We start from the raw sequence: 72,089 nt of genomic DNA, 5'->3' as shown, positions 1-72,089 counted from the left end.
TGATTTACTTATATAGATTTCAATTTACAAAATGATCCTTTTACCCTGAGCGTATTCCTATCAATGTATTGATCGAGTTATTCCTGTTCATGAGTGGTTCAAACGTTTCGACATAACATGAACGTAATTGGTTGTTTGTTTTCACAATGGAACACCGGAAGTGCACTCTTTTAGTTTGTTCAGTCGTCTGCTCTGAAATGTTTCGGCCACTTAAAAAGTATTCTGAAAATGAGTCATGCCCTAGCAGGCTAATGGTGGTGTTTTTTGTTATGTAGAAGTGTAAGAAACTATTTTTTTTTTAAGATTAAATTACTGACATTGGATAAACTTTTGGCATGCTAATCAAATATTTGAGTAGCGGAATATGTTACTTTAAGAGTACAGTAACGGAGTAAAACTGTTACTTTAGAGTACAGTACTAAAATAAAAGTACTTAGTGTATAATTCTACTTTGAAGCACAGTAATAGTGTAAAACTGTTTCAATATAGTACATTACTTAGGTATAGCTGTTTCTTTAGAATACAATAGTGAAAATAAAAGTACCCTTTCAGACATTGCGATTTATAGAGTGCTATACCGTAGTCAAATTTACTTTCGGTTACGTTTCTGGGATAAGATTATTACTCTAAGTGCATTACTTGGATACAACTATTACTTTAAAGGAGGTAAAACTAGTACATGACTGGTGTATAACCTACTTTCTGGTGTAATTTTGAGATATGAATTACTTTGGAGTACATATATGTCGTATAAATGTTAGGCTTGTGAAGTGACTAGAATGTGAATTACTTTCAATTCTTTTCTTTTAAAACACGTAAAATATTTGCAATGAAGTTTTTCCTCATGTTCTATAAGCAACTATCCTACACTATAGGCTGGCATTATGTTGGAAGCAGAAAGATCATCAACTTGTCTGTCTCTTATAAACGCTTTGTAAACGCCCTGGCTGCCTGATCGTGTCCTATGCGCCGCCTCCCCCCTCGCCTTTCTGTTTGAGGTTTGGGCCTGGATGTAATATTCTTCGATTCTCAACCACATCAAAAACATGTATAACAAGTATATCAGAAACATTTTCTTTGTTTACATTTCAAAATATCACACTCATAACCATAGCTTAACGGAAACCTCCGTTATACCTCCTTTAGTGCGCTGTGTGGTTGTGTAATGTACACTGGAAAGCTTTATGAAGATACAAACTTCAAGAAAATAAATAAATATCGAGGCAAATAATCTGTCATGCACCAGAAATCAGTTGTGACAAGTAAGCAAGCAGCTTAACTTATTTGCCGGTACTGGTAATATCGAAACGTATAGACTACAATGCACCTGCGGGTTATATAAGGGTGCATTTTGTACGATTTTATTTTTACTTATTTTGTAATTTGTGCGGGGTATACGCGTATGTTGGTTATAAGCGCGAAATTACGGTACATCAGGCGTGAAATGAAAATAGCAGAGAAAGAAAAGAAATGCCAAAATATGCTTTGGTAAAAGATCGCGTATTTCTTCTTCCTGACAAAGAGGAATACAATATCACTCTTTAAACTTAATGTATGTGTTGTTGTTTTTTTTAAGCAAAATACAAATGAAAGTAAAAAAAAAAAGCAACAAGATAAACACATAAATAAATACTTTTAAAAAAAAAGCTTATATTAAGTGTAATTGTAATTGTTTGCAGTAAGTCCGACCTAGATATAAAATAGAATAGAAATATTTTTACCAATTGTTTTTGTTTAACTTTCTCAATGCGCTATGATCCTATCACTTGTCTGGACCAGTAAAAGGGGGATAGAAGAAGTACGTTTTCTTTCCCTTTTTTAAGATACCAAACAACATAATTATTTACCAATAGTTGACTAACAAGTAATTTTCTTATCGATACTTGATTTTGAAATTTTGCATAATTATTTCTTTAACCTGACAACACAAGAATAAAAAAAAAAAATTAACCAATGAGTTAGTTAACTATTTTGGGTTAAACTACTTTTTTTGGTTTCTCAAACAAGGAATAAGATTATAGGTAGCTGAAGTAGTGGTATAAGCTGAAATAGTCCCCTTTATAGATTGTCGTCTGTGGGTTATTACAAGTCTAATGATATGACTGATCCAAACTAATTGATACACTTAATATAAGCTTTTTTTTAAAGTATTTTTTTCGCTTTTATTGTTCTACTCTTTGTGTTTCAAATTCGCTTTTTACACCCTCTCATATCAATGTACTCCCTCCCCCTCTTCCCCCCCCCTCTCTCTCTCTCCATCTCTCTGTGTATATTTCTGTATGTCACCCATTCTCGTAGGTTTTTTCTTTCTATTTCCAATGCCTACATTTATATCTTGGATGTGAAGCCTAGACGTACACCAACATTATCTCCGCGCTACCTAGTTACCAGGTTCCAAGCTGGTATTTGTCTGCACATGTACCTGAGAGTAGATCCTGTAAATATCACGTAGGGACCTTTTTTTCCTCCAATGATACCTGTCAACTTTAAAGGGACCACAACTGAGACAACGGACAGGTAAAAAATATCTAGATCTACCTTTCTTAAGCAAACAGAATTCTCGCGGACGTGTTTGTGCAGGTATATAGTGTATGTATCTGTTTGTGTCTTGGTTGTTTGATTGTTTTTTTTAACCAATGAACCTTTTTTTTTTAAGAATTAATAACATAAAACATTCATTTACATATAGTGTGTCTTTGTGTGTGTGTCTTTGTGTGTGTGTGTGTGTGTTTTTGGGTGTGTCTTTGTGTGTGCGTGTGTCTTTGGGTGTGTGTGTCTTTGTGTGTGTGTGTGTCTTTGTGTTTGTGTCTTTGGGTGTGTGTGTGTCTTAGGGTGTTTGTGTGTCATTATTTCACAAATCAATCACGATTCGATTCTAAAAGCAACATTTAAATGAGATACTTCTTTTCCCATTTAATTACTTGAAATGTTTGGGTGCAGTATATGACCAGAGACTTTCTGCTCTAGAGTGCTCCACAGCACTGTGCTGGTAGTTGCTAGTGTGTCCGATTTGTCTAGTTGTGTGACGTTTTGCATAGTCCAGACTCCACTTGCTAGGTTTGACAGAACCTCAGAGTACTGAGTGTCAGAGATACTGGTGAGGGTTGGGTACCGAGTGGGGACTAAGAGTGAGCCAGAGCCAGGCTACCCTCTAAAAAAAGGTACGACTGCCTGTCCACTAGAGGTGCTACCCCTCCTAGATACCCCATACACATCCGCAAAAATATGCAAAAACAGCTATGCCAAATGCAAGATACCTGGCTAAGCGAAAATTGGAAATAATACAGGAATTCGCTGACAAGCACGACATATAGAATTTCTTCCATGCCATAAACGAGGTCTATGGATCCACGAAGCCAGTCTCATCTCCTCTACTAAATGCTGTATGGGACAATCCTATTGACAGATAAGGAAGAAATCCTAAATCACTGGGCCGAGCACTTTGAAAAGGTTTTCAATACACCTTCCATATTGTCTGTGGCTCAAGCCTCACTGCCTTGAAAAAAGTGCTGCACTGTATCTATATTTTAAAAAAACTGTGAATTTATTGATATTTGTAGAAGGTAAATTTCTTTATATTACAGGAAGGTTACCTTTTTCGTATCCCTGTGTTCCGAGTCAAACGTTATTGAACTTTTTAAAGAAATGGATTTCTAGCGTGTTATCTTACGTTCTGGCATTGCGCTGTTCAGATTGGTTCATCCAGTTAGGTTTGACTCAGTTTTACTTCCACGTTGTACTCCACGTTCACTAGCTTTTAATCCCCCCCCCCTCAACCAGCATTAAAAAAATGGCGTTCGTTTGGACTCCCTCCCCCCGGCTTTATCAACTGGGGGTCTGGGGAATCGTAACTTTTCCACCTTCAATTTGAAGAACGCTGTTTTTTACTCAGACCTGTGTCCTGCAAAATTACTTGCAAAAATTGAAATTGGTGAGGTCTCCGTGGAGGAATGTGCATCAGACCTCAAGTTTTATTACAATTGTAAGGGAAAGCCTTTGCTTATTTTCATTCAAGTTGCAGAAATTAAATTACTTTAATTTTACGAATTGGTCAAATGGGCACTGTTAAAAACATATGTATATGTGGTCCCACAGTACCCATTGTGTTTCGTTAGTCTTAGTGACAAAAAAATTCGATTGAACCCAAGTGAGGTGGCCATTGTATTGCATAAGCTTTGATAAAGCGGTACCTCGGCAAGTATTTAAACACATTTTTTTTAAATCAGAAATTTCAGGATTTATCTCCCATTTTGTTAGTCTTAAAAATCTTAGTGCGGATTTCCAGTCAAAGAACATAGGTCAATAGGTCAGCACGAGATAAGCGGCACTACACTTTTGGTTAAGTTAAGCAAGTTTTGTAGATCATTTCATATGTTCGGTCCTCAAATAACGCTTGAATGCTAAATAAAATCGCAATAATTAATGGTTTATAAATTGGCAAAGAAAATTTAAATAACTTTGAAACAGTATACATTTAATTTACAGTACTTGCACATAGACATGGGGAGATTCATCCAGGCCCGATATCGTTGGCAGCTTTGACCCTTTTTTCCCACTTCTTGCAATGTGTTGCCTGAATCAGCCTGAATCAGAATATTGGAATATATATTAACATACCGAACTAAACTAACACAAAAAGGAACATCTTTACTATAAGATAATATTAGATAATTTTGATTGGTCCAAACAAATTGGGAATCGCAACTTTTGACGGCCATAGTCCACCTCAGCAGTCACAATCAACATTCATTTGGATAAGACGTATATATATACCATGGGCGTAGCCAGGATTTTTTTTCGGGGGGGGATTTTTTTCTCCCCCCCCCCCCGACCCCTCCCCCCGCGAATTTTTTTTTAATATGTATTTATGTGTGTGTGTGTGTGTAAATAATCTTTATTGCATTCTGACCCTTCATTCTATCGGAAGACGTTTATTGTGCCCTAGAATAGGTTCCTCCATGAGTTAGTGGAAAAATTGTAGATTCCCCGCCAATACTAGCAAGGGGGTCTGGGGGAGCGCTAGGAGCTCCCCCAGCGCGGGGCGAAGCCCCGCCGCCAAGCACTATTTCTGATATTGAAAGCCAACAAAATGCATATTCTGAGGTATCTACAGTGCATTTTTCTGCTATTAAAAAGTTTTATTTCAAAAACCTAATGTGCTATTCTTACTGACTTAGACCCTCCCGCGCCATTTGGCGCATTTGCCGTCAAGCTGTTTCCATAAAATTGTAGATTCCCTGCCATTACTAGCAATAGGGTCTGGGGAGCGCCAGCGCGGGGCGAAGCCCCGCCGCCAAGCACTATTTCTGGTATTGAAAGCCAACAAAATGCATATTCTGAGGTATCTACAGTGCATTTTCCTGCTATTAAAAAGTTTTATTTCAAAAACCTAATGTGCTATTCTTACTGACTTAGACCCTACCGCGCCGTTCGGAGCATTTGACGTCAAGCTGTTTCCATAAAAATCTGTCACTGGTAATGTCTGAAGCCTCTTCCCACCTGCCATGAGGACCTCAATGAATGAGTGGCGTCAAGTTGTACTAGGATATCATTGCAACTCTTCTTATGCGTAATTCATTTTGTCGGAGAACATGTCCCGCAAACCTTATGCGTCGCTCTCTCACAATCTTACTAAAGGGTCGACTCCCAGTTCGGCATAGGATTTCCTTGATTTAAACCCGATCTCTATAACTGACAACTAAAATCTGTCTTAGCCATCTTTGTTGAGCCACATTTAGTGTTTTTCAATTTCGGCAGATGACTATTTACTACAGTTTATTAAGGGAGCCCTAACACTGGTAAAATGTGTAACAACTCTTGAATACGCTCTTGGAATTAAGTGACTGTAGTTTGCTTTAGATTTTAAATCGAAAAGAGAAGTTTTGTCGTCAAAATCATCTGTTGGGGGTTTTCCACCTCAAAATGCTCTGTAGGGGGATCTTAAACTCAAAACCCTCTGGAGGGGTTTTAAACTTTAAACAAACGCCATCTGTAGAAGAGGGGGTTAAACTCAAAACCCCCGATTGGATTGGCTACGCTCAAATAATTTTAGTGTTTAATTTGCTGTTTTTTTATATTGAAGAGGTATTTTTAGCATTAAACCCCTCTGAATGGGGGTTTAAACTCAAAACCCCTTTTGGCAACGCTCATAGCATTTTGAGTGCGTAATTTGCTTTTTTTTTCTTACACTGAAGATGTATTTTTTAGCCTCAAAACCCCTTTGGCTGCGTTCATAGATTTTAGTGTGAGTAATTTGCTTTTATTTATATTGAAGAGGTACTTTTTAGCTTCAAGCTCCACTGGAGTGTATAATTTGCTTTGTTTTTATTATTAAAGAGGTATTTTTTACCTTCAAACCCCGCTGAATTGTAGTTTTTATACTAAAAACTAAGTCAAAACCCATTTAGCTACGCTCATAATATTTTGAGTGCGTAATTACCTTTTTTTTATATTGAAGAGGGGGTTTATCGTAAATTTTGGGGGGGAGGGGGTTTAAAATCAAAATCTCCCTTAACTGTGCTCTTGGAATTAGGGGATTTTCGTTAGCATTTTTGTTTTGTTTTGTTTTATAGAAGGGGGGGGGTAAACTGCAAAAACCCCAAGTAGGGGGTTTAAAACTCAAAACCCCTAGTAGGTGGTTTTAAACACAAAACCCCTAGTAGGGGTTTTTAAACTCGAACCCCCCTGGTAAGGGGTTTTAAACTCAATACCCCATTGGTTGTGCTGGGGCTATTGATGGTTTAGTATTAAAATCTCAACTTAAATAAACAAAATCAAAGCAAAAAATCATTCACTAAATTCCGTTCCCCCCCCCCAAGGGGGGGGGGATTTCATTTCGGGGGGGGGGGGTTTGAACCCCAAACCCCCCCCCCTGGCTACGCCCATGATATATACACACACACACACACACACACACACACACGACCTGCACTTTATAAATTAGGCTTCTATCTACTTCTTAGCGGTCGTATTCCTAGAATGACGCCATTACACACAAGGGCTTAGAAAACGCTCAATCAGATCAAAGGGCGACAATCTTTTCACAACAGCGAAAGAAGTGTCAATGTGAAATGCTTTTGTTCCTCAGAACTTTCTTTGACTTAGCACTTATGTTTTTATTTCTTTGGTCTGTTGGGTTTCAGATGTGAGACAGAAAGTTTCCATTGAAACAAATCGGTACATGCAAAAAAAACAAAAAAAAAAACTACAAAAGACACGTTGATTCATGAAACTGTCATGGGGACCGCCACATCCATAACTATTTTATTCCCCCACAAAATAAAACACCTCCATGTTTTGGATGGGCTCGAGGGAGTCTCTAACATAAAGACGTATAGATTTACTTCTAAACAGTTTATTTTCGACATGTAGACACCCCAAGCGAGATTTCCATTTAAACTATACTTTATGCTAAATAAGGTGGACCTGTTACAAAATGAATGTGCTAATTTTTACCTTCGAAGGTGCTAAACAATAAGATTGCCCGCGGTGCCTGCATAAATATTTTTTAATTGGTATTATGCGCATCAGTGAAATGAAAATTGCTATGCTAAGCGGTATGAGGTATCTGGGTTGTTTATCTCTATGAGCCTACATAACAAAAAAAAACTTTTTTTTTAAAGTCGCTTTTTTAGACCACTCCCAGCTTAAACATGTTAAATTAATGTGTTGTTTCAAATAAGGCTGTCCCTGTAACTATTCAGTTCTGTGCAATATTTCAAAATGTTTTTTTTTAAAGAGTGGTAGTATGTCGGGTTGAAGAGGCTTGAGCCATGAGTTCAAATCCAGGTCGTTACCCCACCCCCTTTTTTTTTAATTAAAAAAATGCTTTTATAAAACGATTACGGTAAAAATTCCTCCAGATATCTCCTTCTTTCTCCCTCTCCCTCCTTTTCTCAACTGGTCCAGATAAGTCACAGGATCATACTAATCATAGCGAATTGAAAAAGCTAAAAGGTTGAAATAGCGCTGAAAAAAAAACATTATTTCTAATCTCATAGATTCATTTTGCTAGTCTAGATCTATTACAAATTTAGTAGGCCTACATGACTGATGCAAACTAATTGATACAATTACCCCTCATATATGTCTGGCTGCCTGGTCGTGCGGTTTGCGCGCTGGACTGTCGTTGAGATTTATCGATGGTCCAGGGTTCAAACCCTGCCCGCTCCCATCCCCCGTCGTCCTGCGGGAGGTTTGGACTAGAAAGTGATTATCTTCAACTTTGAAGGAACATCCGAAACATGTAAAACATTTTACAAACATATAAGCATTGTTACTTTGTTGTTTTTTTTTAAGTATTTTTATGTGTTTGTTTGTTGTTTGTTTTTTTTAGAATCTTAAGATGGTGTCGATAAAACACCAAGTGATTCCAACTTGGACTATTGGCAAAGGAATCATGAAGAGATCGTGTCTAAGAGTGCTGGTCAAGAAACACAACGGTGAGCCCGGTATAGAATGTAACACAGCACCTTTAAAGAACCTGTGCCGTTACGTGGTCTACTTCTTGACCTTCTTGACCATGTGCATAACACTGTGGACTCTGGTGCTAGGCAGCACCGAAATGGTCACCGTGACATTTAGTAGCAACCAGGACAACGTCAAGGCTCTCTACAAGTGCACTTAGTAAGTAGAATCATCTTTCAGTAGAATCGTCTCTAAGTAGAATCTGGTTGAGCTGTTGTTGTTGTTGTTTTTTTTATCTTTTCCCGGGTGAGGATGGAACAGAAACCTCATAACCCAGTCCAACAAGTCCGTCACCGCGTTCCCCAAGGGGACCGTCTTAAAGTGGACAAGTAGGTTGTTTCTTGCATGGCATTATGGCAGTCACGGTGGACCAGTAGGGTGATTCTTGCACGGCATTATGGCAGTTACAGTAAAGGAACTTGAAGAAACTCCATGTGATTCAAGATAGAAAAAATGTCTCTAAATGTTTTAGTATTATTACACTCGTAATAGGCTTCTACTCATTGTCTGACACTGCCAGGATCGAAGGGAAGTAAAATTCATTGTAGTCTCCCCTTAACAGTTTCCACTGGGTAATTTCCTATCAATTCGGCAAGTCTGTAGCAGTAACGCCCTCAGACCTGAATCTATTAGGTACCTTTCGGATTCTGATATTTCTGGGAGGTCGTTGAGATGTCCATAACAGTTAAAGATAAATCCCTATTATGAACCTTAGACCCGGGAAAGGATTTTATCCCGTGGCCAGGATGAGGAATTGGCTCTTCACCGAACCCTCTGTCTGAGGACCCCCTGCGACTAGATGATCATTTAATCACATCCGTTTGTTCATGGACCACGGTACCTTAAGCCAATGCAGATGACTAACTCCATATTCTGTGAGGTCAGCTTTCACTACCTTATGTCGGGTAGAACGATTATTTTATATTGTTTTATTTTTTGTTTGTTTTTTTGTTTTGTTTGTTTTTTTCAAAATCTTCCACTGTCGCTTACGTTTTCATAGTTCTTTTTTTTTTAAATTATTTATGATTAACTCTTTCTCTCCTAATTGACGGTGCCAACGTTGATGTGACTTCCACTAAACTAAATTGATTCTTGGATTCATAAACTTTAATTTGTGTTATGTAAAAAGAGCATGCATTCTCCTATTATTCAATACCAAATATAACATTTTCTGATGGCAAACACAAAAGGTATTGAAGTTTAAACATAACAGGATAGTGAAATACAAATAAGCAAAACGAATAATACTATCGGAACGAGAAAAATAATTGCGTAGGGAAAGAGTTAACTTTGTGAAATAGAAGAATTACAATGTCAATAATTTGATCGTGTTTTTCCCTGTTCGTCCACTAATAGTAGTCGATTGAAATCTTCTGTCTTAGAGACCCATCCCAGTAAAGGAAGTTGTATGTAAACTTAAATACATCCTGTCGCGAGTATACACTGACCAATCAGAACACCTTGCAAAAGTGCCACAAACTTTCGACATGTGTCTATAAATAGCATCGAGGTTAAGGATCTGATGCTCATGAATATTATTGTTATCTTTCTTTTATAAAATAAAGACTTTTGTTAGTATACATTAGGCACAAAATAAAACCCTCCGTGTATCTAAATGTTAATTGAATCTTAACATGAAAGAAAAGAAAATAAAATATTTAAAAAAAAAAGTTTAGACGAAGTGTAATTGTATCAATTGGTTTGGATCAGTCATGTACTTACATTTCTAATAGAGCTAGACCAAAATCAATAAATCTGTGCCATTAGAAACATTTTTACCAATTGATTTTGTTTATCGCTATTTCATGCTTTTAGTTTTCTTAATACACTATGATCTTATCACTTATCTGAGCCAGTTGGAAAAAGGGGGGGGGGGGCGGGAGAGAGGAGAAACAAGGTATATCTGGGTGGATTTTACCGTAATTGGTTTTTAAAAGCATTTACAAAAAAAAAAAAAGGGGGGGGGGAAACAACCTAAATTTGCACTCGTAGCTCACGCCTCCTCGGGCCGACTCTGCTAGTAGGTACTTATGACTAGAAAAGATTATATTGTTATATATTGTTTGTTTCAATTTATATCGGTGACCTATAAAGGAGACTAATTCAAGTTATACCACCACTTTAATCAAGTACAATTTATTTCCCTTGTTAACGATACCAAACAATAATTACTTACCAATATTTAATTAACTATTTGTTTTTATATATATATATATATTATTGATTGTTGTGTTATCAGGTAAAAGAAATAATTGCAAACTTTCAGCTTGATCCGATATTGGATGTTGGAGAGAAAACGTTTACAAACTATTTACCAGACAGACAGACAGACAGACCGAGTTGATAAAAACTTTGGAAAACCCGACCTCATTCTGTAGTTATTCTGGCTTATCGCACAAGGAAAGAAAGATAAATGAATCGACCTCTAGCATCTTTGTGTTTTTCTGAATATTTCAATAGATTTTGGTTTTAGTTCACCAACAATTCCAGCGTATAATAACTATAAGGTCATTTTGATGTTGGCGGTGATATTTTCTATTTTATATACACACTATATACACGTCATATATACATATAATGAAAGATGTTTACAATTCAAGAGAAAATATCACAAAGATCCTCCTAGTCTGTCTTCTGTTTCGACAACTCATGATTACATTAAAAAACTATAATGGGCTTGCTAGCGCAAAATCAAAATAATTGCGATTCAACGATGCGTGTGCTCCATAGACTGATTAGATTAACACTTAACAGTGACAGTAGTGACGGATATGGTAGACACAGGAGGAAATGAGGTATGTGAGAGGAGAAATAATTAGTAGGAAATATTTAAATGAAATGCGCTTTAAAACTGTACATCTAAAGGGAAAGAACTGCGCAACTATATCTCCCTTATTTGATATCAAACAAACTGAATTTTTAAAAAGTAAAGTTCCCCTTTCAAACTTTGTGGTCTATAGGGCAGATGATGTAAAAGTCATCTGTTTCTGTGGCCTACTGTTAACGAGGGTGTCATGTGACCAACCGTTTTACTTTTCCGCAACTAATTCTAGGTACCCATTAGAGCTGATAGGACTCAGGGGCCCGAAGATGCCGAAATCGAAAATCCTAGTCTTCACCAGGATTCGAACCCCGGACCCCGGTTCGGAAGCCAAGCGCTTTACTTATCAACCACCATGCCTCCTACACAAACTGATTAATTACAAATAATTAATTGACTAAATTGGTTCTTTTTTTATTTTATTAATTTACTGTTGAAAAATAATTGCTTAAAAGTTCAACTTGATCCGAGAATGGGTGTGAGAGAAATAATGTGAACCTTTATATAAGGGATCAAACCTAACATATTTAGCTATATATTTGAATACTGAAGGAATAATTTCCTTTGTCGGTATCAAACAAAATATTTAATTACCAGTTGTTGTTTTTATTCACGTCTTGTCTATTAAAATAAATATTTGTGCAAAGTTTCAACTTGATCCGAGACTGGGTGTGGTAGAAATAACGTGTCCAAACTTTTTTCTAGACAGACAGACAGACAGAGTTGATATAAGTTTTGTGAAAAGGGGAGAACTAGACAGAGATAGGGGGGAGGGGTATTAGAGCCGTGAGACAGATCCCTTCCTCTAGGGGAATATTTTTAATCATTTCGCAAGTTGTACCATATAAATAACAAAACCGGTATATCAAGTAAACCATGTACTCAAAAACTCGTGAATTGTCAAATTTAATCCCACAAAGAGCTTTGTGCTGAGAATATAACAATGGAAGTTGAACGTCAAAATATCTAAACTCTCTGTCGGGGTTGTTATTGTTTAACAGTCAATTTCGCTACAAATGACGCCTTGTGGAAAGTTTTGATTTTTAAAAGCTGGTTCTACTAAAGTCGGTTTTTAAAAAGACTACAAATGGGGACATTACTCTATCTGAAACACGAAGAAACAATGTACTATGAATAGTATCTGGAAGCACGTGAAATAGGGCAGATACACTGTCTTCGTACCATCACCATGACGACGAACCACTTCACTATGGAATACTTTTTAATAAACCACTTCTTTATGAACCACTTCTTTGTGAACCACTTCTTTGTGAACCACTTCTTTATGAACCACTTCTTTGTGAACCACTTCTTTGCGAACCACTTCTTTATGAACCACTTCTTTGTGAACCACTTCTTTGTGAACAACTTCTTTATGAAAAAAAATTCTTTGTGAACCACTTCTTTATGAACCACTTCTTTGTGAACCACTTCTTTATGAACCAAAATTCTTTGTGAACCACTTCTTTGTGAACCACTTCTTTGTGAACCACTTCTTTGTGAACCACTTCTTTATGAACCAAAATTCTTTGTGAACCACTTCTTTATGAACCAAAATTCTTTGTGAACCACTTCTTTGTGAACCACTTCTTTATGAACCAAAATTCTTTGTGAACCACTTCTTTATGAACCAAAATTCTTTGTGAACCACTTCTTTATGAACCAAAATTCTTTGTGAACCACTTCTTTGTGAACCACTTCTTTGTGAACCACTTCTTTATGAACCACTTCTTTGTGAACCACTTCTTTATGAACCACTTCTTTGTGAACCACTTCTTTGTGAACCACTTCTTTATGAACCAATTCTTTAGGAACCACTTCTTTATGAACCACTTCTTTATGAACCACTTCTTTATGAACCAATTCTTTAGGAACCACTTCTTTATGAACCACTTCTTTATGAACCACTTCTTTGTGAACCACTTCTTTATGAACCACTTCTTTGTGAACCACTTCTTTGTGAACCACTTCTTTGTGAACCACTTCTTTATGAACCACTTCTTTGTGAACCACTTCTTTATGAACCACTTCTTTATGAACCACTTCTTTATGAACCACTTCTTTGTGAACCACTTCTTTATGAACCACTTCTTTGTGAACCACTTCTTTGTGAACCACTTCTTTGTGAACCACTTCTTTATGAACCACTTCTTTGTGAACCACTTCTTTGTGAACCACTTCTTTATGAACCACTTCTTTGTGAACCACTTCTTTATGAACCACTTCTTTGTGAACCACTTCTTTGTGAACCACTTCTTTCTGAACCACTTCTTTATGAACCACTTCTTTGTGAACCACTTCTTTATGAACCACTTCTTTGTGAACCACTTCTTTGTGAACCACTTCTTTATGAACCACTTCTTTGTGAACCACTTCTTTGTGAACCACTTCTTTATGAACCAATTCTTTAGGAACCACTTCTTTATGAACCACTTCTTTGTGAACCACTTCTTTGTGAACTAATTCTTTGTGAACCAATTCTTTAGGAACCACTTCTTTATCAACGACTTCTTTATCAACCATTTCTTTATGTGCCTCTTCTCTGTGGATCACCTCAATATGAACCTCTTCACTATGGAATACTTTTTAATGAACCACTTCTTTAATACTCACTTCTTTATCAACCATTTCTCTATCAACTGTTTCTCTATGGGCCTCTTCTCTTTGAATCACTACACTATTGACCACGTATCTGTGAAGCAATGCTCGGTCTTTTGCAGGAGGCATATTGTGAATGAGTAATTATTTTATTTACCATCGCAAGATCTAAATTTAGACGTAATTAATGTAAAATAGTTAATGAAGTCCAATTACCATCTTCAAAGTTATACAATGGACCTCATCGTAAACAAACAGCATAGAGGCACCGGCTTTCTCATCATTTCTATACAATATATTACCAGAATTAGCGAATGAAGCTTCAACTAATGGAAATGTCTTCGATTCCGACGATTAAGGATGAGTGCAGTGTTTCACATAACTACGCAAACCCAGTTTCCGCCAGCATATTTTTCCTCATCTAGTGCACACAAAGCTGTTGTCGTCGGCGTTCTATCTCAGTTTTCTTTTCCTCTTCAATAATGGTTTTTCTTTAGGTCTCAAATGTGTGTCCCTCGGCCTTTTGTGAGAGCTCTCCAGCTGTCTCTTTCAGAGGCCACTGCTACCAGCTACTTTCTTCTATGAGCATTAAAACAATAGAACTCAAATGTACACAATATGAATAGAGACACGTGTACGATGTACCAATATTTAGAAAGTGTGTACATGATAAGATACGTGATCTCATAGTAAAACTATTTCACGTGTTCAGTAGTATGATCAGTCTTTTGCCCTCCCATGTAAGCCCATAAGTCAGTGGCTTAAGCTCCCTACTGGTAGACAGAAATGTCGCATTTCGGAGTTAGCCAATCATTCTTGGTTGTCAGCTTAGGTAAAATTCTGTGTCTAAAAAACACCATCAGTAGAAACCGGTAGTGACTTTGGGACTAATGACCTATTTTTCAAAAACATGGGTGTAGACGTGATATCTAATGTAAACATCTCAACGTTGACCACAAACATTTTATAGTCGCCTACCAGGACACATCACACGAAGTCGTTTAGAAACGAGGTTGCTACAGCGAACAGCATGGATTCTATTTATTTATGTCATTGCCAGTAAGGCAATTAAATTATATTGGAGTCGTGACTTTTTGTAAGACGTGACTATAAAGTAAAAAGTTGGTCGCAAAAGGACGTTAGATTTAAAATACAAAATGGCAATTAACTCTTGCTCTCCTCATTAACGATACCATCGTTGATTTGACCACATTAAATTAAATTCATTTTTGGTTTCAGAGAGTATAACCTGTGTTATATAAAAAGAGCATGCATTCTCCTATAATTCTGCACCAAAAGTAACGTTTTCTGATTACAAACAAAAATGTTAGTGACGTTTAATCATAACAGGGTAGAAAGTACAAATGTGAAAAAATGAACAATTCTGTCAGAACGTGGAAAAATAATTACGGAGATAAAGAGTTAAGAATGAATACACCCCTTGTTTTGTTTTGAGAAACTAGTCACAGTGAAAGTATTATCTGTCAACGTGTCACAAGCTGTTTGATATCAAATTTGCATAAAAACAAAAGTTAAAAACGTGCAATGCATGTTCTTGTTTACTCTTACTTCTATTAAAGAAAAGTACGGTATTTCAAGTGGCTAGCAAAACCCGTGTATGACCCACATATTTTTCCATCCCTAACACAAATGAATCTGTTGTCTTCAGGAAGTTCCCTTTTTTTGTCATCTGCCTATTTCTTCGTCAGTAGCTTTTATACATATAATATAATAACACGTCGTGATTGTATGTAAGAAATCAACAAGAATAACGAATTGTATTTTTTTAAATAATCGCTGTCATAAAAAAATGCACACACTGCACCTGTTAAATTGCTTTACACTGTAGGATTTTCAACATTAAGTTCTCGACCTAATGGCTCGGAATTCCACTTCCACTACTGGATTCAGGAAAGGGCAGTATGGAGTAATGGCCACCGGAAGAAAATGAGCTGGCACTTTTTCATCTAGGTGTTTGTGCAAAAAAAAATGCCACATCTTGTGTAATAAATTAAATTCTAGAAGATTTTGAGTTGACTTGTATAGTCTTTAGACTTTTAGAAATGAAAATGATTATGACCTAGCTTTAACGTACTTCTGTCTGGGCGGCACGAGATGGGCAGGGTTCTTAATCTCGATCATTGTGATGACAACCCGGAGCGCATACCTCAAAACCCGGCAGCCACCACAAAACCAGGCAGCCACCACAAAACCAGGCAGTCACCACAAAACCAGACAGCCACCACAAAACCATTCAGCCACCACAAAACCATTCAGTCACCACAAAACCATTCAGTCACCACAAAACCATTCAGTCACCACAAAACCATTCAGCCACCACAAAACCATTCAGTCACCACAAAACCATTCAGTCACCACAAAACCATTCAGTCACCACAAAACCATTCAGTCACAACAAAACCATTCAGTCACCACAAAACCATTCAGTCACCACAAAACCATTCAGCCACCACAAAACCATTCAGTCACCACAAAACCATTCAGTCACCACAAAACCATTCAGTCACCACAAAACCATTCAGTCACCACAAAACCATTCAGCCACCACAAAACCATTCAGTCACCACAAAACCATTCAGTCACCACAAAACCATTCAGTCACCACAAAACCATTCAGTCACCACAAAACCATTCAGCCACCACAAAACCATTCAGTCACCACAAAACCATTCAGTCACCACAAAACCATTCAGTCACCACAAAACCATTCAGTCACCACAAAACCAGGCAGTCACCACAAAACCATTCAGTCACCACAAAACCATTCAGTCACCACAAAACCATTCAGTCACCACAAAACCATTCAGTCACCACAAAACCATTCAGTCACCACAAAACCATTCAGTCACCACAAAACCAGGCAGTCACCACAAAACCATTCAGTCACCACAAAACCATTCAGTCACCACAAAACCATTCAGCCACCACAAAACCATTCAGTCACCACAAAACCATTCAGTCACCACAAAACCATTCAGTCACCACAAAACCATTCAGTCACCACAAAACCATTCAGTCACCACAAAACCATTCAGCCACCACAAAACCATTCAGTCACCACAAAACCATTCAGCCACCACAAAACCAGGCAGTCACCACAAAACCAGGCAGTCACCACAAAACCATTCAGTCACCACAAAACCATTCAGTCACCACAAAACCATTCAGCCACCACAAAACCAGGCAGTCACCACAAAACCAGGCAGTCACCACAAAACCATTCAGTCACCACAAAACCATTCAGTCACCACAAAACCATTCAGTCACCACAAAACCATTCAGCCACCACAAAACCAGGCAGTCACCACAAAACCATTCAGCCACCACAAAACCATTCAGTCACCACAAAACCATTCAGTCACCACAAAACCATTCAGCCACCACAAAACCAGGCAGTCACCACAAAACCAGGCAGTCACCACAAAACCATTCAGTCACCACAAAACCATTCAGTCACCACAAAACCATTCAGCCACCACAAAACCAGGCAGTCACCACAAAACCAGGCAGTCACCACAAAACCAGGCAGTCACCACAAAACCAGGCAGTCACCACAAAACCAGGCAGTCACCACAAAACCAGACAGCCACCACAAAACCAGGCTGTCACCACAAAACCAGACAGCCACCACAAAACCAGGCAGTCACCACAAAACCAGGCAGTCACCACAAAACCAGGCAGCCACCAATATTGTCATTGCAGTCGATGATTAGTAATAGACACAAAAGAAAATTAACCCTCCAAAAATGTACTTCAGATGTATTTACTACTAGTAAATTACTCCAACGATCTTTGAAATATTATTATTTTTTTTAATTTTAATAGTTAAGAGTGTTTATATTTTCACTTTTTTTTCTGCATATCATCTTGACCAGGGAATACTTTGCTATAACATCTACATTAAGACTTATATTGTGCGTGAAATGTTTTTCTCTTTGGCAAACACGATTACAAGTTCTCTCAGGAGATTTTATTGATGTGGCTCTAGAAGGCAGTTAGCCTACGTTTACATATTTCTCTTGACACCAGAGCGTTTACCGGCGAGCTGTTTACCATCTGTCAAATAAATCTTTAAAAGTTTAAAGTGAATTGATAAATATGTCCCCTGGGCTGATACGCTCTTTGATTAAATCAGGTCCATCGTGTTATTTTCTTTGTTCGTTTGTTTTATTTTATCTTATTTTTCTTTTTACAAAACTTATATCAACTCACTCTGTCTGTCTGTTAAAAAGTGTGTACACGTTATTTATCCCACACCCATTCTCGGATCAAGCTGAAAACTTCGCACAATTATTCATTGACATAGACAAAACATAATAAATAAAAAGGTAACCAATTAGACAATTAATTACAGGTAATTTCTGTTTTTGTTTAATAGCAGCAAGGGAAACTAATTCTTCAGTATTCACAGATATGGTTAAATTTGTTGGGTTTAGTCCTCTTGAATAATCGTTAACGCTATTTCTCCCTCACGCATTGTACCTTAAACATGAACCAATAAACAAAAATACTCAATTAGTCAATTAATTATTGGTAATTAATTATTTTATTTGATATCAAATAAGGGAAAAAACTTGTACATTATTGGTTGCTTTAGTTTTAAGTTCTTCCCCTTTAGATAAGCTTTGTTGTTTTTTGTGTGTTGTTTTTAAAGTTTTTTTTATATTTTGCTTGTTTATTTATTTATTTGCTTCTTCGTTCTCAATGAAGAAAAATGAATTTATTTGCTGAAACATAGCGTTTTTTTTTTATTTATTTTTTGTTTTGTTTTGTTTTTATATACAAACTCCAATTCTTATTCACACAAACGTAAAGAAAACACTAGCGTCTTGATAAAAATCTGCGTACAAAGCAAATTGATATAATCTCAAACAAGCGTATTTTTCAAATATTTGCTGCTTCTTAGGTTTAATATCTACAGTAAGACGACAACAGCGATACCATGGGTCTATATTTTATTATATCCGAATATAAGACTGTCTCTGCGCACATTTCAGATGGCGTAACTCACAGCACTAAAATATTAACTCCTTTGCAAAGGAGAATAACAATGCTACATTATAGTAAAACAATTTTAATTTTTGTTTCCCTTTTATTTATGTTTTACTTCCAGTGAAAATCCAGATGGCTCAGTGGATTTGGTTTTCAACATTCCCAAGGGAGGTAAGGACCTCCTGCGTCTCAATGAGATCCATCTGAATCAAAGCAAGGCCAACAGTAACAACCAAACGACAGCCGCCAACAACTCTACACAGCAGGTGGTGCTGGCAGACGAGAAGAATGTGATACGGTCAAGCTACCCCCTCAGCCTGGACTCACCCTACCTCATCAATACCCTGCACATCTGCCCAGTTGGGAAACAAGTGGATTATATCATCATTGTACACAGGTAAGAAATGCACAGCATGACTCCTAGTATCTTTTGGCAATAACACGTTTACAATTCTTTGTAATTCTCCTGGGAGCTGAGTTTAAAACTCATGGAATTCTAGGCTTATGGAAGCGTGCCCCCATCTGCCTGTCTGAACAAACTTCTGTCCGGCAAAGATCCAGGCAAATGTAAATTATTACATTTCTATTACCTATGGCTCGTAACCCAAAACGATCGGATTAGAAGCGAGGACAAAGGTCGAGCACACCGGGAAAACTCTCCCAAATTACAGTAGTTACGCTGGGGATGTCAATTGTAGTCAAATTAAATTTCCATTTGACTGTATAAATAAAAAATATCTTATCTTATCTATTACTTCTCTCTAACATATCAAACGTGCGTCATAAAAAAAATGTCCCTTGTGTAACGATATGTTGATAGTTAAATTTTGTTGGAGCTTTCTTTCATCGACACCAGTGCAATGACTCTGTCCTTAGGCACCCAAACGGGGTCTCTTTTTTGCGTCCCTTCTGGTCTAATCGTCTCTTCGAACGACCGTTTCCACCCAAGCGGCACATTGAAGCTGAGAAGCATTGCCCTGAATAAGCAATGTTTTGTTTTTGTTTGTCTGTCTGGGTGGAATCTTTTACACGTTAGTTCTTCCACTTCCCAATCTCGGATTAAATTGAAATGTTACATAAGTATTCATTGTCGATGATGATATATGAAACAATGAAAAATACCAATTATTTAATCAATTAGTCTTTATTAATTAATGTTGTTATATATAGAACTGTTTTAAGCACAAATGTATTATTGTAAGTCTAAATGTATTAAAATTAATTACATTATTAATCAAATATAATTGATACAATTTCAATCAAAATAAGCTTTCTTTTTTTTTAATTATTACAAAGCTTATTTCAACTCACTATGTCTGTCTGACTGTCTGTCTGGTAAAAAGTTTGAACATGTTTTCTCTTACATTTCCCGTTCTCGGATCGAGTTAAAACTTTGCACAGTCATGAAGCAATCTAAAAAATAATTTGTTAGTTAATTACTTATTTAGTGTCAAATGAGTATATTTCATTGCCTAGGGATATATACGTTTGTTTAATAAATATAAGTATAAAATCTAGTTCCATAACTTCTTACGAACTGATTAACATTTTTCTTAATGACATTTATAAAATATGTTTGGCATGAATGTTCAATCTTATTGTTGAACCAGTTTCAGCTCTACATAAAATTGTTGTCGTATCTATTTGCAGCGCCACGCCGTTCTTCGATAGACGCCGGGTCATCAGAGAAACTTTCGGGGGCAAGCGTCTCTTCTCCAACCTTGTCTACCGCATCATCTTCCTCCTGGGCAGGACTCTGGATCCCCTGACCACCAAGAAGATCCAGGAGGAGGCCATTTACTACAAGGATATCGTCCAGGGGCCATTCAGAGACTCGTACCACAACCTGACCCACAAGGGCGTCCTTGGATTTCGCTGGATCTCCGAGCACTGCCCTCAGGCAAAGCTCATCCTCAAGATAGACGATGACGTCTTCATCAACCCTTTCAAGATGGTGCGTGAAATTCTACCCAAGTTTCAAAACGTCTCCAGGCACATCGCTTGCCACCTTCGCCGATCCGGGACGAGCCTCATCGTCCGGGGAAAGGGAAAGTGGAAGGTCCACGAAGACGAATTCAAAGGGTACAAGTATTACCCCTTTGACCACTGTCAAGGGTACGTAGTTTTCATCACCAGTGATCTCATTCGCCCTATGTTGAACGCCGCCCGGTTGAACCCATTTTTCTGGATAGATGACGTCTACCTGTTTGGCATCCTCCCTGCTACGGTCGGGGGCGCCACTTTTACGGACCTAAGACCAAATCTGACGTTAAAATTTGATACAGGAAAAAGCTGTTTTGAACAGCAGGGAGTGCGCTGCAAGTACTTGGCAGTTAGTCAGTGGAAATCAGGGGAGTCTGGTAAACTTTGGTACAGTCTTCTTTCTAACTTGACAGATACAGAGAAACGGGAACTACATATGTTTGGAAAGTCTTAATCTCCACGTGACTATAAATAGCATCATGAAAATCTGCGTATTGCCAAACTCTTAGTAAATTTCTAAACAATGTTGCATCAGTGTACGCATTAATTAAACTCTAAAGTGATCTCCCTTTGTTTTCTCGTCACAATTTATTTGTTTGACAGAAGACAAAGGTATTGGACCAATCAGATCGCTGTAACTTTCAAATACCAAAGACAATATTTGTGTGTGTGCACTGTGACGTGATTATCTCAATTCTGCTGGTAATGATTATGTGTGTGTGTTGGAATTATTAAAATAATCTTCAATATGACTATACATGTGTGTGCTGCTATTATCCAGATATTATTGTCTCAGGATGGGATTGTTCATACATCTTGCACATTCCTTATTTATAGTATTATGTTATATATATATATATTTTTAACTGATATCCAAAAAAAAAAAAAGTTATGTGTAGAAAACATAAGCCGCTTATTTTCATTCAGCCAAAAGATGTATATTTTATAGATGTAAAAGAAATTATAAATTATATAAATACAGTGTTTTTTTTTTGTTGTTGTTGTTGTTATTTTTTGTAAAAAAAATAGGTGCTGGTACTCAGTGATGGATTGCCTAACTTTTAAGTAGGGCTACAAATAAATTAATAATGAACGTTAAAATACAAGAAAAGAAATAATTTTTCCTCACATTTGAAAAAGTGCCGGTACGTGGAACTAATGTGTACCGTCACAAAAGAGCACCGTGTATATATATATATATATATATATCATGTAACTTTTCCAGTGTGTCGATTGAAAGATACAATATGATTGACCGCTGCAGGGGTGAACACTACACATACACACAGGAAACCCTGCTGGACTTAAGTTTTTACATTATTCTATCAGGCTTCTATATATGCCAAGTGTATAGAGTCAAGATCTGATTTCATTTTTCCTTCTAAGCATTTGTAAAATGTGTGATTTTAAGTATTGAGCGCGGTGGCTGAGCGGTTAAGTGCTCGGCTTCTGAAACTGACGTCCTGGGTTCGAATGTCGGTGAAAACTGGGATTTTTTAATTTGGGGATTTTTAAGGCGCCCCTGAATCCACCCAACTGACACCCTGGCTTACACGTTAGCCATAGAAACAGATCGCAAGGTCTGAAAGGGAAACTTTTGCTTTACTTTAGTAATAGTCTTGAAGCATAAATTAGTTTGAAAAGTTAACCCAATATTTAATTTCAAGAAATAAATAAAGACAAAAAAAATGCCAAATTGTGAAAGTTACCCAGAGATTCATGTTTAAATATTAAACAAGTAAAATGACACATGAAACCAATATTTCAAAAATCGAAATCTTTTAAACAAGAGACATAGATCTAGTTTCATCTTCTAAGAATGACCTTTTAGTATGTCAATCATATTCTCGAGAGGTGTCTGTAACAATATCGACTCAAAACTCATTCAAAAAGACATCTCAAAACGTCTCGACTTTCAAACGTCATTACAGTCTAACAGCTCCAGACAGTCATTTTTTTATTTGGACAACTTTGCTGCTATCTTCTTTGGCTTTCCCCGCCATTTTGTAATTGTAACATAAATTCATTTGCTTTTTTTTTTACTATGAGAAATTGTGCGTTGTTGATGCCCCCCAAAAATCACATCTCTGAATCTCAAAACGCAGAAAAAACTCCCTAATCGAACACTTCGCACATTCTAAGTATTTAGCGGAACACTTTGCTTATTTTTGTAGAGATGTTTATTCACATGATGGCCAATGAGCTAATTATTCCAGTAGTTCTTAGAACACCCATTTAGGCCTCACGGAGCACTAGGGTTCGAGGAACACAGTTTGGGAAACCCTGTACTAAATTAGATGTTAAATATTTACTCCAATCAGCAGCTATTTATGGTCTTCTAAAAGTGTGATGAAAACAAACAATGAAGCATTTTATGCACTTACATATATATGTCGTATGTATAGTTGTATATGCAGTTCAATTGACAATCCTCATATAGAGCTAATTCATGCAATGCAATATTTTTGTATGCCTAATCCCCGACCACAAGCTTATGTTTCACACTAACTTTGTGTATTATCTAGCTGATGATTTTTATTGATACTCGAGAATCCACAGTAAAAAAAATGCATATGTGTTTCTGGTAGTGAAGAAACTCAGCAAATAGAAAAGTTTAAATTATTATTGTGCGAAAAAAGAAAAAAAATTAGAATGATAATTTGGGTTGTTGATTAATGTTCTTGCATCTATGTTTTAATCTTATTTAAATATCATAAAACAATTATTAATTATGGAATACATGGCCGATCACTGGATCTGTTTAAATAAATTTCGTACGTCTGTGGGTTTTTGTTGTTGTTTTTTGGGGGGTTAAAAAAACATTTTTTTTTAATTTTATATTTTTGTCTTTTTTGTTTTGTTTTTTTGTTTTGTTTTGAAAAAAAAACAACTATTTATGAAGAATTAGACACTTGCAGACTAAACAATGTGAAGGACGCTAAATGGAGCTTTCGTGTTGCCAACTTTGAAGGCATAAATGAAAAAAAAATTGTTTTACAAACAAAAGAGTTCAGAACATTTGAGTCTGCAGTGCTAAAAGAACACAAAAGCTATCCTATACCTTTAAAATAAAACATAAGCTACACTTTATTTTATACACCTGATACAATGGACAGCTTTGAATTTATGGCTTGCCACCATGTATTAAAATCTTCAATGGTGAGCTTATTAGCTTATTCGGAAATGTTTATCAAAAAGACTCATAAAGTTACATAAAATGTAACCTTATGGCTCAAGGTCATTGGGTCAAGAGTCGACCATATAAATTGTTCTATAGCTTTCTTGGGGTCGTAAAATTTAAATTGTGAGAACCATCTTTATAATAATGTATCTTGTCTATCTTGGAACATTAGTAAAGATTAAATGATGATGTCTATGGCTCAGGAGATTTGTTTAAGCTTTAAAGTCTATAACATATACAATACGTGTATACTTTATTATAGTTATACATTTTAATATTTCTGTATGTTCAGGCATGTCTATTGAGGGTAAATGGTTGTATATTTGGTTTGGTATTTAAGACCTTCCCGTATTATGGTCAATAGAGTGGAGAAAGTACAAAGTGTGATACATTTCCATTGTCATATTTTATTGTTTGACTCGCATTATGTTACAGTGTAAATTACTATTTGATATAACACGTGCCTTTTGTTTGGGAGATATTGCAATGTTAATGGTCATAAAGGGTCATGAATTTAATACAGGTTAATAAAATTCAATGTTTGAAACTTTTTTATTTGGTCGTTTTTTTGTGTTTTTTTTTTTTATTATTTTGTTGGTTTTTTTTTTTACGGAAAACAATTTTTAAATACTTGCTTGGGTGATGAATACGGACATTTAGAAAACATGCTTTAATTTTCAGGATTAATTTTAAACACTGATTTGTATATATTTTTTTTTATTTAAGCTATATTAAATCGAAGTTGGACATGGGGGTTCGTGGGATCTACAAGAAAAAAAAACTGTTTTCGCTGTTTATTATTTTATAATAATTTCACAACTGTATCATTAAAAGAGAAATTTATAAAAAAAAAGAGGAAGTTCTATTAGTTCGCCAATCTCAACACATAAAAGTCAAAGAAAATAAAGGAAATGTCTAGCAAGACGAATCCCCTCAAACAGTCGAGTTGCCTGAAATAATTAGACAAAAAACTGCGTTGGTTGATATGCTTGTCTTTAATGGAAGGCAAGGTACATAGTTTGATGTCAGAGTAAGATATATCTGACATTTAGTTTACATGTAGACAATATATTTTAAAAAGTGTAAAAGCATTAAAAAAAAATACTTTCACCTTTTAATGAGAATTTATATTCCAAATCATACAAAATGAGTACATTACAAATAATGCCCGATTACGGAGTCAAAGAAATTGAAAGTTATCAATTTACTTCTAGAATACATTTCTGACCATTACAGTATCAAGACAATAATTAGGGTTAATAACAACAGAACCGAAATGTTGTCCAGTTTTGGGGGAGTGAAGGGGGGGGGATTAAAATGGCTACTAGGTTTGGGTTATATTTTATATTTAACATTAGAAAAATCAACATAATGCTATTTATGGGTGAAGTCACTGAAAGTTCCCATTTCAGACATTTCCATTTATGAGGCATGCGATGTAAAGGTCATCTGTTTCTATGGCCCACGGTTAACGAGGGTGTCATTCGGTCAAAACAACGACCAACTGCCTTTACTTTTCCCTATCTAATGTCAAATACCTTTAAGAGCTGGGTGGACTCTTTATAAATTTTCACAATTACTAGCTTAAAGGTAAATACAGTTGAATGAAACAGTGACTTTTAATTTGATTTAATTACTGGGACATTGGGAAAATTAATATAATCTATTTTATACTTATATGCTAAAGGCACATTTCTTAATCCATATACAGGGACAAATTTGTTCAAAAGCTCATTTTTCCCTAGTGCCATTAGAGCATGGAACGGGTTGCCTGAATCAGCCAAGAAAGCTAATGACTTAGCAAAGCTTAAGTCTCTAATTAACATGGATAAGATTAAAACATGGATGTGCATAGAGTGTAATATTCTACGCGTTATTAATTTTTTAAAGATAAGATACACTGAGTATGAGAGTTGACTGTAACCATTGTTAACATTTAGACTCTACTTCACAAATGTAATCGTCAACAATTTTCTCCAGGGTTCTCAAAGGTATCCTTCCACATGACAGTATCTGTTGATGAAACTCTTTGATGTCAAACTTGTTCCCTGGTTTAAAGGAATGTGAAACAGTAAATATGTATACACAACAGTACTAAATCAATCTCATGTAGGTATACGCTATATAAATAAATTCATCAAATCTAACCGACCAACAAATCTTTCGGATTATTCCTTAAAAATAGAAGATTATTAAATCCTAGCGAAAAAGCCTCCTGCAGAATGGCAGCGGGCGGGGTTTGAACCTGGGACTGGAAATATTGAGACGATAATCCAGAGCGCGTACCACAAAGACCAATCGTCATAAAACGCCTGAACACTGACCTGCAAAGTCGCAATATGTGGGCAGCGGAGACATATAGCTCGTTACCACGTTACAAGTCTGTACGACGTGGCAACAAGTTATTGGTCTAAACTGCCCATAGGTTGTGACGTCGCAGGTCAGTGTTCAGGCCTGCTATAACGATACCACACGATCTTGGTGTACAAGATGTCTATTTAAAAACATTTTGTTCGTTGTGATCTAGATATGAAGAGTCACATACTGTTGTAAGTCTAAGGCAAGCACTTCAACACTAGGGAATACGATAAGACGAAGACAGAAGACTACAAAGTCAAGTAACTTCTATACATAAAACACTAAACTATAATTTACAAATAGAAAAACATAAACTAATGAAATACTTAGAAAGACAAAAAGATAAAGGCACATTTCTTATTCCATACGCTAGAACGAATTTTTACAAGTGCTCCTTCTTCCCTAGGGCTATTAGAGAATGGAATGGGTTGCCTGAAAAGCCAGGAAAACTAACGACCTGGCAGAGAGTAAGTCATTGATTAACATGCTTGACTAGATTGACACATGAAATGCATAGGACGTAATTATCTTCTATTTTGAAGTAACGTATGTAATATATAAGATAAGATAAGATGAAAATGTTAGATGAAATAACGAGGATGCTGAAAGATTGAAGAAGCCTACATGTAACATCCATGCCACACAACTCTACATTTACAAGTTATAGTTTTTCAAACTTGGAAATAAATTTTACATCAGAACAGTCCGTTTTAGTCCTGTCTAGTTTAGTGCGCACCTTCTGCACTAGCTAGATGGTTGTGCGCATGGTAGAGTTTAAAAAAATAATTTATTACAATCCCTCTATTCAGCTTGCATATCCATGGGCATTGTGTGGGTGGGTGTGTGGACGTAGTTCTCGAAAACGGCTCTAACAATTGTCCTAAAAATATAACCGTTGATGTGCATCTTTGTGAAAAGTATTACTAGCTATTTAGCCACAATGGAATAACTCTAGATTAACAGTAACAATATGATGTTTTACCTAAGCGTAATTCAGCTTTTTGTCTCAGTTCTCTGATCTTGATTTCTCCAACTTTATATGCACATGCCTAAAAACACAAAGATGATTTATCAGACAATATATTCACTTTTTGGTGAAGAGAAATAAATTTCTAATAGCACATGCCTAAAAACACAAACATGATTTATTAGACAATATATACACTACGTACTGAAGCGAAATAAATTTCTAATAGGCCTACTTATGAATATATCTGACAAAACGTTTCTTTATAGAAGATCACCATACCATTGTAGCCTAAAACTAGACGTTAGTGAAGAAATGTAAGCCCTAGGCAGGATTTTTTATGGAGACCCTTACCCCTTTCATTCGCTTTATTGTTTCCCTTTTTTAGAGGGCACAAGGCCAAAATAAATGTAGTGTAGGGAACGGGAAGGGGGAATTCTATCGGGGCCTTCGGAAAATGCATTTTTTCCCCATCAAGGCCCTAAACGGATCGTCTAAACTCTAAAGAAATGTTTGCAACAAAATAAAAACAACACAATAACACAATAAAAATGAATAACTCTTAGTAAAATGTGGCTTGTTCATTCAATTCGAATACTCAGATAATAATATGCTATGGCCATTTAAATGACTTCATTGTGATTTGTAACTGTCTTCACCCTCTGCAAGTAAAGATGCAAACTTTTAGAAAATATGAGAAAAATATAGACATCAATCCTATATAAACTGAATATTTTTCTGTTTACCTGCCCGGGAATAGTAATATATCTGTCCACCTCTTTGGTCACTTCAGATCTGCTAGTGAGTGTATGGTCAACCATAAACTGAATGGCTTGTTCTCTGCTCCACCTTCACACGATGAGTTAAAAATTGAATTAAGCGCCAACTGTTAAAACTGACACCATCACGAGTCACTAAATATATGTCTATAATGTCAATCATTCACTTAGTATGATAATACATTTTCTTAAAACTATATGAACTATTAGCACACTTACCCAAAAGCATGAAGTCCGGAATCCACGACCAGGCGAGCTGCTCTTAAAGACTCACAGCTGTAGCGTCCTATCCTGAAGAAACACAAGTTTATCATTAAACATGATACTGTAAAAGCAGTGTCGTAGTTAGGATGGAATGAGGAGGGGGGAGAATTTGAAAATCATCCCCCTAGCCCCCACTTGATAGGGGCTTCCAAATGACTGTTTTTTTACGTTAAAAATTAAATATTACGCAATATGCAGGGGCCCCAAAAAAAGTCAAGCCCCCGGGCCACCAAACGATGAAAAATTTCTAGCTATGCCCCTGAGTAAAAGCTCCTCTTTCGTGGTCAAAAATATTTGTAAAATCTTATTTCTGATTAGCAAGAATATGGCCTATCTTCATTTTGAAGCCGATTACATACATAGGTTATAGATAACAGATGACAAGTTTAACTTGTATTATCTTACAATTGTATACTTTACATCGTGTCAACCAACAGTGTAGAGGCACGGTAGAAGTTATTTTCTTTTTATTAGTTCTGCTCCACGTTTAGGAAGATAATTTTCTGCAGTTTTTATTGCCAGGAATGTTTAAAATTGTATAATCGTATGTTGAATTGGTTTTTTATTGTGCTTAGTCTGCTTAATGAAATACAAACTTTATCATTCATATTGTTGCTTCAGTATCAAATGTTAGCTTATATTGTTAGGTTTTCCAGATTTAGCTCTGTAGGCTTATATTTATATATGTATATCTAGATAGATATAGGCCTATTGTAAGAGGCTCTCAAACCATCATATGTTCTTTGTGATCCTTGGTGATTTTCTTCACTGTGGGTCAATTCTGAACGTAATTCTTTGAACGTTCGAAAGTATTTAAATACTTTGAAAACAACATTTATAATAGCTAACAATGATAGTAACATGCCTTTATATCTATCTAAAGCTTAGACTTACAATTCTAAATTATTTTGATACAAGTTCAACTCCTCTCCCAAGTATTCTGCATACAGCCCCCAACCCTAGAAGAGACAAGAAAAATATTATGATAATCTCAATTTTAAATTTGACATTCTAGTTAGTATTTAAGTTAATGTTACTATTATTTATGAAGTCCCATTATCATTATGTGTGTAAGATTTTATGAAGCGAGACTTACAATTTAAAATGCAAGTGGGTCCACGCCTAATAGGCAGTTGACCATACCTTATCCAAACCCAAGCACACTGGCCAAGCCAAAGCACACTGGCCAAACCAGAACACACTGTCCAAACAAAAGCACACTGGCCAAACAAAAACACACAGTTAAAAAAAAACACAGACACAAACCAATCTAAAGCACCTTGAGAAGCACTAGAGAACATTGACCAACCCTAAACATTGAGCCACCTAAAGCACAATGACTAATCCAAAGCGCACAGCATCGTTAAATGTATCCAACAGCCAGCAAACAGCTACCCGCATGACATAATACTCTTATTATAGAAAACATTAACAATTCAAAGCATTTAACACTAAAACGATGCTGCCAACGTGTTGATTTTCTTCCCAGTTTCTTACCTCCATATACGCAGTATTGGAACTAAATTTGGCGGGAATAATGCTGTATTTGCCGTTATCGGAATATCGTCGAAAGTTTGGAAGCTTCTTGGCTGACAATGCCATGGTACCCTAATAAAAACAAAAATAGACACAAATAAATTAATTTAAAATGCTGAAGTGGCTCGCAATGTTTTTGTTCAACGGAATTTTAAAATGAAACTTGGGCCATAGCGCTCTGAGCATGCTATAAGCATGAAAGTAGCGCTATATAAAAGCTATAATTTATTTACCAAACAAAATAAAAAAGTTGTTTTAGTAGAGCCTTTATATTTCATTTATTTATGTCACAAACATTGGGAAATTTCATTTCTATTTCTAACTATTAAACTTCATTTAAATTTATAACTAAAATCACATTCGACCATGTCCTATGTTCTTTTCTTGATTTGTGTTATAAATTCTTTCATATGCTAAATTTGCTACATGAACTAGAAATTAATAATTTTACTTAAAAGAGTTGATATTTTTACGATAGATAACTTTTTTTTTAATGGAATAATCCATCTATGACAGGGATTAAATGGAAAGAATAGGGAACTTCAACAGCCTTCCCCCCTCCCTCCAGACAAATAGGTCAAGAACAATTGATGTTGATCTACCTGTAAATGGTGACCTGGTTCTCCTTCATGCAGTGCCACGGCTGTGAGCTGAAAGGGGTAACTGAAAAAATCAATCAATTAATGTTTCCACTAAATGAATTTTCACTGATCCTATGAAGCCAACTGAAGACTACTGAGATTTCATATTTAGTTCATCAGCATGTGTGCCAGATTTTTACCATCGTCGAGACCAATTAAGTCCTAGATGTATCTAGGTGTCAACGTAGAAAACATTGAGAAATTAGAACAAACGCAAAGTGCAGTGAGATTGTTGAAAAACGAATACCGGCATTTGATTAGAGTAGCACCATTAGTGAAATCACTAAATTAACAGACACTTCAGGGCAAAAGATGCCTGCTTGGTCGTGCGGTTTGCACGCTGGACTGTCGTTCAGATTCATCGATGGTCCCGGGTTCAAACCCTGCCCGCTCCCATCCCCCGTCGTCCTGCGGGAGGTTTGGACTAGGAAGTAATTATCTTCAACTCTGAAGGAACATCCAAAACATATAAAACAAACAAACAAACAAAGAATAAAAAGTGAAGTAGCAATAATACATAAAACACTGGACCATGATTTACAAACACAAAAACTCAAACTAATAAAAATACCCAGAAAGACAGAAGAAGGCACATTTTATTTATTCCATATGCTAGGACTAATTCGTAGAAGTGCTCCTTCTTCCCAAGTGCCATTAGAGAATGAAATAGGTTGCCTGAATCAGCCAGGAAAACAAACGACTTACAAGAGTTAAAGTCATTGATTTACATATACATGGCTAAATCACTAAATTTAGAAAGCCTTCAGGACAGAAGACTCAAAAGTAAAGTAGCAATTATACATAAAACACTGAACAATTGTCGTCAAATACAAAAACAAAATCAAATAAAATACTCTGAAAGACACAAAGATAAAGGCACATTCCTCGTTCCATATGCTAGGACAAATCAGTACAAATGCTCCTTCTTCCCTAGTGCTATTAGAGCATGGAATGAGTTGCATGGGCGTAGCCAGGGGGGGGGGGGTTGGGGTTCAAACCCCACCCCGAAATGAAATCCCCCCCCAGGGGGGGGGGGGGAATCGGAATTTAGTGATTGATTTTTTGCTTTGATTTTGTTTATTTTAGGTGAGATTTAAATACTAAACCATCACTTGCCCCAGCACAACCAAAGGGGTTTTGAGTCTAAAACACCCTACCAGGGGGTTTTGAGTTTAAAACCCCTACCAGGGGGGCTCGAGCTTTAAAAACCCCTTCCAGGGGGGGGGGTTCGAGTTTAAAACCCCTACCAGAGGGGTTTTGAGTTTTAAACCCCTACCTGGGGTTTTTGCAGTTAACTCCCCCTCTTCTATACAACAAAACAAAAAAAAATGTAAACGAAAATCCCTTAATTCCAAGAGCACAGTTAAGAAAGATTTTGATTTTAAAACCCCCTCTACAATTTACGATAAAACCCCTCTTCAACATAAAAAAAATAATTACGCACTCAAAATGTTATGAGCGTAGCTAAATGGGTTTTGACTCAGTTTTGAGTTTAAATCCCACTTCAGCGGGGTTCGAAGGTAAAAAATACCTTTTTAATATTAAAAACAAAGCAAATTATACACTCAAAATGTTATGTGTGTAATCAAAGGGGTTTTGAGTTTAAACTCCCTTCCAGTGGAGTTTGAAGCTAAAAAGTACCTCTTCAATATAAATAAAAGCAAATTACTCACTCTTAAATCTATGAGCGTAGCCAAAGGAGTTTTGAGTTTAAACCCCCCGCCAGGGGGGTTTGAGGCTAAAAAATACATCTTCAGTGTAAGAAAAAAAGCAAATTACGCACTCAAAATGCTATGAGCGTTGCCAAAAGGGGTTTAAACCCCCATTCAGAGGGGTTTGATGTTAAAAATACCTCTTCAATATAAAAAAAAAGCAAATTAAACACTCAAATCATTTGAGCGTAGCCAATCCAATCGGGGGTTTTGAGTTTAAACCCTTCTTCTACAGATGGCTTTTTTTTTAAAGTTAAAAACCCCTCCAGATGGTTTTGAGGTGGAAAACCCCCAACAGATTATTTTGACGATAAAACTTCTCTTTTCGATATAAAATCTAAAGCAAACTACAGTCACATAATTCCAAGAGCGTATTCAAGAGAGGTTACACATTTTTATCAGTGACAGGGCTCCATTAATAAACTGCAGTGAATAGTCATCTGCCGAAATTGAAAAACACTAAATGTGGCTCAACAAAGATGGCTAAGACAGATTTTAGGAGTCAGTTATAGAGATCGGGTCTAAATCAAGGAAATCCTATGCCGAACTGGTAGTCGATCCCTTAGTAAGATTGTGAGAGAACGACGCATGAGGTTTGCGGGGCATGTTCTCCGACAAAATGAATTACGCACAAGAAGAGTTGCAATGATTTCCTAGTACAACTTGACGCCACTCATTCATGGAGGTCCTCATGGCAGGTGGGAAGAGGCTTCAGACATTACCAGTGACAGATTTTTATGGAAACAGCTTGACGGCAAATGCGCCGAACGGCGCGGGAGGGTCTAAGTCAGTAAGAATAGCACATTAGGATTTTAAAATAGAAATTTTTAATAGCAGGGAAATTCACTGTAGATACCTCAGAATATGCATTTTGTTGGCTTTCAATACCAGAAATAGTGCTTGGCGGCGGGGCTTCGCCCCGCGCTGGGGAGCTCCTGGCGCTCCCCCAGACCCCATTGCTAGTATTGGCGGGGAATCTACAATTTTTCCACTAACTCATGGAAGAACCTATTCTAGGGCACATTAATCGCCTTCCGAAAGAATGAAGGGTCAGAATGTAATAAAGATTTTGTAGGCACACACACATAAATACATATAAAAAAAAATTTCGCGGGGGGGGGGGGGGGGAAATCCACCCCCCAACCCCCCCCCCCCCCCGAAAAAAAATCCTGGCTACGCCCATGATGAGTTGCATGAGCCAGCCAGGAAAACCAGTGACTTGGCAAAATTTAAGTCATTGGTTAACATGCATGACTAGAGGCATAACGCGTAGGACGTAATCATCTTCTTTTTTAAAATAACGTCTGTATTTTATAAGATAAGAAGTTATAGAAATAACGCATAGGACGTAATTAATCTTCTCTTTTGAAGTAACGTCTTTAATCTATAAGATAAGAAGTTATAGAAATAAACAATTGAACCTACCATTCTTCCAGATGATGATTGTTGATATAAAAACATCCTTCTCTTGAGCCATCAGGAGTCCCGTTATAATAGTAAGCAATAGGAGAACTCTTCCTTGATTCTGGCACTGGTTTGATGCTGTCAGATGCAAACATTATTCTCAAACAATAAAAACCCATTTTAGAATTGAATAAAATATTGTCTATATTATAGTGTAGATAAATTCTTTAGATATTGCTGTCTAATATGTCATCATCATCATTATTTCCTTGGGGTTACTCGTGGAACATGGGGCCTCAGAAAAAAAAAACACTCCACTCTCCAAGGTCTCTTGCTAGTTTTTTATGGCTTCCCAGCTCTTTCCGGTCCTCTCGGCTTCCTCTAGTATACTGTGTCGCCATGTTCTTTTTGGTCTTTCTCTACGTATTGTTCCCTGGGGGTTCCACTCTAAAGCCTGCCTAGCTCTCTTGTTGGTATCTTTTCTAAGGGTGTGACAAATCCATCTCCCACAGTTTGGTGTTTTCTACTTTGTCGTACCCCAGTGTATTTTTAGGATATTTCTCACGCGGGTATGCTATTCTGCCTCAACGTGGCACCCGGATGGAAACGATTACTTGAGGAAGTAATAAGCCTAAATGAATAGCAAAACAAAACTCCTGTGGGTGTGTCCAAGGCAATGCGAGAGCTTTCCCATTGCACGGTGCGGAGTTAAAAGAGAGCTTCCACGTCCCTGTCGATAATCCATGCGCCGCGTTTCTCAAGGGACCGTTACACTAATGGCGAGTCCTGCACGGTTGGCTTGGTACAACATAGGCAAATGGTGGGGTTCCCGGTGTGCTTGGCCTTCGGCCATGTATTCTAGTCCATGCGTCCAGAGTGCCGTATACGTTGGAAATAGCAATGTCTTATATAGGCATTGACTTGGACCTCTTCCAGACAGAACGGTTTTGTTCAAGCAGGCTTACAACCCTAGAGTTCGAAGAGGCTTCGGCTCAACTCTTTTGACAATCACACGGATATTTCTCAGGCATCTGTTGATAAAGGTCTGTACTTTTTTTGTTGTTGCTTCAGTTGTTCTCCATGTTTCAGAACCATACAGTAGGACCGCCTTGACATTAGAGTTAAAGATTATCTTAGTCTTGTTTGAGATGTGAGGAGATTTCCAGGTTGGTTTTAGCTGTGTAAATGTCTCTCTAGCATGTACCACAACCAAACACATTATATTTTTAAAATTATGTTTCTTGTATAGTCTTGTCATAAAATGCTTATAATACTGATTACGTATTCTTAAATCTACTCACATCATTGGAATGTCCGACAGATTTTTGAAATTCTGTGTAATTTTTGGTCTGATGATGTTATAACAAAGATTTCGGATATAGTCTACAACCTCGTCCTAAAAGAAATGTTTTAGTATAGACATTACAGCGTGCACTTATTGTAGTTGTAAGTCTGTAACAATTATATTTATACACTGAAAGAATATTGAATAATGTAGTTTGTATAATAAATAGTTCTGTCATGACAAATGTCAAGTAAAACATTCAACGTTAAATATCTAGCCAGGGGCGTAACTAGGGATTTGGGGGCCCGGGGGGATTGACCTCTTTGGGGGCCCCTTGCATTTTGACATTCGACATATGACATGGAATAATGTACGCAAAAATATATAAGCCCCAAATCAAATTGGTTCAGTATATCAGTAAATTTAACAAAAAGTAATCAAGACTCTTTTAATGAATAATACCTTTGTTTATTAGTTAAATAATGCACAAGTGACAAATCTAAATTGATATCGCTTCACGTCGTGCATTCTGTGCAGCAAAGACATCTATAACATCAACTACATCGATACTTTCTAGTATTTGTGACTTCACTGACATTAAAGCCATGATAAGCCTTTCTTGTGTCATTGTGCTCCTGAGATAGCTTTTGATGAACTTGACCTTTGAGAATGATCTCTCACATGACGTAATGGAAGTGGCCTGAGTTAGCAGTAATCGCAGGAGGTTGCAAAGTTTGAGCACACGTAATTACCATATGAAGCCTGTTTCTTCAATATGTCTATTGATGATTGTATTACTGGTTTGTTGATGAAAAGTGCTCGTGCATCAATGACATCATTGAAAAAAGCGATTTTCCATTTATTTCATCATACAAAAAAGGGAAAAGTAGCACAGTTTGTCATAAGCGGGTCTTCATCTAACAGGTGTCTAGGTTCAAGAAGAAACCCAAAGGTATCCATTTTCTTTCCAGCCTTTGGAATCTGCCCTTCATCTCCATATGAAATCTGTCCAGCACTTCTGTCGCAACACGTTTGAATTGCAGTTCTATTGACAGTCCTACATTAGAACTGAACTTCCCATTAAGTCTTTTCTTTCTTCTGGTTGTTTTGATTACAGGGAATCCATAGTATTCACTACCTTCTTTTGCTTTTTCGATGGATTGGGTTTTTGTCAATTTCTCATCATTCTGCAGAAAGCATGAATGGGTACTAATTTCTTTAGCAGCTTCCCGTATATGCAGTCCAGACTTTTGTAGTTTCTTCTGAACTATATTAATTGGGCGCCAGAGCTTTGACCAGAATTCAAGATAGGCAAAAAATTCTTAATTTTCCTCTGCATGAAGAAGATTCTGTGCTAATATTATATGGTATTACGTCATTGTTGGTTGTTTATGTTTGGTGCGCAAGCAAAGGATTCAGAGCATACAAAAGTGGGAAAGATCCATATCTCGTTATTCTCGAGTATAGAAATACTCCGAAAAGTGGACTGCCATATTCACCATCACAACTGCTGACGAGTAGAAAACTCAGGGAATCATTCCAACTGAATCGGTAGCTGAAAATGCAGAGACATTACTCAACGAACGACAGATGAAAAGCAAAGTGAATTACAATGCAAAAGCAAGACTACCTAAAGATTATTCTGTCGGAGAGTTCGTCTAGGTCAAACATGGCAGAAAGCAGTTGTCATAAAAAACATTCAGCACCCAGATCTTACATCATAAAGACAAACGGACAAACGGAAAAACATACAGAAGAAATCAACGCTTTTTGAATAAGAGTTTCGATGAAGACATCTCTGGGTACTATGATACCGATGAAGACAATGAACTGCAAACTGTTGGAACAAACGAAACAGACAGTTATAGACCAACGTCTAGAGAACTTGTTGTGCCAGTCAAGACAACCAGGAGTGGACGAATTGTTAAAGTTCCTAGTAGACAGGGCCGGCCTTAGGCCACTGCAGCCTATGCGGTCGCAGTGGGCCCCGCGCTTTCATAGGACCCGCGCTAATTCTAAGTGTACATTATTAAATTAAACCATTATAACGTATATAAAAAAAACAGGGTTTTCGCGACCTCCTGATTTTGCAGGGCCTCCAGGAAATCTCATGAAAAGGCAAAATATACGATAAAGTCCTGAACTTTTTTTGAATTTATTCAAATCTCCTGAAGAATAGAAGAAATTGACATTTTGGGCTGCCTATAAAAAAAAAAGTGGCATTGCGAGCTTTCATTTGATATAAATGTATTGCAAAGACGAAAGTAGGCCTATTTTCTAATTCAAAAAAAAATAAATATTGACATTATGCTCATCCCTACCCAGACTAGGCCCCGCGCGATTCGTTTCGCATAGGGCCCCCCAAATTTAAGAACTTTAAAAGGAAGGGTGTGATAATAACTTCAAAAGGAAGGATGTGCTAATATTATATGATATTACGTCATTGTTTGTTGTTTATGTTTTGTGCGAAAGCAAAAGGATTAGATGGAAATAAAAATAGAGTTTCCATTGGATTGAGGAAAGATGAATAGATGGATAATAACTCGAGTGTGAAGTTTAATTCTGAAATTATAGACGCCAAACCCGAATAATGGACTATTCTAGCATTATTAAGAATAACTTTTGGATCTGTTATACTCGATTCTCTAAATTTTGCTTCAAGGTTAATTAGTGTAGCCATAAAATACTCGCCATTTAGATCTATTATTAGTAAAGGTAACAAGATACCTGGAATTCGCTGTATGTCATGCAGTTTTATTCGTGGCAACAAAGTTTGAAATGTAAAACTAACTTTAAAAAAATGTGATCTCTGTGGGAAAAAATATTTTTAAAATGTCAACAAAGTCAACGTACTGATAGACCTTGATCTAGGTTTAGTCTTTGTGAAAAATTTAATCCATAAATGTTGAAAAAAAAAAGACACCCTTTGACACTATTTGTCAATCAATATATTAATTTATGTATTTACAAATAAATTTCGGACACCCATTTGGGGGCCCCCCCTAGGTGGGGGCCCGGGGGGATTTTAAAATTCTCCCCCCCCCTCCCCCCCCCCTTAGTTACGCCACTGTATCTAGCTATATAATCTGTTTGGCTGTTTACTAAAATGGCTTGGTGAAAGGTAGAGCGCTTGGCTTACGAACCGAGGGATCATGGGACGCATCTGAAGAATGGGTACCTGAAACTAGTTGGGGAAAAGTATAGGCGGTTGGTCGTTGTGCTGACCACATGACACCCTCGTAAATCGTGGGCCACAGAAACGGATGACCTTTACATCATCTGCCCAATAAATTGCAAGGTCTGAAAAGGTATCGAACAAGGGAATCGAACAAGGGAAAAAATTGTACTTGACATGTGGCGGTATAAGCTATATGGAATATATGGTTTGAATGCTTAAAATTTTTAACTAACATTATATAACTAAAAAACCTTCCATTTTCATAAGCATTTCGCTGGCAAAGTTGTTAGTTTATCGGCTTGAGGAGGCTTGATCCCTCCAGTTCGAATTCAAGTCGTACAACTTTTTTTTATAAAATGCTTTTAAAAAGCGATCACGGTAATATTGACCCAGATTCCCCCTTCTTTGTCTACCCCCACTTGCCCAACTGGTCCAGATAAGGGATAGGATCATAGCACATTGAGAAAGCTAAAAGTATTCAATAGCGATAAACAAAAGTAATTGGTTAAAATGTGTCCAAACTAATTAATACTATTACACTTAATATTTATATATATATATATTCTTTATAAAAACAAAAATAATTAATAATGACTAATTGATATAATAAATGGTCAATTTTCAATTGATTCATATTTTGTTAGGGGCAATAGATAATGGTGCAATTTATTTTTTATCTTGATCCGAGAATGGGTGTAGGTGAAAAAACGTGTACAAAATGTGTAGAAGACAGACAGGGCAAGTTGATATAAGCTTTGTAATACTAAAAAAAGGATCTAATGAATACAGAATTAAGGATATTTTCAAAGAGAAACATGGCCATTTGTATTCAGCGGATCACTAGTGGAGTCTCAGTTGTTCAACACACTAAAGAACAAGAGAATATGATGGACTAAATTTTTTTACAACTTTTCTTCAGTACTAATTATTTATATTCCGTTTGAAACAAAAAGCCATAATGAAATAACTTAGCTCATCTAATGTAAACCTACTGGAGTTGAAAAAGAGTTTCTCTGTCTTCTGGTGATAGCTGCAGAGATTTCTTGGAACGTTCGACCTAGTCCTTCTATTGCAGCCAGTTCTAGAATTCTCTTTTCGATTCGATCAACTTCCTTAAGTCCCAGTTCATGAACTTCTTGTGGGGTCATTGAGCAGCTTAAGTAAAAGTTCAAACACTGCTGATACCAGAGGTCACCATCTTTAAGTGAATTGATCCCTTCTTTTGGACGGAGGTGCTTGAAGTAGATCTGAAATAAGTAAATTTATAATCATTTTTTTTTTCATTTTTTTTAAAATCAAAACTAAAATTTTGAAGAGTTTCAAATATGAACGTTACATTTTCTATGAAGTCTTTTAACTTCAGACAGGAAGGGATAATTTTCAGCCTTAGAACTTCTTCTGCTTTCAGTCGGAGCTGATCTCTAGAAGAAATAAGATTATATGTATATAATATGTATATATATGTATATGTACTGTGTTTGAAACATCTATTTTAAGTAAATAATGAATGCATGTAATTAGATGGTTTCTGGAGGTCATACCATTATGTTATATGTTCATTAAGTCTTCCATCTCTATTTAAGTCAACGTATTAAAAATATACTAATAATAATCAGGTCCAAAATATAAATATATTATTTGAATCGAAATTAGAAATTATCATATATAAAATATTTATTTGATCAGAAAGAGAGGTAGCTGTTTATGTTTTAAATATTAAAACATGGTAGCAACTCAAAAGATCTTGTGAATATAGATTGTTCAAAGCCATTCATTTTTTATAAAGTGTTTAGTGCGTTTATTGTATCACGCATTTAGTGAGACGTTCAGTCAGTAGTCATGTTCATCATCATTATCGTAATCATTATAATCATCATGTTCATCATGGTCATCATCATCATGTTTATCATGGTCATCATAAGCATCAAGTTCATCATTATCATCATTTTAATCATCATGTTCATCATCATCATCATCATCATCATCATCATCACCATCATCATTATCATCATGGTCATCATCATCATCATCATCATAATAATAATAATCATGTTCCTCATCATCATATTTATCATGTTCTTCATCATCATCATAATCATCATAATCATCATGTTCCTCATCATCATATTTATCATGTTCTTCATCATCATCATAATCATCATAATCATCATGTTCATAGTCATCATCATCATCATCATCATCACCATCATCATCACCATCATCATCACCATCATCATCATCATATTTATCATGTTCTTCATCATCATCATCATCATCATGTACATCGTCATCATTATCATGTTCGTCACCATCATCATCATAATCAAGGCGGTTGGTTGTTGTTCTGCCCATATGACAACCTCGTTAACCTTGGGCCACAGAAACAGATGACCTTTAGATCATCAGGAACTTTACTTTTGTTACTTATATCTATAACAGACTTATGACAGGGTCATAGGTAGGTGAATTCACTCACTTACATGGGCAGTGTTGAATCCACAAAAGTGTAAAAGGACATGAGACTTTTTTTTTTTAACCACCAGGTAATTCAGTACTAGAAATCATTAAGATTGATGTCGTGCTTAACAAGGGAAGCAACACACACTTTAAGAGAAAATATTTTTGACCTGATTATAGACCCTGCTTGTTCGATTGAACCACTTACAGTTCAGCTTTTTCAATCTCAGGAAGTTTGCCTCTAAATGGCATCAAAAATCCATGTTTCTCAAACGGAGTGGTCACTATTAGGTTGATCTGTCTGGGTACATCAATCTGGACAATGTACGATACACATAGATTACAACAATAACAGCTCTAATAACTCTTGCAAACATTAAAGTACGTTTACATATAAACAAAGAAGCATCACATTGGCTCCTAAACTCTGTCACAGGAAAATTATCGTACATTGTTCGTGCCTGAAAATGTTTCTTTAAACGTAAAGATATCTGCGGTGTCATCAAATTATGAAGAAGAATAAAAGAAATTCTGTAGAAGAATAAAGTAAAAGATTTTTTAAAAATCAAAATGGTTTCCAATCCATGTTTTCAATCAAATGGTTTTCTGTTTGTGTATTAAGATGGTTATAAAGAAATAGATCTAGGTTTGTAATCATGAGGGATATATGTGACATGGTTCTTAGTACATTAATGCAGTAGTGTAGCTAGGGATTTGGGGACCTTTTTAGGGCCCCTGCATTTTCACAATCGACATCATGACACGAGATCAGGTACTTAATAAATATATATGTCTCAACATGGGCGTAGCCAGGATTTTTTTTCGGGGGGGGGGGGGGTAGGGGGGGATTCCCCCCCCCCCAGCCCCCCCCCCCCCCCTCGCGAAAAAAAAAAAATTATATATATGTATGTGTGTGTGTGTTCATAATCTTTATTACATTCTGACCCTCCATTCTTTCGGAACACGTTTATTGTCCCCTAGAATAGGTTCTTCCTGTAGTTAGTGGAAAAATTGTTGACTACCTGCCATTGCCAGCAAGGTGGTCTAGGGGAATTCTAGGAGCTCACCCTAGCGCGGGGCGGAGCCCCGCCGCCAAACAATATTTCTGGCATAGAATGCCAACAAAATGCATATTCTGAGGTTTCTACAGTGCATTTTCCTGCTATTAAAAAGTCTTATTTCAAAAATTTATGTGCTATTTTTTACTAAGACCCTGCCGCGCCGTTCGGCGCAATTGCCGTCAAGCTGTATTAACAAAATCTGTCACTGGTAATTTCTGAAGCCTCTTCCCACCTGCTCCGAGGACCTCCATTAATGTGTGGCGCCAATTTGTACTAGGATATCATCGCAACTCTTATTATGCGTAATTTATTTTGTCGGAGAACAAGTACCGCTAACCTCATGCGACACTCTGTCACAATTTTACTAAGGGGTCGACTACCAGTTCGGCATAGGATTTCCTTGATTTAGACCCGATCTCAATAACTGACTCCTAAAATCTGTCTTAGCCTTCTTTTTTGAGCCACATTTAGTGTTTTTCCATTTCGGCAGATGACTATTTACTGCACTTTATTAATGGAGCCCCGCCACTGGTAGAAATGTGTAACCTCTCTTGGATACGCTCTTGGAATTAAGTGACTGTAGTTTGCTTTAGATTTTATATCGAAAAGTGAAGTTTTATCGTCAAAATCATCTGTTAGAGGTTTAAAACTAAAAATGTCAGGTCTTTGTTGTTGTTTTTTAAATTCAAAACCCCATTTAGCTACGATCATAGAATTTGGTAACTGTAGTTTGCTTTAGAGTAATATTGAAGATAGAGGTTTTCCACCTCAAAACGCTCTGTAGGGGGATTTTAAACTCAAAACCATCTGGAGGAAAGGAGTTTAAACTCAAAAGCCCCAATTGGCTTGGCTACGCTCAAATAATTTTAGTGTTTAATTTGTTTGTTTTTTTTATATTGAAGAGGTATTTTTTAGCATCAAACCCTTGTGAAGAGGGATATAAACTCAAAACCTCTTTTGGCAAAGCTCATAGCATTTTCAGTGCGTAATTTGCTTTTTTTTTACATTGAAGATGTATTTTTTAGCTTCAAACCCCGCTGGCGGGGGGTTTAAACTCAAAACCCATATGACTACGCTCTTAGATTTTAGAGTGTGTAATTTGCTGTTTTTTATATTGAAGATGTATTTTTTAGCTTCAAACTCCACTGGAGGGGAGTTTAAACTTAAAACTGAGTCAAAACCCATTTAGCTACGCTCATAACATTTTGAGTGCATAATTTGCTTTTTTTTTTCATATTGAAGAGGGGGTCTATCGTAAATTTTGGAGGGGGTTTTAAAATCAAAATCTTCCTTAACTGTGCACTTGGAATTTGGGGATTATCGTTTGCATTTTTTATGGTTTTTGTTTTATAGAAGAGGGGGATTTAACTGCAAAAACTCCTGGTAGGGGGTTTTAAACTCAAAACCCCTGGTAGGGGGTTTTAAACTCAAAACCCCCTGGTAGGGGTTTTAAACTCTAAACCCCCTGGTAGGGGTTTTAAACTCAAAACCCCTGGTAGGGGGTTTTAAACTCAAAACCCCCTGGTAGGGGTTTTAAACTCTAAACCCCCTGATAGGGGTTTTAAACTCAAAACCCGTTTAGCTTTGCTGGGGCAAGTAATGGTTTAGTATTAAAATCTCACCTAAAATTAACAAAATCAAAGCAAAAAAACAGTCACTAAAGTCCGTCTTTCCCTCCCCCCCCCCCCCGTGGTAGGGGGTTTCAAACTCAAAATCCCATGGTAGGGGCTTTAAACTCTAAACCCCCTGGTATGTGTTTTAAACTCAAAACCCCTTTAGCTGGGCTGGGGCAAGTAATGGTTTAGTATTAAAATCTCACCTAAAATTAACAAAATCAAAGCAAAAAATCAGTCACCAAAGTCCGTCTCCCCCCCCCCTTGGGGGGGATTTCATTTCGGGGGGGGGGGGGGTTGAACCCCCAAACCCCCCCCCCCTGGCTACGCCCATGTGTCTCAATTCCAATTGGCACAATATATATGTCAAATGAACAAAAAAGAATAATCATTAAGACTCATTTAATAGATAATATCGTTGTTTATTTGCGAAATAATGCACAAATGACAAATCTAAATTCATATCGAGTAACGTCGTGTTTTCTGTGCAGGAAAGGCATCTATAACATCATGGAGATCAATTATGTATATTAGGGCCTATTTTTGACTCCACGTGAATAGCAAGATTACATGGCAGTGGCCTAATATTAAATATTTAATGTAAAAAAAAAATAATAGGACATTCATTTGGAGGCCCGAGTGGAAGGCCCGAGATGGCTTTCAAATTTGGACCCCAACTCCCCCACCCTAGCTATGCCACTGCATTTATGGGTCATAAGAATAAAACAGTTTGACCACCTGATAAGAATATCATCCAATCAACGAACCCCGAATGCATAAAATCAAGAAACGCTTACAATTCATTGTCAGAGAAAAGTGAAAAAAAAAACGTAACAATAGAATGAGAACTATACTACAGGACAAGGTTCTCACAATAAGCTACAGACCTCTAACCGCGACTGCTCCCTGATATTAGCATAAGAATAACATAAATTAGTAAAGACTTTTTTTTAAATTTGTTATTTCAAAAATATAAATAGGCACTTCATTGTAGGCCTATTAAAGCGATTGCTTGTAAACCAAATAAAAATCATGTTTATAGAGTATATTAGGTCATAAGTTATTGCATCACCCTATTTCATATTTCTCAATATCTATAACCTAAAGTCACAGAAATCTGTTCAATCCAAATATACTAGTTAGCTTACAATTCACAGTGCACAATTTATTTCCGTTACACATTTTAGTTTGAATTTAGTGCGCTTTACATATGTTTACGCCTTATGCCAACACCTACCACTGAAGCCGAGTGATAGACCACATCCTCTTGTATACCTTGCCTCAAAGCTTCCAATACCTGTTCAACCTGATTTTTAAAAAATGTATAGTCTAGATATTATGCGAACTACATAAATCAAATTTTATACATAATAATAGAATTTAATACTTATTCAAACTCAGCAGAAGCAGCCTACGCAATGTGCAGGGCTCTGTGCAAGTGACATATTAGGGTCGCTAATATTTGTACGATGGGCTGACGGTGTGACAAAAAACACTCCTTATCGCGGGGCCCCACTAAGGTGCGGTGCCTGGGCGGTTGCCACCCTCTAAGGCTGACTCTGCTTCAAAGCTAGCAGAGTATGTTGCTCAAATCCACTATTTGATAAGCAAGGATATGTGTTCACTTTCTACCAATAGAATTAACCGAGCTTCATCAATATTCTAGCAAGGATTTCTTTTCTTTGAACTAGATCAATTTATTTACATGTTCCCTCTAGTCTAGATCACAGGGTCTGAAGTACTCTGAAGGCAGTACCTTATATAATATATATATATATATATACACACATAATGTGATTTCTCTATACAAAATTCGCCCGCCCTTCCCCTGGCCTGTCGAATTGGGAGGTGGGGTGGTGCGATCTGATAGTGTTGTAAAACACGTTCTCAAAAATATTTCATTGTTATACAATATTGACGAATATTAACGCATACAAAATATTTCAAAATCCATGCAATGATATTTAAAAGTTATACCTCTTTTAAGATGTTTTGCTTAATAAAATTACTAATTACTAAATAGCATTTCGATCGAGACAGCAATGCAAATTATAATTTATTTTTAAAGACGTACTTTGTGTGGTAGTCTTTCAAGTCTCTTTATATATTTGTTGAAGTCTTCTTTAGTGTTGAATTTCATGAAAGAGATCATTAGGTCACATTCAGTTTGTATTCCTTCCATATAGTTGATGGGCAGTAAATAACTGAACGATAAGATTGGTGAAAAACAAATCAGGCATCAATGCTTAAACAAATTTGTGCATTTTAATATGTTGGCATCCATATAAAAATTACTTTTTTTTTCTTTAATTTTCAATACGTAGTTATCTTTGGTGATCTCACCTTTTAAACTTTAAACCTTGAAGATATAGTTTTATATTATCCAGCAGAAGTGTGTAGCTAAGAAGAACTTCAGGTATGCAAGAGCTAGTGTCAATACGCTCTCCTTTCTTCAAAAAATCTTGCAAGTCTTTCTAGAATTAAAACAACATTAGCTCATATGTTACTAAGCAACTAAACAATAGGAGTTTAAAACTAATAAATCATGGATAGAATACATTTTCTATTGTTGAAATTTTCACTTTAACACTAAAACAAGATAAACATAAAAAAATACTTTTTCTTTTAAAGTTGTATCAATTAGTTTGGATAAGTCATGTATTTAAATTTGTAATAGATCTAGACAAAGAATAAAAAAATATTTGTGCCAATTATTTTGTTTAGTTTAACTTCATGCGCTATGATCACTTGTCTGGACCAGTTGGAAAGGGGTAGTTGGAGAAAGAAGATGGTATCTGAGTGATCGCTTTTAAAATGCATTTATATAATTTTTAAAAAGGTGAACGACCCAAATTAGAACTCGATTGCTAAATCCTCCTCAAGCCAATATACTAACTACTCTGCCAGCGAATCGCTTTTGAAAATAGAAAGTTTTATAGTTATCTATTTTTATTAGCTTCAAACTTTAAAGCGGCGACCTTCAAAGTATAAAGGGAGCTAGTTAAACTTATACCACCACATGAGTCAAGAGCAATTACTTACCAATAGTTAATTTAGTTAATTAACTGGTTTACATTTTTTTTATTGATTCTTTTTCTGTTAATTAAAAAAGAAAAGATGATCTTGCTAAATTCTAGCCATATCTGATATCGTGCGTGAGAATATTATCTGTACATTTGTACAAACTTTTTACCAGAGTAAGTTTACATAGAATTAAGTAAAAAAAAAAGGTTTGCTTATATTCTCCAGCTGCAGTGCAGTACTTGCTGGTGAGAAAATTATTTTTAAGGCCTAGATGTTGTTTATATTTTTGGTGTTTGAAAAGATGCTTATATTTTTGCGATTTGAAACAAATTAGTATACGTTCCCATAACATTACCTCCCTTCTCCGGAACGCCTCCACACTTATGTCGTCCCAGTCGTCATCGTTCTGGTGAATTCCACAAAACGTTCCAAGTTCAGGACTTTCTCGAAGCTGCCACTGCCACACTTCCTCACAGAGATCTAACACAGCACTGTCACTGATCGACATTTTCTTTGAGCTCTAGTTCACACAAAGCACATTCAAAAGAAGAATTAACTGGCGTACAGAGAGAACAAAATGTTCTGTGGCTTGTTTATATTAGAAATTGCGAATGTATTGCTGATATATTTACATGAGGTAGAAACGTATTATTCTGTCACTTGCTATCAAACAATCTACACGCAACCAAAAACATCAGTCAGCATAGCCTTGTTAATCGTCTTGATACAATTTTAGGACAACCATCACTGGCGTATCCGGAGGAGAGGCTAGGGTGCGATCACCCTCCACCACATCCCACCGCCCTCCCCTATTTAACATAGTTTGAAAATTATCCTTGAAATTAAAGTGCGTAAGTGTGATGATATTTAATTATAGATGAACGCCCCTAACAAAAACACCACCAACACCCTTTTAAAAAAGGACTGAATCTGCCTTCGCAGGTACATAGCCTAAGCGTATGGTCTACTTCAAATAAAAGGTTAACAATTTTAAAGACACTTGTCTGAATAACAAACATATGCTCTAGTTTAAAATTAGGACAGGTACTTATATAACCTAAGAAGGTTAAGATAGAGGCATGGCATAAGCACCAGTTCTTAGGCAAACCATTTAAGACAAAATTAACAAGCGTATCAAATAAAATATAATGTTATCAGCATAAAAAGCCCATAGAACGCAGCCCAGCTCCCATGAAATAATAATAATTGGTTAGAAGATCATTTTTGCGTAGGCCTAAGAATGTTTATAGTGTACGAACATGTAATGGCGTCCCACAGCAAGGCTTCCTTAGTAGGCTACTCTGTGTCACTAAATATATGCCTGAAACCTAAAAATATATGTTTACTTTTGTGTGAGTTAAATTTCCTCCGGAACGATTAAGCTTATAACGACTTATTATTATATAGATGAACTAATTTTTATTCTGTGTTACTGTTAGGGTTCAGCTTCATTAGAGGGAAGCAAAATTCATTATAGTCTCTTGAACAGTGTGCACGGAGAAATGTTCTGATGATGTGGCAAGTCTGTCATCATCATCATCATCAAACTCCATTTGAGTGAGGGCTTGAGAGGCTCAAATCCTCTCTTGCAACAGCCCTGGACAGAAACCCTGCTGTCTTGCGTAGTGCATAAATGTCGCCATACAGGTCGAGAAGAGCGGTCAGGGCGCCTCATGTGCTCCCCGACTCCAAGTCTGTAGCTGTACCAGCCTCTGGTAAAATCTACATAGGAATATTAACGAAGAAGGCTGCGAGATAAGTTGTCACTATCCGGGAGGTGGGGTTATCTACGAAGATCTGATTTATGAATTGTGAACATATAATATTTACATAAGATTTTTACCAAATTATTAAATTTTTACTACCTTTACTATATTAACTGTGAATAGACCTAGTTTTTAATGATTTAACTGTATAGAATTTAGTTCTTGTTATATAAAGGGAGAGTGATCCTTAAAGGATTACGGGCACGACATGGCCATAAATTGTGCCAATGTGCCTAAACTCAAAACTCAAACCTATCACATTTGGGAATATTGTTATTATTTTTTATTAGGCGGCATTTAGGCCCCTGTTATATTATTAGAAGTGAAACCTATTAACTTGTTATTTGAATGGACTGAAGAGTCCCAGACTTTAAAAATGTAGCAATGTTCCAAGGAGTAGGCCTAATATAAAGTCACTCTGATATTTGTGATAAATGTCATATAAACATGTTGGTAAAAAAAAAATTTACCTTCTGGTGACCTATCGAACATTGATAAAAAGCTCGAAGTGAAATGGTATGACGATGTCAAATACTTACAATGAACTGTGCACCAGAAGTGAAGAAAAAGCTTTGAGATTAATAGAATAATACTTCAATATCAACAATACACACGGGGAAGTGCTATTCAATATTTACCATAGACTATATATAGGCCTATAGTCTAGTCTATGATGTTAACTCAAAAGGTTAGGGGGGAGACAACGTCGAGGAAATGGATACACCTTACGATACCCTGGAAAAGACATTTAGCCTACTGATTCTATGTAGAAATATACCTAAAGCTAATTCTTATTCGAATGCTAGGAATAGAGGGTTAGTTTCTAAAATAATTAGGCTGCAGAATACACACTTGAGGCCCATTGAAAAGCCCTTGTATAAGACAGGCGCAGAAGGCGTAAAGAAAACTTAAACAGACCGAGACGGACAACGGCATAAGATGTGGAAAAATATCTAGGTTGCAACTGGGTTTGCGTGGCCATGTGAAACTCTGCAATCATCTTATGTTTAGGGCTAGTTCAGACGGGCTACAAATTTTAAAAAAAATATAAAATAACACATGTAATTGACAGTACCGTCGATTATACACTTCCTGACCTTGTGACCTCAAAATATTATACGAGTTTAAGATTAAAGTTTAAAAGCTTACAGCAAACCGGTAATCGTTTACAGTTAGAATGACAAAAAGCGTGCTAGCTTTATAGATCAAGAATAGAGTCTTTCTCTCTCTCTCCCTCTCATATATATGTTGGGGGGGGGGGGGGTAGTCGTGAAATATGTAACACGTTTATTACACAATTTTCTCGCTCTGGTATTTCCATTACTAAAATAGATCTAGATCCTTTTATATATATGCATAATATATATATATATCAGTGACAGTCTCGGTTTCACTAACTGTAACAAACATTTTGCCTTGAACTAGATCTAGATATAAAACTGCACACGCGTCAATAAGTAGAAGAATCAGGTATCTCGTCTGCTGTCACATAGTATAGTCTAGATGATTTTTAGTAAAATAAATTAGTAAATCTTGAAGTTTAGTCTATTTATTGTATTCTAAATAGATCTAAAATTAATAATCTATCTATATTATGATCTAGTTCTAGATTAAGTAATCTAGATTAAGACTTAATAAGTTAATACACTTGTCTTGTAGTAGCTCCACGGCTACTAACTTGAAGCAATAGTCTAGTACGTAGTGACGTAGAACTAATAGACTACTATAGAGTATAGAGTCTAGTAGGCCCCCCTACCACGTATTACCAGTATTGGCTGTAGTCGTAGTATAGGCTTCTTTTTTTAGAAACTACAGGCTTCTTTTTTTAGCTACTAACTAGATTTTACTAGAATCTAGTTCTAGAATCCAGGATCTATTTGATGCTGAATTTGAACAATTGTTAAGTTATTTTCTTTGATAACTACTAAATTTAATCCAGTATGTAACTTTTTTTTTAAACATATGGAGGCACATGAGCTACATATAAAGTATAAAAAAGTACTACATATCAGTAATATTTTCTGATGTTACAATTTGTAATTAATTAGAATAATTATATCTATAGATCTAGATTTTACTAGCCTTATAGTTTATGGAGAATCTCTAATTTAGGGAAGGGCTGGGGCAGGCAGCATTGACATTTTATCTTTAATTTCCAAATGTATTCTATAATCTAGATCAGCGGTTCTCAACCTTTTTAGCAACGCAACCCCCTAATACAATTTTCCACCAGACGGCGACCCCCAACCATTTTTTTTTCTTTCATTGGCTTAGGTAAATGTGATTAAGCTTTTACATTTTCTTAACAATGTGATTAGATCTTCTCCAAATAAATGTTTCCTCCCACGTTACGAGGCATTTGATGGACAGTAATTTCAGTTGTTGAAAAAGTATTCTGCAACGACGAAGATGTGATCCGCAACAAATATTTTTGAATAACAACTATAAAAAAAAGAAGTAACTACCAATAAAACCTTTTTTTTTTTATTAAACTAATATTTATTATATATGCTCATACTTATTTTAAAAAATAAATGTAACATTTCCAGAGCTGAAAGAAAATGTTTACTAGTGATGATTTGGTTTTGTCCCTGTGTGATGAGGTTTGGAAATGGAGACTTAAAGAAAGCCCTGAGTTGGCTTCTTTTTGTGGCATTCATGAGTATGATGATTTGTGGGATGATATCAGTGCAGAGGCATACACAAGAAGGGAGGTAATACTAATAATATGCAATACACATTTCATGTTTATTAACTTAATATTAAAATACAATAGAAGAAAAAATAGTGATACATCTACATAACAAAAAAAAGATAAGCAGTGTTAATACATCTGCAGATTTCAATTAAAATTTCAAAATGGGCTTAAATGTTTTTATTTAAAACAACAACAGAAGAACTATTGAAAGGTATAAAGGCTAATAGTTTGGATAGTGATGACTAGTATCTATTCACCTGCCAGAATTAGTAGTATATATAAGTTATAAGATGTTCTCTAAACATGATATACTTTTAAGTACCTGAGGTGAGAATCAGCATGTTATGTTGACATGTGTATGTTATTGGACTTTTCATTGGTCTAGTTCTTCTTGAAAAAAATAGTCTTCTTAAAATTAATCTAGATCTGTGCTAAAAGCATGTTAGTAGCTATCATTGAATGATGTTAATTGATATGTAAATGTTATGTAATTAACATTTTAATTAGTGTATGATATACACAATTTAAATTAATTTAAAATTTAAAAAAAGGTCTCATATTTTAACTTTTCTTTCTTTAGAAATGTGTTCAAGATTTCTTAGCCAAGGCTGTAGCTATTGACATCAGTTCCTGTTCAGACAAAGTGGCATTAAGTTTGACTCTTCTCATTGATGACCTTCAGTCATATTTAAAAGGATCACAGTTTAAAAGGTAAGAATTTCATTTCAATCCAAGGTTATTAAGTCGTTAAATGCTTCCTGACAGATGTTGCTTTTGAGTTATGTGGTGGTATATTATTGAGATTTAAAGTATGCAGGTTGGGACTTTGAACGAGATTAGACAATTAGGCATGTGCAATTGGATATTGCTAACACTGCTGTTACCCCCTTTCCAAATAGCTGTTGGGTCTAAAGAAATGGTAAATAGCTCATACGATGTGGAATTAGCATGCAACCCAGGTTCTGCCAGAATGTAGTACTAGCTGTCTTCTGAAGCTCTTCCTGTGCTTGAGTTTAGCCACAAGGCAGAGGAGGTTTGAATTCATTCATATGTGTAAGTTCATACCCTGTCCACTGCTATTCCCATTGTCCTGTGGGAGGTTTGGACTAGGAAGTAGATTATCTTCTACTCTGAAGGAACATGTAAAACATTTTGCATGGTAAAAGTTATTTTTTTATTGTCTAATTTTCAAATGAATCATTTATAATACTTTTAAAAGATTCTGTGCAGCAAAGGAATTTACAATTTTACTTAATTTAAATCTTATTTAAAATATTTTGGTCTACATAGAGTAGTAAAAAATTAGTGAAAATTAAAAAAAACATTGTACAATAGTTTTAACTATTATAGACTTAAAAAGCACTTTTTAAAAGTCTACTCGCTGTTGTCATTTTCTTTCCTTCACAGTTATCTTATGCCTATCAACTATTTGGAGGGTATCCACAATGACTGCAATCAAATCATAGCTTCCTACATGAATTATAAAACAAAAGAAGATTTCCAGAAATATGTTAGAAGGCTTGAAAATCTACCAAAAAGAGTATGTTCTATGTGTTAATATTTATCTATGCATCTCATTTATTTTCCATCAGTGTACACAGAAAAGTGGACTAAGCATATAAAGCTTTACCACTGAGAATATGATTTGTTTTGAGTTTTTACTCTCAGTGGTAAAGTTTTATATGTTTTGAGTTCTTATCACTTATTTTCTCTTACTTTTATATATTATATCTTCTTATAAAATGCAGACGTTATTTCAAAAAGAAGATGATTACACCCTAGTTGTGCACAGATGTCCACCCTAACATTAGTTGGGGAAAAGTATAGGCAGTTGGTCATTGTGCTGGCCACATGACACCCTCTTTAACTGTAGGTCACAGAAACAGATTACCTTTAAATCATCTACCCTATAGACCACATGGTCTGAAAGGGGAACTAAACCTTTACTTTACTTTTACAGGGTCCACAGTAAACTGTGGGCTATGCATATAAAATTGTTTAGTTATTTTAAAAAAACATATATTTTCAAGATCATTAAAAATTTTCTATATAATTTACAAATTTATTCTATAGCTTTTAACCAAACTTTAATCAGATTATTTCTATATATTATTTAACCTTTTATTTTGTTGCTTTTCTAGAATCTACTATTTCTTGCTGAATTTGATCAGACTCTATAAATAGTACAAAAGTTCAGATCCTAAAGAATTTTTTTTTCTAAGATGGGATACATCAGTACTATATTCTGTTAAAATTTGTTAGACCCTCCTATTTTTGTTTTGTAAATACAAAAATATTTTACGTTTTTCTATGTTACAATTTTAGATTGCTCAAGTAGAGGAGGCTCTGAGACAAGGTGTAAGAGAGGAAATAGTCCAACATTCTGCTTCTGTGGTAGGTCTCCATTTTGTCTAATTAGTCAACTAATTAGTTGCTGTTTTTTTTGTTTTGTTTTTTGGTTAAATCAGTGTTTCCCAAACTTTTTCCTTAATGGAACACTTCGCACTTTCTGAATATTTAGCGGAACACTTTGCTTATATTTTTAGAGAGATTAATTCACATGGTGGCCTACTAGTTAATTTTTCTAATAGTTTCTGGAACATCTATCTATTCAGGCCTCGTGGAACACTAGGGTTCTGTGGAACACAGTTTCAGAAACACTGGGTTAAATTAAAGCTAATGTTACATTGAAGAGAGATGCAGTTTTGCAAACTTTAATGAATCCATAATATACATTATGATGTTAAAAGAAAATAGTTATGCAAAAGTATTATCTACATTTCACTTTGTTTGTTTCACCCAGGCAAAAGTTCCTAGTCAGATAGATGAATTGATCCACATACCATTAGAGAGTCATGAGCTATTAAAACCATTTACAAAGGCTCCAGAGAGTATTTCAAAAACTGATTTGTGAGTATCTATTAAAGATTGTAAAAAAAGGTAATATTTACTAAATCTAAGAAAAAAATTAATTTATAATTTAGTCCCTGAAAAGGAAAAATTAACAATGTTTGATACTAAAGTAATATCTAGTAAGCTCAATGTGGTTGCTTGGCAGTGGGTATAGATGTCACTTTTTTATGTGTTGAAACCATATTGCTGTCATTTCCAGCCATTTTCCCCCAAGTTTGGTCTAATTTAAAGAATCCTTATTTCTGTAGGAGCTTCATTCATGTTTACTTTTAGATGTTTTGAAATGAATGTGAATTAAGAAATTGGATTTTTAAAATGACATTCTAATTAATTGTTTACTTGAATACATTTTCTAGTTTTTTACTTAAAAGTTAGTTGTAACAAAAAGTGAATAAATGAATAATAAAGTAAATTTATATTTTGTTTATTTTATATGTTTTGAACATCCCTTCAGAAACGAAAATTATTAAGTCCTAGCCCAAATCTCCTGCAAGATGGAAGTGGATGGCTGAGGGGACAGGTTCAAACTCAGGCCCTGCATAATGTTTCATTAAATGTTTTACATGTTTTGGATGTTCCTTCAAATTCTGAAGATAATTACATCCTAGCCCAAACCTCCTGCAGGATGTGGTGGGATGGCAGTGGCAGGGTCTGAACCTGTGACCTTTAAGACTACCAATCGACATTCCAGAGCGCATACCAAATGACCACGCAAAACTACTAGACTTGATATGTACCTAGAAATTAATTCAGAGCAGAGCAAGTTATTAATTTTATTTCAACATGGCAATCATGGTCATGGAAGACAAAATAAAAAATATATATGTATATGTATATATGACATGAGAATAATGAATACTTCATTAATTAAAGGCAGCCTAAAGCATCTTATCTGCATTATAAGCCACTATCAGAAGCATCAGCAAAGTCCAGTTAGATTTTCTTATTTTATATAGATTAACTTTATTTTATCATAACTGACTTACAGTCTTGACATAGTTATGCCATATTTACTCCATACATCATCTCCTTGGATATTCACTTGCTCTACTAGACATAGTCTTCATTGCTAACAATAAAGATTTCATTAAACTACTATTAGGGTTCTATAGCCTTGGTCAGCAGTAAATCTAAGAGATAGAAACTGCTATATCACCTGTAGCTATTTCTGTTGTGCATAACCTTCTCTGGCTTCAGTGCCAATTTTGTTGACATTTAGTCCAAAAAATGTATGGTATTGGCACATAGCCACTTATCACTTTAAAATACTCATAGCAGGCTGTAGGCCTTGCAGTATTTAATATATTATTAAACTTAAAATGCATTTTGTATTTATAAGTATTCATAAATTCATACTCAAAAAATGTTTCAACAAAAATAGAAAAAATGTTTCAGTAAAATATTTGTTTCACATGATTTCGATAGCAGTACTATCTTTTTCATTTAGACAAATTTTAATGCACTCTAATTTTTTTTTCTTTTTAGGGTTTCATTGCTAAATATTCTTTTACTGTTGTGTTTAATTTCAGAGATGAGTTCAAATCTAAAGCCGAAGATGTGCTGACATCACAAGTATTTCCTGCATTTCAAAAATTGAAAAATTATATTGAAAATGTAAGAAATGTAATACAGACAAATGTATCAATTCCTCCTCCTTTACTCACCTTTGAATGATTCTGAAAAAGAACTTGTCTATTTTGTAAAAACAAAAAGGGTAGAAAAAATAAAAACTTAACATGCCGTAATCTAAATGCTTAGAAACAAAAAATTGGAATAAAAGAAAGTGTTATTACACATTTGTTATTCAGCTTTAGAACTTACTGTGATGAGATTGAAAAAAAAAATCATTTTGGGAAAATAGAGACACAGGCAACGGTTTTGGTTATTTGTGACGAGTCAGTCAGTGAGCTAAGGATCTCTTACTTATACCTTTAGTCCTTGAGTTCTAACAGCCTTGACATTCGTGAATAGATACTTTTTTTTCCTATCTCCAATGGAATGTGCACAATACTATGCTACTCCATACATACCTTTGGCCCCTATACTTAACATTCAAATAGTTGATAGGTTCTATGTTGTTTTTTTTGTTTGATTTTTTGCATCCTGTACATATATTGTTACTTTAGCAAGTGAATCCAAGTATCCCTAACCTCCACCCATTACCAAAAGAAATGTGTCCTACATACATGTCATTTTAGTTTTAGAACTTTGTACACACAAACACACATCCATGCAGCTATTTTATGTTTTGAGAAGATAACAAAAAGGAAGTATTAGTTAGAAATATTTAGAATAACCAGTAATTCAATAGGATAATAATAATAATAATAATAATTTTATTTATAAAGCGCTGTTAACAAACAAAATGTAGGCTCAAGGCGCTGTAACAACATTACAAACATAAACACAATTGCTGGAATAACAGTTAATCTAAAAAAGTTTTAAACAAGTAGGTCTTAATGTTCTTCTTAAAAGTGGTATAGCATGTTGTCTGTCTGAGATCAATGGGGAGTGAGTTCCAAACCTTTGGTCCGTGAACTGAAAAAGCACGCAGACCGTAGCTTTTGAGGGAGAAACGTGGCACTACTAAAAGCGTTGAGTCCATTGAGCGCAGGGTTCTCGGGGGGACATATGGAGTAATCAGTTCGCTAAGGTACAAGGGCATCTCATTGTTATATATACACTGATGACAAAGTGTGGCGACCTTGTAATCGATTCTCGCTTTCACGGGAAGCCAATGGAGCGTGCGCAAGAGCGTAGTAGCAGAATCTTGTCTAGTTTTTTTAAGGACTATTCGAGCGGCGTTGTTCTGTATACGTTGCAGCTTGGCTATTTTGTCATCAGGTATACCTGCTAGCACGGCGTTGCAGTAGTCAAGGCGGGAGAGTATGAATGCCACAGCTAGCGTTTTTGTTGACTCCGTTGTTAAATATGGTCGGATCTGGCCTAATCTGCGCAGCTGCAGATAAAGACCTTTGCAGAGCTGATTTATGTGTGGGTCGAAAGATAGTGTTGAGTCGAAGAAAACTCCAAGATTCCGCACTACATGGACAAAAGGAACATGGCAGTTCGTGATAAAGAGAGAATCTGTGCTTTCAACTTTTGAGACATTGTTCCTAGTGCCAATCTTAATTATTTCTGTCTTGTCTTCGTTCATCTTGAGTTTATTTTCAACCATCCAATCGCTCACCCTTGCAACGGTACTACTGATTTTCTCTGCCAGATGCGACACCTCTGAGGGTACTGATGAATCGTATAACTGTGAGTCATCGGCAAAGAAATGGTATAAGATGCCGGTTGGCCGTATGACACCGCTGAGTGGATATGTGTACATAGTGAACAGTACTGGGCCTAGAACTGATCCTTGGGGTACTCCGTACTTCAAAAGTAAGCTTGTTGATTCCGTCCCGCTAACAACGACACTTTGGGTGCGTTCCGTCAGGTAGGATCCAAGCCACTTTAGGACGACTCCTGCTAAACCAAAAGTTGCAGAGAATCTGGCCATCATAATTTCATGGTCTAGCGTATCAAAGGCTGCGGACAAGTCCAGCATAGAAAGAATTGATATGTGGCCTTTGTCGGAATTGTGAAGTAAGTCGTTTAGTACCCTGACCACTGCTGTCTCTGTGCTACGGCACTTCCTATATGCAGATTGAAATTCTTCCAAGAGACAGTACTGTTCAAGATGAGAAAGAATTTGCACTAACACGATGCGCTCCAGAAGCTTTGACAGGAAGGGAAGATTTGAAACCGGGCGATAGTTTTTTAGACATTCCGGGTCAAGACTAGATTTCTTTAATAAGGGCCTGACAAGTGCATGCTTAAATTGCTGTGGTACAATGCCTGAAGTCAGTGAAGAGTTCACAATGTTGGTAATTGTAGGTACAAGCTCATCCAAACATTCAAGGAGCAAGGAGGTTGGAATGGGATCAAGGTCACATGACTTATTTGGCATCTTCAAAATAGTACTTTTGACATAATCTTCAGATACACGCTGAAACTCGCAAAAAGGAGTATTTTGAAAAATTGGAGAGTGGTCAAGCTGTGATGAGAGGGATGGCATGTCATTTCTAATCTGCTCAATCTTCCCAATGAAGAATCTATTGAAGGAATCAGGAAGTTCAGATAATGGGATAGATGACGGCAAACGTTCGTTATTTGATCCCCCTAACATTTCAGCGGTGATCCTGAATAGCTCCTTTGAAGAATCAGAATTTTCGATTTTTTGTCGAATATGACTAGCTTTTGCGTCTCTAATCATACGGTTAACCTTGTTTTTTTCTCGTATGTATATTTGTCGATGTATCGTCAGACCTGTCTTTTGAAATGTACGTTCGGCACGTCGGCGAATAAGTTTGGCAGTCTTTATGTCTTCCGTCAACCAGGGTGCAGATGGCCTAACTGAGACTGTACGAGTGACAAGAGGTGCATGGCTGTCCAGCAACTTTTTCAAGCAAGAATTGTAATTGCTGAGAACGTCTGTGTTGCTCTGTTGCAACAGCAAAGAGGTCACGTCCATTTTGAAGGAGGCAATATCTATGGCTTTAAGTTTACGGGAAGTCACGTTTTTCTTTGGCCTTTTTGCTTTTGATAGGCGCATTTCAAAGTTTACGAGAAAATGATCTGACAAGCCGCGGTCTGAGACATTGAGTTTGGCTACAAGCTCACTTGCATTTGTAACAATCCAGTCAAGAGTATGGCCTTTGACGTGTGTCGGAGCATTTATCAGTTGGTCTAAGTTGCGATCCTTTAGCGCATTTTTCAGCGACATCGCGTATGTCTCATTTTCACTGTCAAAATGCAAGTTCACATCGCCTATGACAAATAGATCTTTTGTTGATATGTGACTGTCAAGGAGGTCTTGAAATTCTTCGATGAAAACTTTTGTTGTCAATTTATTTCTCTTGCTTGGTGGTGGGCGGTACAGGAAAATAAAAGTCAGTGTTCTACTGTGGTGGGAAAGGCGAAACTCGCACATCTCAAAGGTGGTGTACGTTGAGCTTTCAGGTCTTATTGTTACATACTTGGCTAGACTATCTCTGTACAGTATTGCTAAGCCCCCTCCGCTGCCTGTTTTTCGAGGTAGACTCTTTAAAAGAAAGCCTGGTGGCGTTAGCTCAGTGGTTCTTGGCTCATCACCAACTTCTTTAAACCATGTCTCACTAAGGAAAACGATGTCGTAGCTATCATCAGTGATGGTGTCTGCAAGCTCAAGAGCTTTGTTACTGCATGACTGGGCGTTGAGGTGCATTATTTTAAGCAGACTGGAGGATATAGTCACCAGAGGCGTAGCACATTTTGAAGACACCGGAGGAGTAATATCCCGAATTATAGGTTTTTGATGGGGACATCTGACCTCTGTTGTGTGAGGAGCAATAGGGGTGGGGTGGTTAATAAAACAGTTTACTAGGGAACTGCTGAACTCTGTCGTAGAAGAAATGACAGGGGTAGGGGTGGGGTTAACAACACAGTTAAGAGTCCTGGAAACTGTGTGACATGTATCTGTTGAGTTGAATTGCGGTAGGTTATACCATAGGCGAATAAGACGCCCAGCCCTAGACCCACGAACTGTCGGCAGTTTACGCCCGATGCCAAGTCGACGAATATTTCGGAAAACCTCGCTGTCTAGTCGTGATTTGAGTAACACACATGTGCGTCCTATGCGACGTAATAGATTAGCGTCCATGACTCCAGTACGGTGATTTGACACACTAGGACTGATGACACACAGGTTTGCGCTGCGACTGCTATGTAGTGGCCACGGTACACGATTTTACCAAGCACATCAATCCCTCGGGCTATGAGTATCACTCTGTTACTGTTTATATAGATGCTTGTTAAACCATGGTTAAACTAAAGGATAGTAAATGAATACAAAAACTAATTAAATTTAATTAACTTGACTTAAATCTATCGAACTAAATACACCAATCTATAGACGAAATCTACACAAATCTAATGGTATAAGAAAGATCACTTAGCTCTAGAAAATAGCAACACAAAAATCTTCCAAAACGAGAGACGAAAAAACACGACTGCTGCCTGCTGGCGCAACAATTACAGATTACAGGATATAACAACTAAGACTAAGACTGCTTTATTGATGTTCATCATCATCATCTGTTCCTTGACTTTCATCGCAGGGGTACTGTGACAGTTTTTGTGTAACAAAATCCTTCCACTTTTCCTGGTCCGCAGCTGTTCTTAGCAGGATATCAAGAGACATGCCGGTCCATTCTTTTACTTTATCCAGCCAGTTTTTCATTGGACAAAACTTTCTTCATGCTCTAATGTATCTTAAAGTGATTTTTGATAGTCTTACAATATGACCAAACCTGCTCAGCTTTCGTCTCTTTTCAGTATTGAGGAGTATTTCCTTTTAACCAGCCAGAGTGTTAGTTTTATGAAAACATATAGGGAGAACTACAAAAATTTATGTTTTATAATAATTAATTACTGATGTTTCTAGCATAAAAAGGGCTTGGTCATTTCGCATACATGGAAAGTAAAAATAGGTCCTTTTTTCTTTGTTCAACCTAAGTTGGAGAAAAGGTGATGGCTCAGGCAGTCAGATAAAGCTTTGGCTTACACATTTATAAATTCTTTCTTTGTAGGAATACTTCCATAACTTGCGCCCAAATGAAGGCATTAGTTCCATTAAAGATGGTGACCAGTGGTATCAGCAATGCTTGGACTATCACCTGAGCTGTTTCATGACACCTCAGCAAATTCATGACCTCGGTCTTAAGGAGGTAGCTCGTATTGAAGAGCAAATTTTGAAATTGGCAGAAGCTGAAGGCCTTGGTCAAACTTTACCAGATATTTTGGCTGAAATTAAAAAAAGACAGAAACATTTTTTTACTACTGAGGTAACTGCTGATTATTTATAGTTTCCAGAAATTAAAATATTAGCTTTTTTACTTTTTTTTTTCACTAATTAGTTTAGAAAGCTACAAAGTTAATTGCATCTGTGAGAGAACAAAATTTTAGATTTGTATATATCTTACATCATAGATTGAAACACGAAACAATTTAAATTTATTTTTAGACATTTCCTCTCATTCTGACATTCTTTTTCTTAATTTGTGTATTGTGTAAAAGACACTTTCCCTGAGAAGCTTTACTTGTGACATGCAAGGTTAAAAAGTTGACTTCAACATGCACTGTATTTCAAATTGCTATTTATAGTCTGAATAATAGAATATTTTTTTTTCTTGTTGTTTATTTAAACTTTGGTTTTGATTTACAGGAAGAAGTTTTGGAGTTTGTTAGAAACTTGTGCTACAACAAAATAAGGCCCAAAATTTCATTGCTATTTAAAGATTTACCAGATATGCCAATGAGGTTGGTCTCTTTACCTTATTTTATAGATTACAAACATTTATTCAAACACAATTTGTTTATTCAATTTACACATGCATGAACTGTGGCAAAATCTGCCACAACCCCATTTCAAGACAAAACCAAAACCAGTGATTCATTTGGGCGCATCCATTGTCTTCCAAAACAAACGTGTATATTCAAAAGAGAAAATAATTATGTTCTACTGTGACTATGATTCAATTACTCAACTTTTCTTAGAAATCAACTATTTGTATTAAGCTTCATTAATTTTACATTGAAAATGTTAAAATTTCTTTTTTCAATTGTAACCTCTCTAGTTACAGAAAAAAACTACACTGATTAATTGGGAAAGTAAAATAAGAGAATTTTTTTTGTTATAGTTTTTGTCTTATCTGCATTTTTCAGTATACAACCAGTTCCAGATTTTATGAAGAATTCACCTGCTGGTTTCTACTATAATGGAACACCAGATGGCTCCAGGAGTGGTTGTTACTACATCAACAATCACAATCCAGAGGATTGGTAAGCATATTAAAGAAGAAAGAATTCTTTCCTAACTCCCCTAACCAGTGGAAATTTGAAAGATTGAAATAAAATAGCAGGGTAAAAAAAAAAATTGTTTTCAATCTTATCAATGAAAGTTAAAAAATATTGAAAAAATAAGACAAAATTTTTTATGGCACAATGAGAAAAAATAACTTTCAATATTATCTAGCTGTTTTATAGATTTGTTTCTTATATGCCAATGAAAAACCTGAACCATATTTAAAACATTTGTAGTAGGATTTAATAAGATAAGATAATTTTATTGATCCAATCAAATGGAAATTCAGTTTGGCTACAATTGACAACCTCAGCGTAACTACTTTACAAAAACAATATGGATGAAAAAATTCAAAATAATAGATAGGAAAGGAAGTAGCCTATATTGTCTGACCCAATTGTGGATGCCAATATTAGAAAAGGAGATTATATGCTTAAAGGTTTACCTTAGTTGGCAATTATTATGTTATGGAGGGCTCATTAAAAAAGTAAATACAGATTTGCTTTAATTTCTGATAAATATTGGAATGAGCTAAACAAATAAATTTCTTTCTTATCAGATTTTTTCATTAAAAAAATTGTGTAACATAAATGTATTTTTCTGGGTATACTTTGAAAAATAATACATCCCAAATCTTGACTCAAATCAAAACTAATTTATCTTCAAAATAAAAAGAGTGGATACATATTTTATCAAAATGATATTATACGCAAAATAGAAAGTGTTGATACATACTTTGATCAAGTTTAATAAGATGGTGTTTAAACATGTCCTATAAATATTTAAAGAATCTAAAGATAAAACATTTTTTATATTTTTTTGTTTTTTTTATCACATGGTATCTGTCAGGTTTTCATCTTTTTTTTTTCTAGTCTGCCTTTTACATTGCCTGCTTTAAGCTTACATGAAGGAGAGCCTGGACACCATTTACAGGTTGACAAAAATATTTTTTCTACTTCTGAATGGCCAAATGAAAATTTAGTGTCTTTAGTTTCCCAGTAGTGGAAAAGTTCCTCATTTCTTAAGTAAAAATATTTTTTTTAATGTAGAAGTATAAGTTGACCAGATAATTTGGGGCTGAAAATAAGACACATGAGAATCATGAGGAACAAAAAAAAAGAAGGGGGGGACTTTGCTCTGATATTATCAAGCAGTGGTCCTTTCAACAGCAGTTATCTCTATTTCTTATAAGCACATTTTAAAAATGATTTTAAAAAAACAAAACAAATGTGTATTTCCACAGGGTCCACATGGTGTTCTCTGAAGAGAAGACACTAAAATTAACTCAACAATCTTTTGTATTATTCTATAAAGAACAGAATTCTTCTGAAAAGGAAGGAAATTTTAAACCATTTGGATCATTGTCTTGCGGGAATTTCAATCCAAAATCTTGTCTAAATTTTAAATCATTTAGATCAATGTCTTTTAGAGTTCCAAAATGAAATCTTGTGTAAGGAAACAAATGTTTCCACATATAATCTCTTCTAATGACTCATTGTCCTTGATCTAAATTGGAATTTTTAATTCAAATAATTGAAGGCTTTAAACATTAACATTGTTAATTCAACCATTTTTATCTCTTTTTCACTAAAAGCTTACAATTATCACTTCTAGTTCTTCCAACAAACTAAAGTAGAAATGTGCATGCTTCTTTCCATGCATTTCTGAACCAAATTGGTCAATGGCAGAAGATACTTCTATACCACTGACATGCTGCCCCTCGTTAATAAGAAATGTTGTATGGAATGTTGTTAAAATGTTATGTATGAAATACAACCAGAATTCAGCACATTTGTTTCCAAAGAATAAGGATCAAGAAGGAAATGTGAATGTTGGCAATATTCTAAATTAGAAGCAGGTCATTGATAACTTTTAAGATGAATGCAGGACATTCAATAGTGAGATAGTTGGATGCATGGCTGTCCCACTTAATGCAGACCACCTTTAGAAGATCAAATTATCCGTAGCTGTGTACCAAGTTATAAACCTGTTTAACTAATTGGCTTTATTTTTCCCTATTTAGTTAATTGAAAGAGATAATTGAAAAAATATGTAGATCAAATAGTTTTCAATTAGTTTTTTATATTTTTTTTAATTTTTCCCTTTTTAGGGGATATACACGCTAGCTGCCACTGATCTCCCAGACTTCCGCAGAAATTTTGAGGTTGGCAAAGCCTATTTATCACCTGGAAAGTTTGCATTCCACACTGCTTATGCAGAGGTATATATATATATACACACACATTGTCTAAATCCTTCTTTCATACTTTAGGATTAAACACATTCCCCAACCACCCTAAAGGTAATAGACACTTCTGTAGGGTATTAATAAGCACCATTAAGGCTACAACAGAAAGATTTCAAAACTTCTTTATTCCAATTTCAGTCAGGGTGTTTCAAGGACATTCATCATTAATAAAAAGTACATAAGAACAATGTTATTGTTTTTTTATGCTTTTTGTATTTGCATCTATATCATTTCTTATCTACTTTATATTGTTATAGCAGTTATGCAAAGGTTGACAATTGTAGTCAAACTGAATTCCCATTTGCTTGCTGTTATAAAATTTCACTATAAATAAATCCTGACTTTTTACTTAGATTTAAACTTCATTTTCACCTCTATCTACTTACTTAAGCAATTAGAAATTTCATACAAGGACAGCAAAATTACCTTATATATGTTTTCAAGTCTATTTTTAATACAAGTAGTTTCCCTTTCAGACCTTACAATTTATAGGGCAGATTGTGTTAAGGTCATTTGTTTCTTGGACAATAGTTAATGAGCAAGGGCGTCATGATCAACTGCCTTTACCTTTCTTAACTTAAGTCAGGTACCCATTAGAGTTGAGTGGTCTCAGGGGCACCCTAAAAATCTTGAAATTCAAATTCCAGTCTTCCCAGAGATTCAAACCCAGGACCCCAAGTTCAAAAGCCAAGCGCTTAACCTCTCAGCCTTCTATTTTCAATAGAACAAATTTATTGTACTTTTAATTACAGCTGCAATTAAAATGATAGTAGAATATTAAAGCATATATTTATATATTTTTGAAAACCCTGCTCTCTGGAACACATGCTTGCCTAGTTTAGGCATATTTCAACACAAGCCAATTTAGTCATAGTATTTACAGCATGCCACTTGTCCATTTATTTATAGAAAGACCACAACCCAAAAACTTCAGCAGTGGTATGTCATGCAGACAGGGTTAAGTAAGCATAAAACTAGCTGGATACAATAATACAAGCATATGCTGCTCAAACAATTTTTGATGTCTTTATGATGAGAACTCATTGAGCATTGATTCTTTTGAAGCTTTCTTATTAGCTTAAAACAAATGTCATTTTTTTCAATGATTTTTACTTTTCATCAAAAGTCATAAAACAACTTTTGGCTAACAGAGATCTAAGTTGAAAGCCTGATAAAGGCAGATAATCTGTGGTTAAAAAAATTCCTGACCACACAATTATCTCCCTTTTCAATCAGCAGAAGTACTCAATGGAGTGTGGTATAAGAACATTCATGGCATATCAGTATGTGTTAAGTTTCTCAGGGTCTACTCCTAAAGCTCATTCCATCTTAAAGTCTAGCCACAAGGCAGCAGAAATTATAAGTTGTTTGTGTCCTATGAGGGCAGAGTGGCCTAGCTTCTTCAATTCAAAGATAGATGTTCACCTTAAAACAAAAATAAAATTTCTGTATTAACATTTTGCTTCTTAAAATTTTTCACTTCTCATCTTCTTGAATTTTTATTACAGGGTTGGGGTTTATACTCTGAATTTCTTGGTGAGGAGTTAAACATTTATGACAGCAGACTTGATCAGTAAGTTTGTTGATGTTAAAATTAGAAATTATGTTATATTTAAGCACTAAAATTTTGCCTTGATCTCATCAAAATAGAGATATTTCTTTTTGTTTATTAAACAGGATTGGTCGCAATAGTTTTGAGATATTCAGAGCTGCTCGCTTGGTTGTTGATACAGGGATTCATGCCTTAGGGTAAATAAATAAATTATATCACTGTTGTCTTTTTTTTAAGTTCATTATTATTTACCTTTAAAAACAAAATTATAAAACAGTTTTTTAAAGGTATTTTTCTTGTTATCATGGGAAAATATGTAATTGTGACTTTTTTTTTTACACAAAACTGAAGAAAATGATTTAAGTGACTTAAAAAAATAATTTGCACAACTTATAAAATAACTTACACAAGTAATGAAATGAATTTACAAAACTGAAGAAAAGTATTCACACACAATGGTGGACTAGAATGCTTTTAATTTTTTTACTGATTCAGAATATTTTAAAGTTTACTTTCATGGATAAAATACCAACATATTTCTTGCTTTATAATATGTTGGACCCAACAGCTCATGGATCTAGATTAGAAATTTCTGGTTTCTCTATTTACACTAGTTTATATGGACAAAGTAAATGCATGCATAATCCATTTCTCATGACACCACAAGTTCAATAAGAGTTATCCTTTTTTTGCTCTTGACTTTGAAATAGATATTAACTGTCATGTTTTATTTTTGTAATTTAGTTTTTAATGACAATTGATAATTAGAAAGAATTGATACATAAATACTTAAATTAAATTCTCTTTTAGGTGGAGCAAAGAGAAAGCTGTAGAATATATGGAGGCCCACACACTCTTGTTGAAAAGTGAAGTGACAAATGAAATTGACAGATATATCACTTGGCCAGGACAGGTATTTTAGTTTGTCAGATAATTTTGAATATTCAGTTAATTTGTTTTTCACAAACATTTTCTAAATTAGGAAAACATTGATTTGAAATGAAGTGTAGTTTTATTGTAAGAAATTCTTTCCAATGAGAGTGGTCTAAGGGACATCTTATTTTATCTTATATAATACAGATGTTACTTAAAAAAAAAATGATTACCTGTATGTCCTATGTGCCATGCATCTATTCATGCATGTTAACCAATGACTTATATTCTGCCAGGTCACTGGTTTTACTGGCTGGCTATGGCAACCCATTCCATGCTCTAATAGCACTAGGGAAGACGAAGCAGCTGTACACATTTGTCCTAGCATATGAAAAGAGGAGTTTGCCTTTATCTTTGTGTCTTTATACTTAAATAAGTTGGCTCATACCTAGATTTTTAAAATATTTATATAGACATATCATATTAAATTTAACGTTTTTTATAAGTGGCAAGGACACTAGTGGGAGTTAGAGGAGAGATATTGAGGCATTCATAATGAGTCAAATGTGATATTGCCTCTTGATTAAAGCTAGTATTATCTTGAACATGATTGTCGAACCGAATGAGTTTGTGGCCTTTCACTATATTTGCTCTGTTTTATAGGTTTATAAAATTATTATTTTTTCTTCATTCTCACTTTAAGAGTTTATTTATTTTATTCTGTGGATCAAAAAAGAAGGTAGAGAGAACAAATAAAAAAAAAAATTCAGGTTTTTATAACATTATATATCAAGAAGAGTTCCCACTGGCACTAGTTGAGATGGCTGATAAATGTTCCATGAGACAAGTCAGGGGAGTGCATGTGCAATGTTCACTAGGGCAAGGGATGATCTGTATGAAGGGCGTTATCTTCTTTTTATTTACTGGAGCTTTGTCACAATTTTTACCTTCAATCACATATTATTTCATTCAACTGACTTTAATCTAAACAGAAAAAAATAATATTTAGAATTGGTTCAGGGTCGGGTATTATTTGGTTGTAGTTGGGATGATTGTAAGATTTCATAGTGACTTTTTGTTTCCTTAAATGTTTTGGATGTTCCTTCAGAACTGAAGATTATAACATTCTAGCCCAGACCTCCTACAGGATGATGGAGGATGGTGGAGATAGGATTTGAACCCAGGGCCATCAAGATGACAATCCATACTACACTACCAGACAGCCTTGACCTACTTAATGAATTACCTTTTGTTAGACAGCTATTAAAATAAAAACATCAGCAGACATTGTTAGTATATAAGCACAGGTTTCTTACTCTGAAAGGAGATTTAGTGCTCAACCAACATTTTTTTTTTAGCCTACCTGTTTCCTGTTGAATAACTTCAAAATTTAAATAAGCGTATAGATTTTTTTCACTTGATTGTCTTTTTTTTTTTACTAATTTTTACAATTATGTGTAGCATCATTTTATTTTTAATGATTTCCAAATTTTGAGATAAAAGGAGGCAATTTTCTTTTCCATTTATTTCAAGAGGTCAAAATACTTGATTGTAGACTGTCATCTCTCTCGCTATTATGTTGATATATATATATATATATATATATATATTTATATACAGTGCTAGATGTAAATTTGTTTCAGGCTTGTGCTTATAAAATTGGAGAAATTAAACTGAAGGAGTTGAGGCAAAAGGCTCAAGTTACTTTAGGTTCAATAAGTGATTTTTTTAAAAAATGTATTGGTACATTTATATTTGATATAATCTCAATTGTATTTTCAAATATTTTCTTCAGTTTGGGTGAAATGACATGTACATCTAGTCTATTCAATGTTTTTACTTGTGGCTTAATGTTGTATTAATTTGAAAGGTTAATCAGATTGGAAGGCTGTTTATTTACATTAGTTTCCAAATATTTTATTTTTAGTCTGCTCAACATACTTGTACATAAAATGGTACATATTTCATAATTACAGAAGTTTTATGTTTTATAGAAACGAAACTTTAAAATGGGCATTTTTAATATTATTATTAAGAATATTTTAGTGCAGTGCTTTTTAAACTGTGAGGTGTGCCCCCTTCCCCCACACCAAGGAGGGCACATTGTACTATCAAGGAATGGAAAATTCAGTACAAATATTAAAGAAGAAAAAAAACAATATTAATAAAAATGTTACCAAAAAATATTAAGTGACATTATTTCAGAATGGTGAAATTTATCTCCTGTTTGTCATTGTTTGGTTGATGTCTTTTGGATAGGCTTAACCAGGCTGCTACAAGATTTTTTGATGAATACAAGACTGATCTTAACCATGAATTATCCAAATACAAACATTCATGCTCTGCTGACTTGATTGTCTCTCACACATCAGTATTGGATCAGTACTTTGAATTTATTAGACTTAGGAGAAATAGTGAATTTTAGAAGCCAGAATGAATTTATGAAGCTAAGTATGCAGGTAAACACTTGGGCTTACAGTGCTCTCCTGACTCCCAATCATGCTGAAGGAAGAATGAAATAAATTTTGTGATCTGATGAAGCATTAGTGAAAAAAAAAGTTTGAGAAACACTGTGTTAGTGTTGCAGAATTAGTGGCAATAGCACTACTAGACACCATTTTTATATATCTCAATAGCCAGATATAAGCTTGTAGAATGGCACCATAGCCATTCTGTTGCTACAAAATATAATTTAAAAAATAATGATTTGTTGTTTTTTAAGCCTCACTAATTTTTTTATTTTATTTTTTTTGTAAAAACTTGGGTGTGGCTTATGCTATGTATTCCTTTATGTAGCCTTAGCAATAATTATGTACACAATATACTTACCTAGAATTGATTTCAGTATTAAAAGTAGATTTTAAGTAGGCTGTACCTTTTTGTGTTGCACTCTATATCGAATAATTTGTTGGCTTTAATATGAATTAATATTTAATTTATTTTTACACAGACACCCAATTTGACATGAAAGAGTTCCATCGTTGTGTATTGTCCAGCGGAAGTGTTCCTCTTCATATGTTGGAGTCCATAGTGGACCAGTTTATCACTGACTTACAGAAACATTAGTGTCAGCCTGTTTCTTAGCAGATAAATGAAAGTTGAAATACTTTGTAGAATCATTTTCTTTATGTAGCCTTAATTATAATCTGATTTTACATACCATACAGTATAACTTTCTATTTCCATATCTGTTGAACCCTTTCTGGTTATACCTTATAATAATTCTTGTTCAATAATTTTTTTAATTAATTCAGCTTTGATGACAAATTTTAAAAATCCTTGTTTTAAAAATGTTTACAAGAACTTGTATTATAAGGTGGGATGTGACTAAGTGACAAGAACTGCTTGGCTACCTATCTAGGGGGCTTGAGTTCAAATCCTGACTCCAGCTTAGTTGTGTTTGCTGACCACCTAAAAGCAGCACAATGGCCTTCTCTCGAAAACTTGTTCCTCCTCCCTCTCCCATCCCAGAAAATTATATACATGTTTTCTTTTTTAATTGCTTTTTAAAATTATATTTATTTAATTTTGTTTTACTTATATGGTTTTTAATATTGTAATTCATGTCAATCATGTCTTTTGTCTGTTTTGTCGTTAAAAGTAAAATTAAACAGTGTTTTTGTTGTTGTGGTTATAAACAAATCAATAAGAATTATTTTATTCATGGCAAACCAAAGCCAATAATAGAATATGCATCTTCCGTTTGGGACCCCTCAACTCAAGAAAACATTAAGAAACTGGAACAGACACAAAATAGAGCAGTGAGATTCATAACAAACGAATATTCACATTTGACTAGAGTAACACCTTTAGTAAAATCACTAAATTTACAAAGCCTTCAGGACAGAAGGCTCAAAAGTAAAGTAGCAAACATACATAAAACACTGAACCATAATCTTCAAATACAAAAACAAAATTTAATAAAATACTCTGAAAGACACAAAGATAAAGGCACATTCCTCGTCCCATATGCTAGGACAAATTTGTACAAATACTCCTTCTTCTCTAGTGCTATTAGAGCATGGAATGGGTTGCGTGCCTTAGCTAGCCAGGAAAACCAGTGACTTGGCTGAATTTAAGTCATCGGTTAATGTGCATGACTAAATGCATGACGCGTAGGACGTAATCATCTTCTTTTTTGAAGTAACGTCTGTATTATATAAGATATAAGAAATGTTTAAAATAAACTTAACTTCTTTTTAAACCTTAAACCAATCTAGATAATGCATCCTTTATCCTTCAGTGTAGAAAAACAAAAATGGAATAGTTTAGAAGGGATTTAATTGTAATCAAAGTTGATATAAACACTTCATAGCTTATGACATAAGAGGATTTCATTGTTTAATTGATTGCTATGTTATCAAATATATAAACATTTATTTAGAAGTACTTTAAGATGTGTTAATTAAATAGTTCACAAACTTGCTTACAACTTCCTTACTGAATCAAGCCGTCTTGAGTGTCTAAATTCAACATTACTGTTTGTAAGCCTCCATTGGAATTAGGAATTCTCTAATGGTAGTTTATTAATGTTTTCAAATTGGTGAAAACAAATCTTAAAACCAGTTGGCATTAGCAGGATGTTTTGTTATTTTATATTTGTTAACAAAATATTTCCATTAAAATATTATACTTTGAAACTATTTGAAAAGGTTAGGATCAGTTGTGGCCTGGATCTAAAACATATACACAATTTTTTAAACCAGAAACAGATTACATTTTAATCCATTATTTTGTAAATGTACATATAATATTTTGATTTAGACATATTTTTCAAAATGTTGAAAAGCTTTACTATGTTAATGTGTTTTCAAAATGTATCAATTATTTAGAAACAGGAAAAAAATGTAGAGAAGATAACATTTGAAAGAAAAATACTTTGTAATTATTTTCAAATGATCAAAAAAAATTTGATATACACAAATATTTTCAAAGATCAACAATTTTAAATGACAATTTAGAAAAATCATGGTGTTGTTTTTTCTTCATTAAAGTCAACAGAAACAAATTAATTGAACTGACAGATTATTAAAATATGTACACTAAACAAGCAGTTTTAGAAAATGATTAAACTGGCTAAGCTACAGTAAGATATTATATTTCTCACTTTAAAATTAGCAGGATCTTATGACTTCACCTTGTTTATTTTTTAATTAACATTCTACAATGGTGTTATTTAGCTAGACCAATCAACTTTTGTATCTTTTAGTTGATAGTTGATTATTGCAAATTTATTTCACACTTTAAATTTTGATGCTTAGAAGGTTTCAACAATATTAATTTACCATCAATAATGTGTAGAAATTTTAAATGTTAAAGTAAATTTTAAAACAATTAACTCTTTTCATTTAGCAAATATAATGTTTTGTTTTATTATTATTACATTATTGCAAGTATTAAATAAAAATTTTTTAAAAGGACATATAAATCTATAGGCATTAAAAGCTAGAAAAAAAAATGTCTAATTCAGACAACTAATCTATACTTAACAACGATCAACCTACTAGAAATGCATTAATTTAAATTTAGAACCACAATTTGTTTATAAATTAATTATCTCATCACAACATTTATATGATTAGTTTACGTGGTATAGGGAATTTCTGGTATTAAGATTTATCTGTTCTTATCAAATAAACACTATAGTACTATACCCTTACAATTTGTTCTCTTTGTGTATTAACTGTTACAAACACATTTATTTATATATATATATATATATATATATATATATATATATATATATATATATATATATATATATATATGGAATGTTTGGCTGTACAGTTAGTCCAGCAGAAGCTTGTGTC

At 35.2% G+C, this 72,089-nt stretch overlaps 3 protein-coding genes across 10 annotated transcripts in view; 2 read left to right on the top strand and 1 right to left on the bottom strand.

The window, feature by feature from the left end:
• The window catches only part of LOC106078941 (beta-1,3-galactosyltransferase 4-like), a 70,797-nt gene extending 49,311 nt beyond the window's left edge, over window positions 1-21,486 (top strand). For 4 of the 6 annotated variants that reach the window (XM_056039524.1, XM_056039523.1, XM_056039525.1 and 1 more), the window contains 3 exons: window positions 8,336-8,625; window positions 19,020-19,295; window positions 20,549-21,486. In XM_056039524.1, the coding sequence (XP_055895499.1) occupies window positions 8,345-8,625; window positions 19,020-19,295; window positions 20,549-21,335 (1,344 nt within the window). In that variant the 5' untranslated portion in view covers window positions 8,336-8,344 and the 3' untranslated portion in view covers window positions 21,336-21,486. Of the gene's footprint in view, window positions 1-125; window positions 280-2,342; window positions 2,518-8,335; window positions 8,626-19,019; window positions 19,296-20,548 lie in introns of those variants that run through there. The other 2 variants (XM_056039526.1, XM_056039529.1) reach the window with 2 other exon arrangements.
• Window positions 21,487-23,774: 2,288 nt separating this feature from the next.
• On the bottom strand, window positions 23,775-47,285 carry LOC106078951 (uncharacterized). Its single transcript, XM_013240048.2, has 16 exons — window positions 46,697-47,285; window positions 45,661-45,791; window positions 45,392-45,521; window positions 44,555-44,623; window positions 40,852-40,958; window positions 39,523-39,607; window positions 39,179-39,433; window positions 35,025-35,119; window positions 33,745-33,861; window positions 30,569-30,629; window positions 29,928-30,038; window positions 29,325-29,389; window positions 28,386-28,457; window positions 28,134-28,236; window positions 27,403-27,469; window positions 23,775-26,110 (listed from the first exon to the last, which is right to left on the bottom strand). The coding sequence occupies exons 1-16, from the start codon at window positions 46,847-46,849 to the stop codon at window positions 25,992-25,994; spliced, it is 1,740 nt and encodes a 579-aa protein (XP_013095502.2). The 5' UTR covers window positions 46,850-47,285; the 3' UTR covers window positions 23,775-25,991.
• A 2,210-nt stretch (window positions 47,286-49,495) lies between these two features.
• On the top strand, window positions 49,496-71,816 carry LOC106078954 (uncharacterized). 3 transcript variants are annotated; one of them, XM_056038397.1, is made up of 17 exons: window positions 49,496-49,577; window positions 50,657-50,821; window positions 51,386-51,516; window positions 52,213-52,345; window positions 53,131-53,199; window positions 53,609-53,715; window positions 55,248-55,332; window positions 60,333-60,587; window positions 60,968-61,062; window positions 61,468-61,584; window positions 62,479-62,539; window positions 63,717-63,827; window positions 65,363-65,427; window positions 65,532-65,603; window positions 66,217-66,319; window positions 67,923-67,989; window positions 69,230-71,816. In XM_056038397.1, the coding sequence occupies exons 2-17, from the start codon at window positions 50,669-50,671 to the stop codon at window positions 69,343-69,345; spliced, it is 1,740 nt and encodes a 579-aa protein (XP_055894372.1). In that variant the 5' UTR covers window positions 49,496-49,577; window positions 50,657-50,668; the 3' UTR covers window positions 69,346-71,816. The 3 variants fall into 3 exon arrangements, with proteins under 3 accessions (XP_055894372.1, XP_055894373.1, XP_055894374.1); XM_056038398.1 differs by lacking the exon at window positions 63,717-63,827; XM_056038399.1 differs by lacking the exon at window positions 67,923-67,989.
• The last annotated feature ends 273 nt before the right edge of the window (window positions 71,817-72,089 follow it).

This window comes from Biomphalaria glabrata, chromosome 8, assembly GCF_947242115.1.
Source record: "Biomphalaria glabrata chromosome 8, xgBioGlab47.1, whole genome shotgun sequence".
Taxonomy (NCBI): Eukaryota; Metazoa; Mollusca; class Gastropoda; family Planorbidae; genus Biomphalaria; species Biomphalaria glabrata.
The sequence above is the reverse complement of the archived record's forward strand: the minus strand, read 5'-3'. Positions and strand labels throughout refer to the sequence as shown.

Excerpts from the sequence above, each read along its gene's own strand:
- LOC106078951 (XM_013240048.2), bottom strand. The coding sequence starts at position 46,849 with ATGTCGATCAGTGACAGTGCTGTGTTAGATCTCTGTGAGGAAGTGTGG. Across the intron at positions 40,959-44,554 it reads TCTATCACTCGGCTTCAGTG|ATTGATGTACCCAGACAGAT; the intron begins GTAGGTGTTGGC and ends TACATTGTCCAG. Across the intron at positions 30,630-33,744 it reads AATCATCATCTGGAAGAATG|TTACCCCTTTCAGCTCACAG; the intron begins GTAGGTTCAATT and ends TGATTTTTTCAG.
- LOC106078954 (XM_056038397.1), top strand. The coding sequence starts at position 50,669 with ATGTTTACTAGTGATGATTTGGTTTTGTCCCTGTGTGATGAGGTTTGG. Across the intron at positions 53,716-55,247 it reads AGTATTTCAAAAACTGATTT|AGATGAGTTCAAATCTAAAG; the intron begins GTGAGTATCTAT and ends GTTTAATTTCAG. Across the intron at positions 62,540-63,716 it reads AGCCTGGACACCATTTACAG|GGGATATACACGCTAGCTGC; the intron begins GTTGACAAAAAT and ends TTCCCTTTTTAG.